At 34.4% G+C, this 72089-nt stretch overlaps 2 protein-coding genes across 5 annotated transcripts; both read left to right on the plus strand.

Moving 5' to 3' along the window:
- Positions 1–3327: 3327 nt before the first annotated feature.
- LOC108325868 (polycomb group protein EMBRYONIC FLOWER 2) lies at positions 3328–44789 on the plus strand. 4 transcript variants are annotated; one of them, XM_017558974.2, is made up of 23 exons: positions 3328–3628; positions 4262–4388; positions 4489–4612; positions 4796–4851; positions 5553–5658; positions 5772–5937; positions 6022–6099; positions 10219–10352; positions 10530–10592; positions 10722–10843; positions 29520–29552; positions 29769–29800; positions 35384–35436; positions 35525–35578; positions 35659–35718; positions 36685–36731; positions 36811–36920; positions 40939–41068; positions 41771–41819; positions 43032–43115; positions 44003–44082; positions 44186–44275; positions 44401–44789. In XM_017558974.2, the coding sequence occupies exons 2-23, from the start codon at positions 4354–4356 to the stop codon at positions 44519–44521; spliced, it is 1827 nt and encodes a 608-aa protein (XP_017414463.1). In that variant the 5' UTR covers positions 3328–3628; positions 4262–4353; the 3' UTR covers positions 44522–44789. The 4 variants fall into 4 exon arrangements, with proteins under 4 accessions (XP_017414463.1, XP_017414465.1, XP_017414464.1 ...); XM_017558976.2 differs by having other exon boundaries at positions 41774–41819; XM_017558975.2 differs by having other exon boundaries at positions 3328–3614.
- Positions 44790–46359: 1570 nt separating this feature from the next.
- On the plus strand, positions 46360–47890 carry LOC108324901 (ethylene-responsive transcription factor ERF105). The gene has a single exon (XM_017557843.2). It carries the CDS (start codon positions 46830–46832, stop codon positions 47604–47606), a length of 777 nt encoding a protein of 258 aa, XP_017413332.1. The 5' UTR covers positions 46360–46829; the 3' UTR covers positions 47607–47890.
- The last annotated feature ends 24199 nt before the right edge of the window (positions 47891–72089 follow it).

The raw sequence follows: 72089 nt of genomic DNA on the forward strand, positions 1-72089 counted from the left end.
AGTGTTAATCGAGTATTCTCAGGAATAATCGATTAACTAATCGATTATTATTAGCTTTAATCGATTATTACAGGGGCAATTGGGTTTCCAGTGCCAGCCTCGTTTTAATCGATTAAAACTGGGTTTAATTGATTAAAACAGCTTATGGATGATTCTCAACAGTAAATAAATCAAATATAAATTACAAGAATCAACCCTAATACATATTTGAGCACTATTACATCAACTTTGATTATTATAAAAGCTTTATAAAATACAGAGATCTTCAATTTGTCTTTATGGATCTTGACTTGTGCAAATCTGTTCATCATCAAAACTTCATCTTTGATTTTTGCTAACAATTACCCTGTTCATAACATCTATTGCACCTTTAAATGAATTTCTTATATTTGTCTTTGATTGTCGATTATAAGTAGTTGGCTCGGAGGACCTTCAACTTTAGAGCTCAATGACCGGTGTGCATGTTACAGACGCCATAATGAAGATTGCCCATAAATTTTCGCACCTGTTGAGATAGACACTTGAGGATGGGTGTAGAAAATCCTTTTTTGTAGGGGTTGTCGGTGATCGTTACAAATCATGCATTTTGCCTTAAATCTGTCGGTTTAATTTATAGGCCTTCTTCCTATTGCTTCATCAAAGCTCATACTTCTATTCTCTAGTCCTCTTAATCGACCATAGATGTGTTCATGCACTCTCCGACCGATGGTTTAATGAGAATTTGTCTTATGATGCTCTTCAACTACCTTTTTTCCTTCCTTTCATCCCTAAGCTCCTGCTTCTTCTACGTGATCGATCTAATTTTTGTTAAGATAGTCATTTTGTGCGACATTACCGCTAGATGTATGCTTGGCATGTCTGTTGAAATCTACGCGAACAAGTCCTTATTCTTTAGGAGCACCTTCACTACCTTCTACTCTTGCTCTTGGCTTAAGTCACTACTAAGTTTGGTGACGTGGTCGTTCGATTAACATATTTTGAGGTCCTTTGTTTCCCTTCGAATGTGCAGGGAAACCTTCTCGACCCTTTCCATGAAGGCCCAAAGAGATTATTCTTCTCTTGTTTGACATTGACGAGAGCGATCGATGTTAGTTGATGTGGTTGACTTATTGCAAATTAAGCCAAAAATTCTCACGAAGTAGTCTATCGGGTTGATCGACAAGGTGGAAAACCAAGTCAGAGCCTCTCCTTTCGATAAGGTGGAGAAAACTCGACACCATATAGTGTTGCTTAAGGTGTACAATGCCATATGGTTCATGAAAATCCTGATGTACTCATTTGCCTTTGTGGATCCATTGTACTTGTTGAACACTAGCATTGCCTAGTTACTAGGGAAAGGGGCTTCTGTGGTTCCTGCAATGAACGATATTAGACCGAACATTTTAACAATTGCGATGGAATGATGATGGTTATTGCTTGTGGCAAAGCTGCTAGCTTGGACCATCAAATCTGGCTCCTTCCGAGGTTGCTTAACAGGTCTTGGAAGGGTCAAGGTGGAGGACATGGGACCTTTGCCCTCATTCTCTTATCGAATGACCTCATTCTCGACTCTCAACATCCTTATTTCCTCCTTGTACCTCCTCTGCATCTCATCCATCTATTGTTGCATTCTTCTCATCATTTTCATTGAATCCATACATTTGACTTGTATTTATAGGTTTCTTCAAGGACCTCTAATTAGGGTCGGCCTAATCATGATCCAATTTTTTAAAACTTAATTATTAGCATGTTTGGCTTAATCAGATGACTAACTAGATTTGATCGATACCGATTAGTTTACCAGTTTGAACGATTGGTTTGGTGTGACATGGTCAGTGTGTATTGTTCGATACATATACAATATTAAAGTATTGTAAACTTTTGAAACTTTATCACAATTTTATTTTTAAAAAATATATCAAATAATTAAAGAAAAAATAAATATTTAAACTATTGTTGACCTTTACTCTTAAACTATTCAAAACTATTAGATAAAAAAAAATCAAGATAAAGAATTAGAACGGATAACCTGAAATAACTTTTTCACACTATTAAGGTTTAGATTAGATATAAGATCCATTTAGCCTCTTGTTAGATACAACCTTTAAGCAACAACTTTTTTTTAGTAATATCTCTAAATCATACAAAATTACCTAATCATGAAAATAATTTCTTATGTAAATAGTACGTCATTTGTATATATGGAAGCTGTTAAAAAACATACCCGAAAACATTGAATTAACTAATTGAACCCTATCCACAATAGAAAGAAAACTACTTTTTCAAGAGATAATTTTGTACCCTTCATAATAATAATAATAATAATAATAATAATAATAATAATAATAATAATAATAATAATAATAATAATAATAATAATAATAATAATAATAACTATTTAAATTTTTAAATGAATTTGAATAATTATTCATTTCTCTAACTAAACATTTTGTCGATAAATTATATTAAGTTATACTTAGATAATCTTAATATCATTTTATTAACAATTTATATCAAACATAAACTGAGATTGTTAATAAAAAATTGACATTTGATGTAAATGATAATTTATAAAACAATTTTACATTAAAAATAAACTAATTTATTTGGCCAGTAAATTAGATTCGTCATAAATTGTTGAGAAAAACGATTAATTTTTAGTTTATGATTAATGTAATTTGTTACTGAAAAATGTAGATTATAAATCCTTTCTATAGAAGTAATCAGTGTTTCATATTCGTTTAAGTTAAACAATTATTATTTAGGTTTTGTGTCCTAACTTTTTGTGTAAGTTGAATAATTAGTTAAACATATTCTAACTTTCATTTCACTTGCATTAATGTTAAATAATATGCTTCATCAATATTTGTTTGTTTTTTTTATTTGGTCTTGTTTGTTAATAAGTTAATAAAATATGCAATCAAATTTTTTACTTTATAAAACTGCAACCCTTATTAGAATTGTTAACAAACAAATGTTAATAATTTCAATTTTCATATTATATAACTTATAATCAACCAATAATAACAATTTGTAAAACTAATGATATTTATTTAATTTTACGAAAATGTCTTAATTTTTAAGAAAGGGTTTCTTTATTTTAAAATTTTTTAAAATTAATTCGATACTTTCTTAATGAAAAAGACTAAATGAAATGAAAGGAAAAGTTAATAAAACGAATAAAAGGGTAATTAAGTGTAGATAATATTACATGTTATAATTAATGAAAATAACCGATTTTCGTTTTTAGTTATACTTTTAGATATTATTTTTGGGTTTTAATGCTTTCATTATTGTTTATTTTTCAGTTGTATATAATACTATTTTCTTTTATCTCACAGAGGGCATTGTGTTTGAAGTTTCTTACTTACCTCACTTGCATTTGTTAAGTTTCCCAAACTCTGCAAAAAAAAAATGTGTTTATTTTGAGATAGATAAAGAGACATACAGAGAACAGCTTTGTTAGATTTTAATCATTTCGAGAACATTCGATTTTCAATTTCGCGTCTTAATTTTGGGTTCAATTCTGAGGTTCGATATGAAATGAGCGATCACACTCTCATACTTCACTTTTGAAGCACGGTTTGGAACCAATTTTGGGTTCAATTGCTGCCATTTGCTCGGTTCGTGTCAAAGTGAGAACTTTGAGGTTTTTTCTGCTACCCATTTGGTTTCTTGTCGGCAAGATTGTTATATTTTTCGTTTCTTATCATTATGCTTACCTGAAAACTTCTCCTGGGCATTCTCTGTTTTTGGTTCTGTGAACCCTTTATTTGTTTTGATCCTTTTGTTTTATGTTATTTACTTTTTTTTTTCTTGTTTTGTGATCCATTTTTGTGGTGTACTTTGTTATTCCATACAACTGGATATGCCATCTTGTTTCCGCAATGGGAGACACCTCTGAGGCTTCTGTTTCCCACGATTGGAGAAAACAAGGAGTTGGCCTGTTATTGGATTCCCTGCGCATGTGAAATATTACAAAAAGAAAGAGAGGAGAGTTTGGGAAAGTTTTGTGATTTTGATATCTTCATGTTGACGATTAAACAATTTCATTAAGTCTTCATTGTCATCGGCAAGGACATTTGGACTCTTTCAAGTCTTAATGAGCTAAAAACAGGCACCCTACATCATATGTTACACAGAGTTTTTGTAATTTGGAGCATTTTTTCGTTTATAAGTCCAGTGGTTTTCAACTTGATAAAAGAATGAGTTTGATGATTGAAATCTAATCCATTTATGTCTTCAATATTTGAATTATTTGTTGTGCCATTTTCAATTGCAGGTTTCTTACTGGCAACAGAAAATATCACGTTCTTAAACATTCAGAATTTCAGATAAATATTATATGTTGCTGAGACTTGTTGGATAAGAAGAATGCCAGGCATTCCTGTTGCCGCTCGTGCAACCTCGTATATCCTCTTTCAGACAAATACTACCTTTTGTTAACTTTTAATTTTTACAAAAGAATTTTGTAACATAACCAGTAATTATATCTGTTTTTCCCTGCAGAAGCCTCCATGATGCTTGTGAACATTTATCTGCGGAAGAGGAGCTTGCAGCTGAAGAGAGTCTTTCAATTTATTGCAAGCCCGTAGAATTTTACAATATTCTCCAGCGACGTGCCATGAGAAATGTACTCTATCTGATTGGCTAAAATTATCTGCCTTTGTAAAAGTATTGCCATTATTTTTCATTCTTTTAGAATGTGCGAGGCATAGGGCTAACTGTATTCTTGTTGGCTCTGTTTTCATAATTTTTTCTTTCTATGAACTACTGGGGCATGTTGTATTGCTAATAGAATGTCTCTGTTATGCAGCCATTATTTCTTCAGAGATGTTTGCACTACCAGATAAAGGAAAAACACAAGAAAAGGTAAAAGTTTCATATATAGTCTTCCCTGTCCAACTTGCTGTCTTTAACAGAATTACATAATTTTGTCCATTTGTTCATACTTGCGTAATTCAGTTCAAAATTGAAAGAAATACTTATTTAGTCATTGTTGACTGCTGAAATGAACATCTTGTGGTTGTGTTTAATAACACGTGTGAAACTTGTGAATGAAGAAAGAATAAATGGGTATTTGCTTGGTACTATAATAAAATATGGCAACTTAGGTCTTTGCATGAAGAAGATGAACGGACTTAATTGAATGAACAAGTTTCTACATGTACACTAAGATTTTTGGCTTTTTAATGATTCTAAAACGAATTAAGATTAGGATTATCAAATCAAGTAGTTCTTGCAGATTTATGGAATCTGGCCTCAACAATGTATTTAGTAAACTTTTTCCTTTTGCCTTAGTGAATTTCTTATTTCTGCTTTTAAGATAAAAGATAAATCTAGTCCTGTTTGAGACTGTGATAATTAATTTTATGTCATCCTTGCAATCTCTTTTCTTTCTGTACGCTGGAGTCTGTTTATTCTTACATATAAGCTCAAACTTTCTGTAATTTCTAGTGATTTCATGTGAGACATTGTTTCAGTCTGTTTTATCTGAAAATAATTTAGTAATATATAATGTATACAAATATTGGTTCTAATATGCTAATGAGATATGATATTTGCATATTTAGAATACAAATGACAGTTTCCTTGATGCGGACTATTACGGAAAGTCAAAATGTGTTTCCCATGTCTATATGTCTCGCAAGGCGGGTTTCTGATTATGGATCTTCAAGGGTAGGAACCCTGCTTCTGATAAGTTGATTCAATTACGATTCCTTAGTGTAAAATGCAGTATATCTAATAGTTATACAATGACTTTTGTTTTATTCACCAAAAACAAAAAAAAGCAATCTGCCATGTATCGAATCGGTCGAATGTTCATCTTTCGAAACTCCCCTGGAATTGATTTAAATACTCAAGTCCAAGCAAATTTTACTCTTCCTGAAGTCAACAAGTTAGCTGATGAAGCTAGATCTTGCTCACTTGATATCTTGTTTGTCAGCACTGCCACTGGTATGTATATGCATGTGTTTTTCAACTGTGATGAAAATATCTATAAATTTTGCTGTGTTCCTTATTATGACTATTTACTTGCAGTGAAAAACTCGAATTTATCATCTGGAGTCAATTCAAACTCCATGCCTTCGGATACGAATCATCTAGCTTTTTTTGAATGTGAGCTGTGCTTTAATTGCTAATTACTGACAAAAAGATAGCTTTGATCTCCTTGTTACGTTGTTATTTGAACCCCTTCTTGTTTTTTTAAATATATTTACCTTGATGGGTATTGGCTCTGATGCTTCTTCTAGTTGGTCTCCTCAAACCCTTTACATTGCTTGTAAAGGCCCCTCAAACGGAGTCCAGTCGGTGTACTGAAGCACATCTCATGCTTAATTGAAGTACTTCTAATTTACACTTCTGTATGCTTTTCTCTATTTTGTTTGGCGTCAGGTTGTTGGATGGTTGATCCTATTCTATATATGTCCTTTCACAATGAATTTGTCATATAAAATATTTATAAGAAAAAAAGAGAAAAGGAGTTCCCTAAAATATCTTTGAATATAAATATCTAGTGCTACCCAAACCACAGTTGTCAGATTGGTAATCATATCAAGAATTGTTTGTCCTGATTACTCCAATTTTGAATCGTGGACTGTGAATCATAAGATATCATGCATAAAGGGTCCAAGGTTTCTTAAACATATAAAACAGTGCAATGAAAGACTGTCAAGGAAGAATTCTCGACCCTTAATGAAGGTTTAATTAATTGTGAACTAATTCTAGGCGGTTCATTGACAGCTATAAAATTATATGCTTCTCCCTCTTGTAAATGCAGGTTGGGGAGGCGATGTGTGATCTTGTATACTCATTGTTTCCTCTTTCTAACTTTCAAACATGGTAGCAGAGCCTGTGAGCAACCAAATGGTCAGAGATCCGATCTCTGCCATCTCATTCATAGTCAAACTATAATTTTGGTTCTTGACACCAAATTTTTACTGAGTTGCACCAGAAAACCAAAGCAAGGACGAGTCAGTTCTTGGCAATATTATTAGTATCAACCTTGATTTTTGTTGTGAACCAATAACCTTTAGTTTTGTTACGACCCAATGAAATGACTTGCTGTCAATTATACTACCTAGCAATTAAGGAATTTTGAAAGTCATAAGATGGAATGTCTAGTGATTTCTGATATTTTTAAGTCTATTTGGCCATTAAAATTATACTATTTAGGCAGTGAAGGGAAAAAAAGAAAAATTCTAAATAATTTAAATATTTTATTGATATTGTGTGTGGATAACTTGATACCAAATACAGGCCCTATGACCGTATTTAATATAGTAGCAATTAGGTCAAGTACTACCCTGGTGTCAATAAGATAAGCCAAAGCCCACAAATATAGTATGACAACAAACCACTTGGTTCATACAGTCTTCGATATGTGCTATGGTACATGTATGTAGTACTCAACCTTATGAAGTATTGTCATGTAGGGTGTATGCATAGTTGATGGGCTAAAAATGGCTACATAACCTTAATATTTTGAGAGGTTACTGTTGCTAATATGATTTCTTCCCTTCTAATCATTAGGAGACCTCTCAGGAGTCAAATCTTAACAATTATTATCATTAGTATAATAAATACCATCCAATAGGCTGAGAAGTTGGGGGTTAAATCGATAATGAAGGCACTCTCTCGAAATTTGAAGAGCTTAACAATCCCATCCCATCCCATCGAAAGCCAATAATGCATAATTCCTAATCAAGGTCTAATCCAACAAGCTTGTCACTCTAGTAAAGCTCAAACCAATGGGTATTGTGATGGTTTTCATTACCATCCAAGAATAGGAGCACCTTGTCGTTGACCTTGACATCCTCCTTCCACACCTTCAGGAACACATCAATCACTAACTGCGTGCAATAGTTTGCACCCTTTTTCCTGTCAGTTTCCTTGACTTCCTGATGAACCTAACACATGCTTGTTAAGAATTGGTGATAACCAATTTGTGAAAGTACCACAAATTGGTATGCAAGTACCAATTTGCGATTCGTAGAGGGTGATGAGTGTATTATGTTTCTATGCTACTAGCACCTTATTAAATGCAGAAATAAATTAGGAACCATTAGAATATGAAATAACAACGAGGACTACTTTTTTCAATTGGATGGATGGAATAGTTCATTCCACAATATATTCTAATTATCACGGAAGATTCTGAAAACTTAAATATTCAATTTGTACAATAAAGGATGATATGAAATATTTTATAGATATTTTAGACTTCTCTTTATGCGTCATTTTACTAAGCTTAAGATTGTTACAAACATGTACTTAAATAAAATAGTATATGAAGTTGGCTCAACAAACCTCCTGGGTAAACTATGGAGAGATGGTGGAGAAATTGGAGGGATGAACATTATTTAAAAGATAACATAGAAAGATAGGTGAAATAATCATTGTTGTGAAGATTTGGTCATATTTCCTGGCATGTGATTATACTCTAAAATAACTAAAACTTCTCCAAATGCTCCAAACAATAAAAAAGCAACCTAGTGAAGATTTTGTCAATTATTGAGTACTTGTTGGGCTGCTTCACTTAAAGCTTATAGGTTTTAAGATAGAATTATTAGAGCCTATAAACTATTTTTGTTGCTTTTGCGGTTTTAACATGGAATCTAGCATGTAACAGATGGATATTATTATTGACCTCAACTAGTGGGGTGTGGTTTATATATTTGTTGGACAACTTTACTTAATTAGATTTAAGATGGAATCTAACATAGGGGGTAAGAATCATACTTTTGGTATGCCCGTCTTTTCAATCTCACTCTTAATGTTATGCCATATTCGAGAAATGAACAGTTAAAAAAGCAGCCTAGTGCTCAAGGATCCTACAAAGTGGGGTATATGGAGGCAAATTGGGTGTGGTTTATACATTAGTTAACAATACTTGATATCAGTTAGTTTTAAGTGGAATATAACAGTGTAAGAAGCGTCAACTTGGTATGGGCCATTCTTTTCAATCACACTCTTAATGCTATGCCAGCAATGGAAAATGAGCAGTTAAAAAGGCAACCCAGTGTAGAAGGCTCCTAAAGTGGGGTCTAAGAGGGGTAGGTGTATGCAACCTCTATTCCTCTATGCAAGCAAAGAGTTTTTTTTGGAGATTTGAACCTGTGATCTCCACATCTGGAGGTAACAAAGTTATCATGTAATGAAACTTTCCCTCCTTGCATTTATAATACCTGAAAAGGGAAGAAATTCAGCAAGGAAGGAGATCTGATAAGAACATATGGAAAAAAAAGAAAAAATCACAAAGCAGAACACATTATTCAATCTTAAAAGTTAACTCATTGGGGTAGAATTGCCCAAGTATTACAAGGACTATTTTGCCCATATTCTTAGCTGTTGGGGGAACATTTTAATAAGAACTATGGAGACAAGGCATTGTTGTAGTGGAGTTACGTATTTTTGTGAACTAAGGTAATGCCAAAGGATCCCCAATGCCAAAGCCAGCTACTTCTTATGCAGAGGTTCGGGGGAGGGTCATTGTATGCAGTCTTATCCTTGCATTCATAATATCTGAAAAAGGAAAGAAATTTGGTAAGGACGGATATTTCGTTAGAACATACAAAGAAAAAAAGAAGACAACAAAGCAAAACATATTAGTCAATCTCAAGAGTTAACTCTTTGGGGGAATTGCTTATGTTATATAAGGACTATTTTACCATATGCCTAGCTGGTGGGGAACATTTTAACAATAACAATGGAGATAAGGCATTGTTGTATGGAGTTACATATTTTTTTGAACTGGGTGACATAATGGTGACAGGAAGATGGTGTTGTAATTCTGATATCATGTTGTATTGGATTTAGGGAGTGAACTCTGAAAGTAGGAAAGTAAATAACAAAGAATAAATTATTAGATTGATATGCTGTTTTGACAATGTTATACAAAATACTGATCTAGCTCGTATTTGTACTAATAACTAGACCAAGACTGGGATGGTATTACAATCCCACTAATACAATAAAACTTGAACACTCCCTCTTTAAATAAGATGAAAATTTGGGAAACATAATCAATAGTCCTAGGATTAAGTTGTTACCGTTACCTAATTGATTCTTTTGTATTTTCTACAAATTGTGACATATTCTAAAATAGTCAAATATGCAATAAACTTTATGACGTATTTTATAGATATTCTAGCTCTAACCATGGATTAATTTTTCCAAATGATTTTTTGATGCATGCTGGAATTCCTTTTTCAATTTTCTTCATTCTGTGGTTGACAGCTGGAGAGTACTGCCTTTGGGGGAAAGTGTCTTTAGAATCACTTTATATGGCTTGGGATTGTTTTCCGAATTTTCGTTTGGGACAGCGAGCAGAGATTATGTCAACTGTTGATTTGCTTCCATGTATTCTGAAGGTACAATGATGAACACAACTTTTTTGAGTAGAAAACACTGTCATTACTCTGCATCCTTTTGCGTTATTTAATGTTATGCTATGCATGAACACTTTATTTTTGTTCTAATAATCCATTTAAACTACTATTATGAATTTTGGTAGATGTACTAGTTCACAACTTCCTTTTATGATGCAGTCAGATTTTAAAAACGACTACACAAGAGTGTCTATTCAAGTTCCTTCTAATTTCGAGAACATGGTCAGTTCTTGCTTTAAAGTCATTTCCTACTGTGGCAAGAAATTCACACAACCCTCAAAATAGTTAGATATAAAATGAAGATTTTGTTTTAACGTCCATTTGTCTTATATCTTCTTTGGATTTCTAAAGAGTGCATCAAAACAAGTACAAATCACAATTTCTGCGGAAGAGTTTGGGGCCAAAGAAAAATCTCCCTGTATTTCATACACAGGCAGTGAAGTACCGTCCTCATCATTGTCTCACTTGATTGGGTAAATTTTATTTTCTCATCTGAATCTATTAGCAATTCAATCATTAAAGTTGGAAAGCTTGTGATTTCTCTGTTTCTATTAACGTTTTCTTATAAAATTAAAAAAGATAAATAGTGACTTGGATATTGTTGCATATTGGAATTAGCAATTTATTGTAAGTTCTTGGCATCTAGCTTATGTCTATGGCTCCATCCACAATTTAATGGATGCAGCCTTGGGGTCCTTCCGTGCTTAGCCAACCTTTTGCAAGGTTATTTCCCTTAGCCACCCTCTATCCAGCAATTTCCTTTGGCACCTGCATACTACTTGTGGTACCCATCCCACCATTAATCAGTTCCCTAACTCTCGAGCAACACCTCATGTTACACCTTATGCTGAGAACGTTCGATAATATATCCCAATGAATGTTTGGATCAAGTTAAAGTTAGCAATGCAAATGATTACACCTAAAATCCACGGGTTCCTTAACTTTTCATTCTTCGTCTTTTGTACTGTATCAGTGGTTTAGCACCTTACCGGTCAGTTTCTTCCCAAAGTTTCAAATCTGGGAGACAAATGTGATGTCTATATTACTATCTTGCAATTATCACTGATTGAGGTGCATCCAAGAAGGAAGCTGACAAAGTTGAGCGCAGCAGTGGATGCTCATGAGTCTGTAAGTTGTTGGAATCTTGATATGGCAGTAGTTGTTGCTGCAGTTATCAGTCTTGGTTTCTTTCAATAAAGCCTATTGAGAAACAACATTTTTTTGTCAAGGTTGGGTCTCCCTTAATCTGGACTTTTTGCTCTTTCTGATTGAAGCTCATATTTAAGGTTTTCCAATTAACCTGAACCAAGTTACCCCAAGAATTAAATCTACTCCTCCTAGTTCAAACAAATAAAACATTTCTTCCACCACATGATGCTCTAGCTGTACGACTATGTTGCGACAACATCTACTAGTGTGCTTCCGATGACCATCTCCCAAATAGACCTTGTATGGTGGTGTTGCTTCCACTGGCAGATCTAGGTTAGCCACCAGATCCGTTGAAATAAAATCGTGGCTTGTTCTACTATCATTTAAGATCAAAACACTTTGAATTGAGAGAGAAACTGAAAATATTATTATTATTATTGTTCACTTGACCCTAATACACATACTACCCTATTTAAGAGATAGTAGATCAACATAAAAAAAAGAAAAACATAAGGCTCCTAAAAAGCCCACTCTAAAAAGCCCACTAGAAAATACATTATATTTCAACACTGCCCCTCAAGCTGGAGCATATAGATTATATGCACCAAGCTTGGAACATATAAATTGAATTCTAGGCTTCCTTAGAGATTTGGTCAGAATGTCTCCGAGTTGTTCATTAGAGTTGACAAACTCAGTAACAAGTTCCTTGGACAACAACTTCTCTTTAATAAAATGACAATCAATTTCTGTGTTTTGTTCTCTCATGAAACACTGGATCGGAGGCAATATGAAGGGCTGCTTGGTTGTCATAGTACAGTTTCAACGGCTCATTTTCACAAAATTTCAATTCTTGAAGAAGTTGTCTGATCCACACAAGTTCGCATGTAGTTAAGGCCGATATTCAGCTTCAGCACTAGGTCGAGCAACAACACTTTGTTTCTTACTTTTCCAAGATACAAGGTTCCCTCCAAGTAAAACACAATATCCTATAGTAGATCTTCGATCAATTGGAGAACCAGCCCAATCTGCATCACAATATCCTTCGATCCAAGTGCTTCCCTTGTTCTCATACAACAATCCCTGTTATGGGTTTCCTTTTACATATCTGAGAATGCGAATCACTGCATTCCAATGGTCAACATGCGGATTTTGCATAAATTGACTCACAACTCCCATTGGATAAGAAAGATCAGGTCTTGTTATTGTAAGATAGATGAGTTTTCCAACCAACCTTCTATATCTCTCTGGGTCTGAGAAAGGTTCACCTTGATCTCATTAACTTTTGATTTGAGTCCATAGGACTATCAATGGGCTTGCAATTTGTCAGGCCTGTTTCCTCTAAAATATCAAGAGCATATTTCCTTTGTGAAATGATGACACCTTCTTTTGACTATGCCACTTCAATACCAAGAAAATATTTTAGACGACCTAGATCTTTAGTCTGAAAGTGGTTGAACAAATGATTCTTTAATTGAGTAGTTCTCGTGACGTCATTCCCTGTAATAACAATATCATCAACATACACCATGAGATAAACACATTTTTCAGGAGAAGAATGACCATAAAACACTGAATGATCCGCCTCACATCGTTTCAATCCAAAATTTTGCACAACCCAACTAGATTTACCAAACCAAACTCGAGGTGATTGCTTCAAGCCATAGAGGGAACGACGTAATTTACAAACTAACCTAGACTCCCCCTGAGCAACAAACCCAGGAGGTTGCTCCATGTATATCTCCTCTTCTAGATCACCATGAAGAAAGACATTTTTAATGTCCAACTGGTAAAGTGGCCACTGACGAATGATAGCCATAGCAAGCAAAATACGAACTGTACTGGTTTTAGCCATAGGAGAAAAAGTATAACAATAGTCAACGCCATAAACTTGAGTATATCCCTTAGCTACTAGACAAGCTTTTAGACGATCAATTTCACCAGTAGGACCAACTTTAATAGCATAAACCCATCGACAACCAACAAGCTTCTTACCAGGAGGAAGAGGGACAAGGTCCCAAGTACCATTGTGGTCAAGGGCCTGCATTTCATCAACCATGGCTTGTCGCCATCCAGGATGATCAAGTGCCTCATGAATATTATTAGGAATCTTAAGGGAGGATAAGGAGGAAACAAAAGAGAAATAGGGAGGAGACAAACGATGATAACTCAAAAAATTATAAACAAGATATGGATTACGAGTAGAGCGAATACCTTTCCGAAGGGCAATGAGCAAATTATCATCTGAGTCAAAAGAAGGCGAGGAGGATGAAGGATCCATGGTCTGGGGAGCTGATGGAGGAGGATCTGAGTCTCGAGGATCTTCAATGTTCTGAGTTGGAGATTGTCTCCGATGCTGATATGTGAGAAAAGGTGGAGGAACAATGTCATTCGCATTTTGAGTTTGATGTACAGAAGCAGGAATAACCAGGTGATCACATGATGGTAGATGAAACATTTGTTGAACAGATGACCGATCCTCCATGAAGGACAAGAAAATAGGTGTATCCTCAAAGAATGTGACATCAGCAGACATATAATATCTCTTGGTGGAGGGAGAATAACATTTATACCCTTTTTGAAGACGAGAATATCCCAAGAAGACACACTTAATAGCTTTTGCGGAGAGCTTATGAAGACCTGGAGAAACATTATGGACAAAACACGTACACCCAAATACATGTGGGGAGACATGGTATAGATTGTTGTTTGGAAAAATGAGAGAGTGAGGAATTTTATTCTCAAGAGAGGAAGAAGGCATCTTATTGATTAGAAAACAGGCAGTGATGACTGCATCGCCCTAGTGATGCACATGAATATTAGTATTCAACATCAGGGAGCGTGTAGTTTCAATGAGATGTCTATTCTTTCTCTCTGTAATACCATTTTGTTGTGGAATGTGAGAACATGTTGACTGATGTAAAATTCCTTGGGAAGATAAGAATGAAGAAAACACTGTAGAAAAATATTCCTTAGCATTATCACTACGAAGGATCTTAATTGTCTTCCTAAATTGGTTCTTAATTTCATTAAAAAAGGACATAAATATGGACAAAAGTTCAGATCTCTCTTTCATTAAATAAACCCAAGTACATCGAGAGAATTCATCAATGAAGGTTACAAAATAATTAAAACCAAACGAAGTAACCTAACTTGGTCCCCAAATATCAGAGTGAATAGTTGAGAAAGGAAAATTACATCGTGTCTCAGACCTTTTAGGATAAAAAGATCTAACATGTTTTCCTAACTGACAAGACTCACAATCTAAGACTTGAATGTTCTTGAGACTCGGAACCATCATCTTCAACTTGGACAAACTTGGATGGCCCAAACGATCATGTAAAAGTTTTGGGGATGAAGTTGTAAAATAAGAAACTAAAGAGCTATGTTTTAAGAAACAAAGTCCTCGAGACTCATGTCCTTCTCCAATCAGACGACCCATACCATGTTCCTGTATAACAAAGGAATTAGCAGTAAAGGTTACCGAACAATTTAAGGAACAAGTCAATTGACTCAAGGAGATTAAATTGTAAGGACAATGAGGAATATATAAAACAAAATTTAAATTTAGTGAAGGAGATAAAGAAACTTTGCCAATTCCCTGAGATGCAACTTTGGATCCATTGGCAACAGTAATAAAATGAGGGATTTTTGGAGAGGACATGGAAGAAAATGAAGAAATGTTACCAGAGATATGGTCTGAGGCACCTGAGTCAAGGATCCATGGGCTATGACCTTCCGCAGATTGAGATATGCAGGCAGTTGACACATTGGACATGGAGGAGGATTGTTCAGGATTAGAAGATTTTCCAGACTTGTACTTCAAAAATTCTTGGTACTCTTCATTTGAAATTCTGGATTCTAAATCATCAGATTTAGAAACATGAGCAGCTTTTTCTGGATATCCATGTAAGGCATAACATTTCTCTCGAGCATGGCCTATTTTCTTACAATATGTGCATTGAGGACGCATACTACGACCACCACGTCCTCCTCGGTTGCTTCTACCTCCTCCTCTTCCTTGTGGTGCTACCATCGCTGATGTTTCAATACCATCGATTGAATTTTCGTCTTTAACTAATGAAGGTACCCGAAGGAGTTGAGTAACTAGGCTGTCGATTGATGGGACTTGATCACCAGCTAACATTTGATCACGAACATGTTCAAAATCTGTGTGTAGACTTCTTAGAATTAAGACCATGTAAAACTTATCAAGCTTCTTGTTTATGCCTTCTAAAGAATCAACCACAAAGAAATTCTTCAGTTCCTCTACGGCAGCAGGAGCCTTTCCTATGTGAGAGACCATATCATGATTGGCTTGTTTGAGGGAAGTCACTCTTTGAGTTGCATCAAAGAGACGTTGCACATCATTAGCAAAGATATCCCGTGCTTTTTTCCAAAAGGAGGAGCACATTTTGTGAGGTCTCAAAATTTCTAAGACCTCTTGTTCGACAGATTGCCATAGGACAACACATAATTGAAAGTCAAGTTTTTGCCATTGAGATTTCTCTTCATCGAGTACGGTGGAAATATCTTGTTCAAGATGATCATGGTATCCTTGACCAAGAAACCATAACTCCATGGAAGAAGACCAAGATAGATAGTTTTTCCAATTGAGTTTTGCAGAAGTAATGGTAGGGGTAGCAAATAGAGAAGGTGTTACAAAACCAGAAGTCATTCTAATGCCAATCAGAAGAGGGAAAAATTGATTTGAGGGAAGAAACCCTAGATTGAAGCTACTTTCAACGGAACAACAAAACAGTGACCACAACACACTCAGGAGACTGAGGCAAAACGACCGGCAGTGGTGCGGTGATTTTCCGGCACAGGAAAGGCGGCGCATGAAGCCCACGCACCTGAGATTGGCCGGAAAGAAGTGGCGTGTGACGACGCATCAAGAGAAGAATAAAGCGGAAACCAACAGGGATGGGTCGCTGTTAGGTTCCTGGATTTGAAACCTAACTCAAACAATCACTCACCCTCACAACAAGCAAACAGACAATGAAAGAATGCGCTACTGTTATTGATACTGATAGAATGTACACAAATAGCGCTAATGGAGGCCTAATCCTCCTCTTAGCCCTAACGGAGGCCTAATCCCCCTCACAAGGTCCAAGACCTGTCTATACAAAAGAATACTCAAGCTGTCCTCTCTACTAGACCCCCCTTGCCTTCTTATAGAGGCAACCCACTTCTAACTACCCAACACAATTAATTCCTAAACTGTTTTCTCTCCCCTGCATCTATTACCCATTATAACCTCTCATATTAGATCCTATCAGTCGCGCTCGTCGAGGCGCACCTAACCCTTAACTTCGTTGGAGGAAAAGCTGCGACGGCGGCAGCGGCGGCGGCACACTGCGGCGACGGACAACGACACTGGACAACAACACTAGACAGCGGCGACAAACAACGGCACTGGACAACAGCGGATAGCGGTAGTGGGAAAACGGCAACGGACAACGGTAGCGGATAACGGTAGAGGACAGCTAAACCTAAGTGGCTCTCGATACCAACTTAGAATTGAGAGAGAAACTGAAAATATTTTTATTATTGTTGTTCACTTGACCCTAATACACATTCTACCCTATTTAAGAGAGAGTAGATCAACATAAAAAAAGGAAAAACATAAGGCTCCTAAAAAGCCCACTAGAAATTACATTATATTTCAACAAAAACCTTCTTCTCGTTCACCCATCCTTGTAATTTCATTGTGTTGGTATGCTGAAAACAATGACAATTCCATTTGTTTTTGCTCCATCTTTTCCTTTTCTCCTGTTTTGCCTGCCTCCTTATCTTCATGTTGAGAATCCAAGTGTAAGTCTAAGTCTCACATTGGATAGAAATGAGAAAGTAGAGCATCATACAAAGGTGAAGACCCATTAACCCATTGTCTTAAGGTTTTGGATAAAGAGTGGTGTTAATCCCTTATGTGGTTGGGCTCTTGTCTCATTGATGTTGTGTCTCCTTAGTGAACCTCCTCTCCTATAAACCTAACAAGTGGTATCAGAGCCCAGGTTCGTCTTGGTGACCGGATCAGACGAGTACAATGGTCCCTGTATCGAAAGTCTTCTTGGCAAAAGGGTTCCAGGTAAGCGTGTCGTGTTAAGATGAACTATAGTACGAAAATGTGTACTTGTGGTTGGGAATGCTTTTGCTGGAGGGGAAGTGTACCAATGTGGAAGAAACTCATCCTTGAAGGGGAGATTGTTGAGAATCCAAGTGTGAGTCTAAGTCCCACATTGGGTAGAAATGAGAAAGTAGAGCACTATATAAAGGTGAAGACCCATTAACCCATTGCCTTAAGGTTTTGGGTAGAGAGTGGTGTCATTCCCTTATGTGGTTGGGCTTAGGTTTCATTGATGTTGTGTCTCCTCAATGAACCTCCCCCTCTATAAACCTAACTCTTAAGCTATGATTAAGACCCACATACTCTTCTCTGGGCACTGAAATTTGCGACACTAACACCTCATATTCTTGAACATATTCTTCCACTCCCTAATTTTGTCTTAAAACTGCCAATTTTTCAAAGACAAAAGTCCTTTCCCGTGATAAATCCTCCCAAGAAGGACTCTTGGTCTTCTTTTTCTATAATCTATACCAATGGTTGGCCCTTCTTCCATACTAATTGTGAGAAATAGAGAAGATTGGGAGAAAATATCCCTTGTGTCTTTTGCATACACATAGGATAGTTTATTTATAATGTAAGATATGGGCCAATGCCCTTAATACAGAATGACTGAGCCCAATTAACAGAAACACACATCTTAACATCTAACACTCCCCCTCAAGCTGGAGCATATAAATCATATGTTCCAAGCTTGTTACAAAGATAATCAATTCTAGGTCCTCATAAGGACTTAGTGAATATGTCTGCCAATTGGTTGCTTGAGTTAACGAACTCAGTCTTGATATCTCCGGATATGATTTTTTCTCGAATAAAATGACAATCAACTTCAATGTGTTTGGTTCTCTCATGGAAGATAGGGTTAGAGCTAATATGGAGAGCAGCTTGATTATCACATATAAGTGTCATGTGAGTGACATCTTCAAATTTCAATTCACTAAGAAATTGCTTAAGCCACACAAGTTCGCAAGTAGCTGATGCCATAGCTCTATATTCTGCTTCTGCGCTGGACCTTGCCACAACACTTTGCTTCTTACTTTTCCAAGATATCAGGTTGCCACCAATAGAGACACAATATCCAGAAGTAGACCTCCTATCAGAAGGGGAACCAGCCCAATCAGCATCTGAATAGCAAACGATTTTTGTATCGTTGTTAGGACCATATAGCAAACCTTTTCTAGGTGATCCTTTAATATACTTCAGTTTGCGAACAACTGCATCCCAATGGTCTTCACATAGGGAGTTTAGGAATTGACTCACCACGCTAACTGCGAAGGAAATGTCAGGACGTGTAACAATAAGATAGTTTAATTTACCAACTAATCTTCTGTACCGTTCAGGATCTGAGAAAGGCTCCCCCTGATTTGGTAGGAGTTTGATGTTAGGGTCCATAGGTGTCTCAACAGATTTAGAGTTCATTAACCCTGTTTCCTCCAAGATGTCTAACGCATACTTCCTCTGAGATATGACAATACCGGTGTTGGATTGTGCTACTTCAATACCCAAAAAGTACTAGAGTTTGCCAAGATCTTTGGTTTGAAAATGATGACAAAGGTGTTGTTTCATCTGAGAGATGCCAAGATAGTCGCTTCCTGTGAGAACAATATCATCGAAATACACTATTAAGTAGATACATCCAGCACTTGAGTGGCGATAGAACACTGAATGATCCGCTTTACTGCAAGACATACCAAATTGTTGAACAACACAATTGAATTTACCAAACCAGGCCTGAGGAGACTGTTTTAGGCCATATAAGGATTTGCGAAGACGACATACCAATCCAGATGACTCCCCCTGAGGAACAAAGCCAGGCGGTTGCTCCATATAAATTTCTTCATGAAAATCACCATTAAGGAAAGCATTTTTGACATCAAGTTGGTGAAGAGGCCATTGGCGAAGAGCGGCCATGGCAATGAATAGGCGAACAGAGGTCAGTTTTGCCACTGGAGAAAAAGTATCACCATAATCCAAACCAAAAATCTGTCTGTAGCTTTTGGCAACCAGTCGAGCTTTCAGACGATCAATAGTGCCATTAGGGCCAACCTTGATAGCATACACCCACCTGCAACCAACAACAGACTTTCTAGATGGTAATTGGACAAGTTCCCAAGTTCCACTTTTCTGTAAAGCACTTAATTCATCCAGCATAGCTTGACGCCAGCCAGGATGAGTTAAGGCATCACCCACAGACTTGGGAATTGACACAGAAGAAATGGAGGAGAGACATGTATAAAAAAATGGAGATAATTTGTGGTGACTAAGAACAGTATAATGGGGGGAAGGGTTACGGGTAGAGCGTATACCTTTATGAAGGGCAATAGGCAGGTCAGACTCATTTGCTGGAGTTGGAGGAGACACAGGAGGCGGCACTGGAAGTGAGTCATGAGGGAGACAATTGCGGCGACTATAAACCTGAAGGGGTGGTGGTGAAGGACGATCCTGTGGTGAATGAGAGTCTAAAGAAGGAGGAGACAAAATTGGTGGAGCATCACAGAAAATAGGAATATCAACAGTAGCAGGTGGAGGTACAAAACTAGAAGATAGATGTGAAAAGTAAAAAGAAGATTCATCAAAAGTGATATCAGCAGAGATAAAATGACGATTGAGGAAAGGGGAAAAACACTTATAGCCCTTTTGTGACCTTGGAAATCCTAAGAAGACACATTTGTGAGACCTAGGAGATAACTTATCAAGACCAGGACTAAAATCATGAACAAAACATGTAGACACAAAAACTCTAAGAGGTAATGGATGTAGAGGGTCTTGAGGAAATAAGATAGAATGAGGGATTTTGTTATCTAGGACGGAAGATGGCATGCGGTTTATAAGATAACATGCCGTGAGAACTGCATCACCCCAAAAACGTGAGGGTACTTGACCATGAATTAGAACTGTACGAGTTGTTTCAATAAGGTGTCTATTCTTACACTCGGCCACCCCATTTTGTTGAGGGGTATAAGCACATGAGGTTTGGTGAAGAATGCCATGAGAAGCCATAAAATGTTTAAACCGTTGAGAAAGGTATTCACGGCCATTATCACTGCGTAAATTTCGAATAGAAACCCCAAATTGTGTTTTTATTTCATTGAAAAATGATTGGAAAATAGGAAACAACTCAGAACGATTCTTCATTAAAAACAACCAAGTACATCTGGAATAGTCATCAATAAAGGTAACAAAATACTGAAAACCTAAAGTGGACTTAACACGACTAGGTCCCCAAATGTCAGAATGAACCAATGAAAAGGGGGACGGCGCCCGTTGTGAGACACTACGAGGAAAGGAACTACGAGTATGCTTTCCTAACTGACAAGACTCACGACAAACTTGATAATTTTGACAACCTCGGGATAAGTTGTTGCAGTTTGGCAAGACTAGGATAAACTAACTGAGCATGAAGAAGGGATGGTGACTCCATGATTACGCCAACATGTGGAGAAGGGCGGAGATGGTATAGGCCATGAGACTCACATCCTGTGCCAATCATGTGTTTCGAAAATTCCGGTCCTGCAACGAAACAAAATCTTTAGTAAATGAAATAACACAATTAAGGGTACGAGTTAGACGACTTATGGACAATAAGTTGAAGGGAGACCTAGGAACATAAAGTACATGATCAATGGATATGGACGATAAAATATGAACAGTACCAACACCATGAGATGAGACTCTAGACCCATCGACCATTGTTACCGAGGGTAAATTATCCGGACATGACAAGGAAGAAACAAAAACTTGTTACCAGTGATATTCGGTGGCGCCTGAGTTAAGGACCCAAGGTTCGAGGGAGTGAAAGTGAGTCAGACCAACAAAAGGTGTACCTGTACGTGCAACAGATGCAAATGTAGTGAAACTAGAGTGCTGACGATCCTCATACCATCTGAGAAATTCGTTAAAGATTGCAGGTTTTTCTACGGTATTAGATGAAGTAGGATGGTCTGCAGACGGTGATCGGGGAGATGGATCAGAATTAGCCATTGCTACAGGTCGAGGAGGACGCCCATGAAGCGCATAACATCGATCAATTTTGTGGCCTAACTTGCCATAGTTGTCACATTTTGGACGTCCTTTACTTGGCTTGCGAGACCGACTTCGATCATCACGTTGGACAACCATAACTGAGGAATCATCAGTATGAGGAGATGTCTCAGTGACTGGTTTGCTCGGTATACACAAAAGAGCAGAACAAGTAGAAGTAAAGTTGGGTATGACTGGAGAACCCAAAATCTGATCACGGACATGAGAGACATCATCAAAGAGTCTGTATAATGCCAACAACATGAAGAACTTTGATCGTTGTTCCAGTTCTTCACCAGGAGTGGAAGCAGGAGGTAATATATCATTAAAATCATGAAGAAGGGCATGAGTTTTACCCAAATATTCTGCCATGGGACCATGATTGCACTGACCAATAACAGTTAATAGGTCCTGACAAACACCATAAAGACGCTGAGTGTCATTTGTGTATAACAACTTCGCTTGTGCCCATACTTCTGAACATGTTTCATATGATCAAAACATTTGTTTCAATGAGGAGTGAATGGTGGACTTTATAACAATGCATAACTGAGCATCAATTTTCATCTAGCGGGAAGTGTCATCTGTGGTAGCAGTAGTCACATTTCAAGTAAGGTGATCTAAGTCCCCTGACTCTTCAACCAAAGTTTGATGTCGGACGCCCATGTTGCATAATTTGTGCCATCTAACTTGTCAATGGACAAGTGTACATTCACAAAATTGGTGTATATTGAAGGATCAGAAGATGAGCCACCAGCATAAGTGTTTGTAGACGAGGAAGACGCCATGGAGAGGGAGAAACCCTCAAAATCCAAAGTGCTCCGATTGACGCAACGACCACATATTCAGAAAGAGGACGAGGAGGCGATCACGACGGTTCTGATCGGCGGCAGAACTCTCCGGCGACGCGCCGACACGCGCGGCAGGAAGCAGCGGAGCCGGCGACTTTTGCGGCAGCGCGTGGGTGGTCCGTTCGCCGCAATCTTTGTACCACGGTGGTCGCCCGGCCGAGACGATTCCGATGGTGTGGTTGTCGGTCAATTCTGGAACTCCGGTGACAGTGGTGGCAGCGACGGTGGCGGCGAAGGCGACGACGGCAGCGACAATGATGTGTGTCGGAGACCGTGGAGTTGGCTGGAACTAATCCTATGCTCTAGATACCATGTGAGAAATAGAGAAGATTGGGAGAAAATATTCCTTGTGTCTTTTGCATACACATAGAGTAGTTTATTTATAATGTAAGATATGGGTCAATGCCCTTAATACAGAATGGGCTGAGCCCAATTAACAGAAACAGACATTTTAACACCTAACACTAATAAATGCCAGAAAGAGGTTTTCCTTTAATGAGATGTTCTGAATTTCGAAGAACTTCTCCAATCTTGCTATCCACCTTATAGGATCGGTCCCTTCAAAGGTGGGTAATTCCACCCTTTTCATCTAATACTTCTCAATTCCCTCCTCTTCCCCCTCAAACTCTTCAATTTGTTCTTCTCTCCTTCCCTTTCTTTCTCTGCTAACAGAATTATAACTTCCTTCTGAGCCCCTTTCATGATTCTTGAACTTCCACAACACTTCTTTAATTTCTTGAATATTGTCTCTCAATTCCGTAATCGCCTTATCTTGTTTGTTGGCCCACCTTCCAATCGCATTCATTCTGCCTTTCATGATCCTTCCTTTTATTGATCTGGCAAGTCAGACCAACATGTTAGGTTTCTTGATAAAAGAAACTGATTTATCAGCACTTACACATAGAAAGGGATATCACACACTCCAAAACACTGAAAATACTCTGATTATTGGATTGTAGTCAACAAAGCAACCTATACAATGTTTCCAGGGAAAATGTTCCCTCCTACACAGGATAACAATAATCCTGTTCTCTCTTCTTCTAAACTAGAATTCTCCCCCAGACAAGGCTACCTCTCACTATATATAGACTTTCACTGAAAGTCTCTCCCCCTCCAAACCTCTTGACAACTACCTACAACAACCTATTTTTTAACAACCTTCCTCCTAACATATACATTCATAATCCTATCAGAATTGTTATGGATGAGAATTATCCTAAATGATCTTAAAGTGGGATGTGAAGAACATATAATCCTTTATTGTGATAATAAGTCAGCTATTAACATTGCTCACAATCTAGTTGAGCATGATAGGACCAAACACATATAGATAGATCAACACTTTATTAAAGAGAAACTGGATAGTGACCTTATCACTACTTCCTATGTCCCATCTGGGCTTTAGTTACCAGATCTGTTCACAAAAGGTCTTCCCACTGGACTATTTCATGATTTCACATGGTAGATATCCATTCACCGGTTTGAGGGGGATTGTTGTTGGTTAGATATTAAATGCAATACTAAAAGTTGTTGGTCGGATATTAAATGTCTTGTTAGAAGGTGTTAAAAGATTCTAGAGATCTCTTGTAATTATTACTTTAGCATTTGAGTTCTCTATATATAGAAATTGATGTACTGTTTTAAATTAATTAACAAAAATAAGAATCTTCTTTTTTTCAAATTAATCTTTTCAAGTCTGGCCTTTGGGATCTAAGAATCTTTTATGTACTGTCCTAAGCTTGACTATATATTTTTGTCAGAATATGTGAATTTATTGCACAATTAATATAGCAATTATGTGTAATCCTGGAATTATGTGTAATCCCTAAAATTAAGGGATTAGGATTAGTAATTATTGGGCAGATTTCCTTTTATTAAGATAAGGTATTATTGAGTAGATATCTCCTGATTTAGACTTTATTTCAGGAGATTTTTTACCTTAATTAGACAATAGTTTGTTTCTTTTTAAACACCTATGTATTGTTTCAAAAGCATGAATGAGAGAATAATTAATTCCAGCATCCTACTACTGTTTTACAACATGGTATCAGAGCTCTAGGTTTTTCCTGGAGCCCTGGTCTTTGATTTTTGTCTCACGGCCTTCATTGCTGTTCCTCAACTATTGTTGGCCTTCATTGCCATTCTCGTCCAAAAAAAGGGGCAGCCTTAATTGCTGCTGTTATTCTTTCCGCTGTGTTAACCTAACATCCGATTACAATGTCTGGTGCTACGTCAAGTAGAGAAGTCTCTAGTCCTTCACACAAAAATGGAGAACTCCAAGGTCTCTGAGCGTCATACAGGTTGGATGGAAAAATTTTTCTCAAATGGTCCCAGTTTGTTAGAACCTATCTCAAGGGAAAAGGATGCCTGGTTCATCTCCTTGAAAATGGTCCAAGCATGGAGGATCCAGCATTTGCAGCATGGGATGAAAAAGATTCCATGATTATGTCTTGGTTGTGGGACTCCATGGAAGCTACCATCAGCGACACTTGTATGTTTCTTAATACAGCTAAAGATATTTGGGACTCCATAAACCGCACATATTCTAAAGCCAATGATGCTGCCCAAGTATATGAAATCAAAATAAAAACTGCAGCCACAAAACAGGGAAGCAGAGGAATCACAGAATATGCGGCACTGTTGCATAATCTATGGCAGGAACTTGATCACTACAGAGTTTTTGAAATGAAGTGTGCTGAGGATTTTATCCTCTTGAAGAATTTCATAGAGAAGGATCGTGTGTATGATTTTCTTGCAGGACTAAATCCTTAATTTGATCAGGTTAGAGTGCAAATTCTAGGGAGAAAGGATACTCCTTCAGTAGAAGAAACCATCTCTATTGTTCGTGCAGAAGAAAGTCGGAGGAGTGTAATGCTTGAGTTTCAACCAATAGATGGGTCTGCTCTACTTACCAAACCTGAACTGGTGCAGAAAGGAAATGAGCAAATTCCTAATTCTCTACGGTAAGGAAACAAAGATAATTTATGGTGCACCTATTGTCAGAAACCGAGACACACAAGGGAGAAATGTTGGAAATTGCATGGCAAACCTCCAGGAAAGGAGTGGGTGAATCGTGGAGGACAACAAAAGTCCCAAGTGCACGTAACACAAACAGAGATTAAAGAATCTCCAGCAGTAGACAGTTTCAATATGGAAGATATAAAGAAATTGAAGAAGCTATTGGGGAATATGGAGGAACCCTCTGGATCATGTTCTCTTGTTTTCTCAGGCAAAACTTCTTGTATGAATACCTCATATAATGTGAACTCTTGGATTGTGGATTCGGGAGCTACAGATCATATGACACATTTATTCCACTTGTTTCATTCTTATACACCCTCACCAAGTAATAGAAAAATTATTGTTGCAAATGGGTCAAGAGCTACTGATGCAGGATATGGTAATATCCAAGTAAACCCCAACCTTATGCTTAAAAATGTTCTCCATGTTCCCAAACTCTCAGCCAGTCTTCTCTCCATCAAGAAACTAACCTCTGATCTCAATTGTTCTGCAATGTTTTCTCCATCTCTATGTGTTTTTCAGCAACAGGACTCGGGGAGGAGGATTGGACTTGCTAAAGAAAAAGATGGTCTTTACTACTTAGAAGTATCTCAAGAATCCCAAACCAACCAAGCAAAATCCCTTCACAGTATAACAAATAAGGATGAACTATGGTTGTATCACTATCGTCTAGGACATCCATCATTTAAGGTGCTACAGTTTATGTTTCCTCATTTGTATGAAAACTTAGATATCTCAAAACTTCATTGTGAAACTTGTGAGTTAGCGAAGCATACTCGTGCTTTTTTTCCCAACAGCAATAATAGAAGCTCTCAACCTTTTCAATTGATTCATAGTGATATATGGGGACTGTCTACAGTACCAAATATTTCTGGGGCCCGCTGGTTTGTAACATTTATTGATGATTGCACTAGGGTTACTTGGCTCTATTTGCTTAAACAAAAATCTGATGTCAGCATTATCATTCCCATATTTCACTCAATGATTAGAACTCAATTTGGAGTTAATATTAAAAGGCTTAGGAGCGATAATGCTAGAGATTATTTCAACCAAACCATATCCTCATATTTCCAATCTAATGGGATCGTCCATGACTCTTCATGTGTTTATACCCCCACAACAAAATGGAGTGGCAGAAAGGAAAAGTGGGCATTTATTCAATATAACTCGGGCTCTTCTTTTTCAAGGGAATGTTCCAAAAAATTATTGGGGAGAATCTGTTCTTACTGCATCATATCTTATTAATAGACTTCCCTCTCATGGCCTAAGTAATAAGAGTCCAATAGAAGTCCTAAATAATTTCTTTCCTCACTTTAAGAAATCAAATGGACTGATTCCTAGAATATTTGGATGTACAACCTTTGCACATGTCCCTGTTCAAGCTAGAGATAAACTGGATCCCAGGGCTGTTAAATGTATTTTTTTAGGATATTCAGCCACACAAAAAGGGTATAAATGTTATGATCCTATCATTAAAAAATGGTATATCTCAGCTGATGTTACTTTTCTTGAAACTAAACCTTTTTTTAACAAAACCAATCCTACAGAACAATGTCTAGAAGACCCTCATGAAAATACTGACTTCTTAACTCTGCCATATATCACAACCAACAGATCTGAGCCTCCAACTATACAACATAATTCTGAACGAGGATCAGAAGCTATGGATACAGATTTCCCCATTGAAGCAACTCGAATAGAAGCTGACAATCCTCCGAGATTTAACAAGGTTTACCCCAGGAGAAAGCAAATTCCAGAGATGATGCAAGTCCATGAATCCAATCCAAGTTCTGCACTAGAAAATGAAGAAATACCTGAACCAGAAAATGAAATTGACCTTCCAATAGCCATCCGAAAAGGTACTAGAAATTGCACTAAAAAAACCTCTGTATCCTCTCTCAAATTATGTTTCTTATGATAGATTATCAGCTAGCCATAAAAGCTTTATAGTAAACTTGAATTCTGTGGTTATACCAAATAATATTACTGAAGCACTAGCAAAGAAAGAGTGGAGAGATGCTATGCAAGTGGAAATGACAGCATTAGAGAAGAATAACACTTGGGAAATTGTGGATAAACCCAAAGAAAAGAATATTGTTGACTGTAAGTGGATATTCACAGTAAAATATAATGCTGATGGGTCACTTGAACGATACAAAGCAAGATTGGTGGCCAAAGGATACACTCAAGCATATGGAATAGACTATGAAGAGACATTTGCACCAGTTGCTAAAATGAATACTCTAAGGATTCTTCTATCCTTAGCTGCTCATTTTGATTGGAAACTACTACAGTATGATGTTAAAAATGCCTTTCTGCATGGAGACCTAGAGGAAGAAATCTACATGAATATCCCACAGGGGTTGAAGGAGATAGACAAAATAAGGTGTGCAGACTTAAGAAGGCACTATAAGGACTTAAACAATCTCCTAGAGCATGATTTGGGAGGTTCTCAAAAGTTATGAAGGGATTTGGCTACAAACAAAGCCAAGGAGACCACACGTTCGTAAAACATTCAGAAAAGGGGAAGGTAACAGTTCTTTTGGTGTATGTGGATGATATTATAGTAACTGGGAATGATGAAAAAGAAAAGGAAAAATTGAAACAAAGACTAGTCCAAGAATTTGATCTCAAAGAGCTTGGAAAACTACCCAAGGAATCTTTATATCCCAACAAAAATACATAACCGATTTGTTGGCTGAGACAAAGACTATTGGATGCAGACCAGCAACAACTCCAATGGACCCCAATCACAAACTGAGTAAATCTGGAGATGAACCATAAGTAGAAAAAAGGATGTACCAGAGGCTGGTTGGAAAATTAATATATTTGGCGCATACCCGACCAGATATTGCCCATTCGGTAAGTGTAATAAGTCAGTTTATGCATGAACCAAAGGAGTCTCACCTTCAAGCTGCCTACAGGATTCTACATTACTTAAAAGGCACTCCCGGAAAGGGAATCCTATTCAAGAAGAATGAAAAATTGAACCTTGAAGCCTACACCGTTGCAGACTATGCAGGATCTCTAATTGATAGAAGATCGACTACTGGATATTGTACTTTCCTGGGTGGAAATTTAGTAACTTGGAGAAGTAAAAAACAGAATATAGTGTCTAGATCATCAGCTGAATCAGAGTTCAGAGCACTTGCTCAAGGAATATGTGAATTATTATGGATAAAAATTATTCTGGATGATTTGAAAGTTGTTTTGAAGGGTCCCATGAAACTGTACTGTGATAATAAATCAGCAATAGAAATTGCACATAATCCGGTTCAACATGACCGGACAAAACACGTTGAAATAGATAGACACTTCATCAAAGAAAAAGTAGACGAAGGTCTATTATGCATGGCGTATGTCCCATACAGGCAACAAGTAGCTGATGGGTTAACAAAATATCTATAAGCAAGCTGAGAATGACCAATATCTATTCCTCAACTTGAGAGGGGGTGTAAGAATATGTGAATTTATTGCACAATTAATATAGCAATTATGTGTAATCCTGCAATTATGTGTAATCCCTAAAATTAAAGGATTAGGATTTGTAATTATTGGGCAGATTTCCTTTTATTAAGATCAGGTATTATTGGGTAGATATCTCCTGATTTAGACTTTATTTCAGGAGATTTTTTACCTTAATTAGGCAATAGTTTGTTTCTTTTTAAACACCTATGTATTGTTTCAAAAGCATGAATGAGAGAATAATTAATTCCAGCATCCTACTACTGTTTTACAACAATTTTAGTATCATTGGTGGGCATGCAGATCTGGGTAGCTTTTATGAGTTGTTGTCCATCACTGTTTGTTCTCCTCTGTTGCTTTGTTTAAGAGAATATTTTATACTTATTTTATTGCCAAAAGAAAAAAAAGAATACCTTGTACTCATTTTAAAACAACAAAGAGAAGTAATGACAATGTTGTTTAATTTCTATTAAATAAATCTGGTGCACATTTTAACTACAAGCTATTTCTGTTGTCCAGATTGAGGGAAGGAAATGTCATGTTTAATTACAGGTATCACTTTTTAACTTGTCAGTGCTCTTATTTGATTTGTATGAGTTTATTATGATCATGGACTGCCTCTAAAGGGGGTTGTTTTGGTTGATGTGCTTAGGGATTTGAGAACTATTTTTATTTTCTGAACACCATGTTTCCTTTGTTGTTAGAAAAAATTGATTATTCATGTATTATTTTTCTTAATGAGCTTTTTTTTAATTAAAAATATTTCAGGTATTACAATAATAAGTTACAGAGGACAGAAGGTAATGTAAATATTGTTTTGTCTCTCATTTTAAAATGTGATTGCTTTCTTTTCTTTATGGAGTTATTAATGTATTTTTTGTGATCATTTGAAAATTGTTGAAAGAGAGAAAAATAGAGGGTGGAGATATAGAGGGCTATGTAAGGTGATCATAATGAGGGAATAAATGTAATTAAATATGTAGATAAAGAAAAGATCCACAGCGCTCTACTTCAAAATGATGAAAGGATATCTATCATTCCTAACATGGTAGTAAGATTTCAGAGTCATTTCATGGGTAGCCCATTAGTTAGAACATCCCATACTACGTTTATTTATTATTAAATTGTTTGTATACGGCATGTCAACAGAATGAATGGCAAAAGATATGCAATTGTATATTTATTTGTAACGGTTATTCTCTTAATTAGAATAATTAGTTGTAGTAAATGTATATATGGCAGTTTAGCTTATTTAGTGGGCTGAAAATCAGTTTGACAGATTGTAATCATTTGTATTTATATGAAAATTCTCCAACAAGAGGGGAGACAGTTTTTTTGGCTCAATCTTCTCTAAGTTTGACATGGTATTAGTCTAGGTTACGATCCCAAAACCTTGTTTGTGTTTTTTTCAGCCTCGTCCTAGATTCACGATCCTGCTTCACGATTCTTCTTGGTTATTTTTTTTCTCGTTTCTTATTTCCCTAGCTCCATGGCTTCTGAAAAATATGATGTCTTATTCGTTCGTCTTAATGAAAAAACTACTCAACTTGGGCATTCCAATTCCAGATCTTTGTCACCTGAAAAGACTTGTGGGGTCATGTTGATGGCAGCACTCCTGCCCCTAACAAAGACCAAAAGACAGTTGCTCAAGTCATCGCCTGGATCCTTGGTTTCGTTGATTCGAACATTGTCCTGAATCTTTGCCCTTACAAGATTATCTCCATCTTTTTACACTTGTCTCTCATCCATTTCTTCTGTGTCAATTCCTAAATCTGTGGGTGATGCCTTAACTCATCCTGGCTGGCGTCAAGCTATGCTGGATGAATTAAGTGCTTTACAGAAAAGTGGAACTTGGGAGCTTGTCCAATTACCATCTGGAAAGTCTGTTGTTGGTTGCAGGTGGGTGTATGCTATCAAGGTTGGCCCTGATGGCACAATTGATCATCTGAAAGCTCGACTGGTTGCCAAAGGCTACACACAGATTTTTGGTTTGGATTATGGTGATACTTTTTCTCCAGTGGCAAAAATGACCTCTGTTCGCCTATTCATTGCCATGGCTGCTCTTCAACAATGGCCTCTTTACCAACTTGATGTCAAAAATGCTTTCCTAAATGGTGATTTGCATGAAGAAATTTATATGGAGCAACCGCCTGGCTTTGTTGCTCAAGGGGAGTCATCTGGTCTGGTATGTCGTCTTCGCAAATCCTTATATGGCCTAAAACAATCTCCTTGGGCCTGGTTTGGTAAATTCAGCTGTGTTGTTCAACAATTTGGTATGTCTCGCAGTGAAGCGCATCATTCAGTGTTCTATCGCCACTCAAGTGCTGGATGTATTTACTTAATAGTGTATGTCGATGATATTGTTCTCACAGGAAGTGACTATCTCGGCATCTCTCAGATGAAACAACACCTTTGTCATCATTTTCAAACCAAAGATCTTGGCAAACTCCGATACTTTTTGGGTATTGAAGTAGCACAATCTAATGATGGTATTGTCATATCTCAGAGGAAGTATGCGTTAGACATCTTGGAGGAAACAGGGTTAATGAACTGTAAATCTGTTGAGACACCTATGGACCCTAACATCAAACTCCTACCAAATCAGGGGGAGCCTTTCTCAGATCTTGAACGGTACAGAAGATTAGTTGGTAAATTAAACTATCTTACTGTTACGCGTCCTGACATTTCCTTCGCAGTTAGTGTGGTGAGTCAATTTCTAAACTCCCCATGTGAAGACCATTGGGATGCAGTTGTTCGCATACTGAAGTATATTAAAGGATCACCTGGAAAAGGTTTGCTATATGGCCCTAACAACGATACAAAAATCGTTTGCTATTCAGATGCTGATTGGGCTGGTTCCCCTTCTGATAGGAGGTCTACTTCTGGATATTGTGTCTCTATTGGTGGCAACCTGATATCTTTGAAAAGTAAGAAACAAAGTGTTGTTGCAAGGTCCAGCGCAGAAGCAGAATATAGAGCTATTGGTGGAAATCAATTGCCTATAACAGAAACTAGTGATATTTCTTCATTTCTAACAAATGTCTTTGTTGCTCCTGGTTTCACCAGTAATCTCATTTTTGTTGGTCAATTAGTCGACAATGATTGTCGAGTTCAATTCTCACAATCTGGTTGTCTTGTGTAGGATCAAATCTTGGGGAAGATAATCACGAAGGGGCCTAAAGTTGGACGTCTTTTTCCCATCCATTTCTCGCTGTCTCCAAGTCTTTCTTTGCCTTTAGTCTCTTGTAATTCTGTTATTGTTGATTACCAAGTGTGGCATAAGCGCCTTGGGCATCCCAACTCCAATGTACTCCATGACATGCTCAAATATGGCTTTCTTGGAAATAAACACACCCCATCTCTTAATAATATTCATTTTGATTGCATTCCTTGTAAGCTTGGCAAAAGTAAAATTCTACCTTTTCCAACACATCAGTCGCATGAAACACAACCATTTGATATCATCCATTGTGATGTTTGGGTGGTGGCACCAGTTACGTCTCATGCTCATTACAAATATTTTTAACTTTTATTGATGATTATAGTCGTTTCACTTGGGTCTATTTTCTGCGCTCAAAAGATGAAGTCTTTTCCACTTTTAAATTCTTTTATGTTTATGTTCAGGCCCATTTCTCCTCCAAAATCAAGATTCTTCGCTCTGATAATGGGGGAATACACATCACACTTATTTAAGGAATTCTTGCAATCCATTGGCATTTTATCTCAAAGATCATGCCCAGCAACCCCCCAACAAAACAGGGTAGCTAAACGGAAAAATCGCCATTTGCTAGATGTTTTCTGCACTCTTTTGCTGGAGTTGCATGTGCCATCACGGTTTTGGTGTGAAGCCCTTTCCACTGCAGTTCATCTTATAAACAGAATCTCCTTCCATAAGTAATGAATCCCCTTTGACTAGATTATTTGGTCACCCACCCGATTACTCCACTCTTCGTATGTTCGGTTGTGCATGTTATGTTCATCTTCCTCCACAAGAACGCACCAAGCTCACTGCACAATCTGTTGAATGTGCTTTTCTTGGCTATTCTCCTCATCAAAAGGGTTTTCTATGTTATGATCCTAACCTTCATCGGATTCGAGTCTCTCGAAATGTCATTTTTCTAGAAAGTGTATATTTTTTTGCAAACCATCATGACTCATTCTCTTCTCCAATTTCTATTTTTCCATTCTTTTCTAATTCTTCTACAGGTCAATCATCATCTAGACCTCTATTGACCTATCAAAGGCAAAATACTGCCACTCAACATCACCTAGCACAATCCCATGGGCCCCTTCAAGAAAATTCCTTGGATGCTGATCCAGTACAAACTCCAGAACCAGAACCAACTCCTTTACAACGCAGTTCACGCATTGGTAAGCCCCCAGAAAGGTATATATGTTCCATGACAACAACATTATCATCTATTCCTATTCCTTCTTCTTATAAACAGGCAATGAAGAATGAATGTTGGCAAAAAGCTATTGAAAGTGAACTTCTCGCCTTGGAAGAAAATCAAACATAGGATATAGTGCCATGTCCCCCATTTGTTAAACCTTTAGGCAGCAAGTTTGTGTTCTCTATAAAGCTGCGTTCGGATGGCTCCATAGACCGTTACAAGGCGCGACTGGTTGTGCTTGGAAATAAGCAAGAGTATGGCCTAGACTATGACGAGACTTTTTCTCCAGTTGCCATGATGACCACTATGCGCACTATCCTTGCTCTTGCTGCATCCAAATCTTGGCCATTACATCAAATGGATGTCAAAAATGCATTCCTCCATGGTGACCTTAAGGAGGAAGTTTACATCACACTTCCTGGTGGTATGTCGACCCTCTCCCCGAATACTGTTTGCAAATTGAAATGCTCTTTATATGGATTGAAGCAGGCTCCAAGAGTTTGGTTTGAAAAGTTTTGCTCCACTCTTCTTGGTTTTTCTTTCCATCAAAGTCAGTATGATCCATCACTTTTCCTTCAATAGACTTCTAAAGGCATCGTTGTACTTCTTGTTTATGTGGATGACATTGTGTTCACTAGTTCTGATCAAGATGTTATTTCTAGAATCAAACAAATGTTGTATTCAAATTTTCACATGAAAGAGTTAGGCTATCTCAATTATTTCTTGGGTTTAGAGGTGCATTACCATCCTGAAGGCATTTTCATAAATCAACATAAATATATTCAAGATTTGGTCCAGCTAGCGGGACTCACCAATGCTACCCCTGTTGACACTTCAATGGAAGTTAATGTTAAATATAGACGACATGAATGAGAGCTTCATGACGATCCCACTCAATATCGGAAACTAGTTGGTAGTCTCATCTATGTGACTATCACTCGTCCTGATATTTCTTTTGATGTACACACTATTAGTAAGTTCATGCAATCTCCACGACACTTCCATTTTTCAGCATTGCAACGTATCATTAAATATCTCCTTGGCACCTCAAGTCGTGGTTTATTTTTTTCTGGTAATTCATCTCTTCAACTCCAAGCTTATAGTGATGTTGATTGGCTTGGCTGTCCAGACACTAGGAGATCAACTACTAGCTGGTGTATGTTCCTAGGGAATGCTCCTATTTCATGGAAATGTAAGAAACAAGATTCAGTCTCAAAGTCATCCACTGAAGCGGAATATCGCGCAATGTCTGCTGCTTGTTCTGAAATAATATGGCTACGTGGTCTTCTTACAGAGCTTGGATTGTCTCAAGCACAACCCACTCCACTGCATGTTGATAACACCAGTGCCATACAGATTGTAGCAAATCCAGTTTACCATGAATGGAAGAAACACATCGAGGTCGATTGTCACTCTAACCGAGAAGTGTATGATCGTAGAGTCATCAATCTACCACATGTCTCAACATCTGTTCAAATAGCTGACATTTTCACTATATCGTTGCCACGCCAGCGTCACAATTTTCTACTTGGAAAATTGATGCTTGTAGATTCACGAGCATCAATTTGAGGGGGGATGTCAACATAATGAATGGCAAAAGATATGCAATTGTATATTTATTTGTAACGGTTATTCTCTTAATTAGGATAATTAGCTGTAGTAAATGTATATATGGGTGTTTAGCTTATTTAGTAGGCTGAAAATCAGCTTGACAGATTGTAATCATTTGTATTTATATGAAAATTCTCTAGCAAGAGGGGAGACAGTTTTTTTGGCTCAATCTTCTCTAAGTTTGACACAGCATACTCTACAAGTAGTCACACTCAATAAAATATTTGTATAAAAAAGACTTCTAGGTTATGGTTTTGTATCATATATTATTTAGATGTGACCAATTATAGTTCCTATTTATTGTCACATGCCTAGTTTTGAATGTCTCTGGAATATTGTATCTTACAGTGTTTCTTGGAACATAATGTTTGATTGCAGTCACCGAAGATTTCACTTGTCCATTCTGTTTGGTTAAATGTTCTAGTTTTAAGGTTAAAACTACTTTCTTCTTTTAAATCAATACTTTTCCTATATGATGTTGAAACATGTTTCTAATGCTTCTGACATGATCTTTTCTAGGGTCTAAGATGTCATTTGTCCTCGTCACATGATCTCTTCAACTTTGAATTTTGGGTTAGTTGTCTTTAAATCTCTTGTTGGCATTCTATTCAGTGATGTACTGAACCATCTCTAACCAAGTACATAATTTGTAGGTATCGGATGAGTGTCATGCTGTAAATGTGACTGTGAAGAATGATATCTCGAGATCAGAGGTAAGGATAGTTTCTGCTCAATTACTTTATTCATAAACATATTATATTATATTTAATAATATCTAATTTTTTATGTGATAGAAACCAAACAATTACTGAATATCAAAGTTGTATTATTTAGAGGATTATGCAGTAAAAAGATGCTTGAGCGGAAAGCTCTACAGCCACAAGGAAAAAAGCCAGAGTCCTAGACTCCTCCAGAGGATTATTCTCCTCCTAACCAACTCAAAACCTCTCCACTCCGTATCCCCTTCACACTCTCTATTCTCTCTCCTATAACAGAATTGCCCTTCCCCTCCATTCCTGACACGTCATTCCCCTCTCTAACTAACTTCCCTTTCTTTTCCTAACCCCATTTTCTTTCTTCTCACGTAAACATTCCATATTTTGGGCCTTGCTCCCTCTATAATTGTTTCATGTTGATTAACAGGCCCATCCTTAGTAGGAGTCCTATCATTATGCTTTGTCTATTATAAACTGATGCTTCTTAGATGCCTGTGAAGATTTATCTCTCATTTGAATTTGTTCTTGGACATTATTGACTATGTGATTTTGGACCTTATTTATCTCTTATTCATTTTTTTATTCATATAGAAGTTTAATAAAAATGCTGGCTCATTTCCTTGTTATTTTCCCTTTTAAAATATGATAGGACTCGATCAATTAATTGAGTCCTGTGAGATTCACTTTTGAGCTAACAAAATACTAGATTTCAAATAATCCATTTAGGTTACTTTCAGTTTTCCCTTCACATGACAAAACCACTTTAGATTTCTGTCATCTTCTCTTAATAAATTGATACACCAACTTTCTTTTAGATACCTTTGTTTCTAAATTTATCTTACATTTGCGTGCATGCATTTCAACATTTGCTACCATAGTCACTGCCAGCTTATTGCTGTGAGCTAGACCTCCTCTTTCTGTTTGAGAGGCACTCTATGATCTCAAACACTATCTTTTGTTCAGATTGTTGCTGATACTGTTGATCCAAGAGTGCAAACATTTTTCTATTGGTAAGCTATTTTCTCTACTATTCTTTTTTAGCTTCCATGACATTTTGAGATTCAGATGGCATACCATGTCTGTATGCAGTGGAAAGCCCCTTAAGCGTAGGACACCAAAGGACCCATCTTCTAAAAATGCAGTAGGCTTAGAGTCTGCCTTTCCTGCAGGAGAGACTGATATTTTGGAGAAGGATGATGGTATGTGTTAAAATTATGATTGTTGCTGGATTGTACAGCTTTCATAAAACTGTTGTTTGGGTGTATGTATCTAGTCTAAGGGTTTGAGTGTTATAGGGTATTACTTTTCCTTCTATTGTAGTCTTCTCTTTACACACACACACAAACACACATCAGCTGATCAGGACACTCACTGATTTTTTAATCATATCCAAATTCAAGTTGGTATCTAGAGCCATGTTGGCAACAACCACCATGTGTTGCTGCTGGTGTTGTGTCGTCTGACTAAGTCAAGGTTAGCTACACCTCTAGAAGTGATACCCAACCCTGGTGGTTGCATGACCAAAATCTTCACAATGTGGTGGTCCTTGTCAGCCTGTCACCATATGTGTGGGTTCCACACTCAATCTTCCCGGTGTTAGAATCATACAAGACCACTGCCATTCATGTTGTTGAGACCTTATGGGCATGTTTCTGCCTTTATCTTCTATTTCCATGTACTTAGATAACTGATCAAGCCTCTTTCCTCATGACTTCAGGTTTTTTTCTCTCTCAAATCTGTTTGTGGCTTTATATCTTGAATGACTTGTATATTTCTACTCCTTACCTTTACCTTAACAAAACTCAATTGGAAGAACTACTTATCTTGGAAAAGGAAGTCAATGTTGTTCCATCTTGTTAAGAAGTGGACTTTAAAGCCTAATTCAATCCCACAAAACCGGCTTGTAAGGTGAGGTTTGCACCCACTTATATACTCTAAAGCCTTATCACTAGTTGATGTAGGACTTCCAACACTTCCCCTCACGTCGAGGTATATACATCTCGTGTGTGGGACTAGACATTAACAGGTGGTCCAATAACGATTCGATAGTGGCTGGAATGATATGCCCAACAAACACAAATCTTGTTAGGATAGGTTTTAAATCATGACTCTGATACCATGTTAAAAAGGAGACTTTAAATCTAACTCAATCCCACAAAACCGGCTTGTAAGGTGAGGTTTGCACTCGCTTATATACTCTAATGCTTTATCACTAGTCGATGTGGGACTTCTAACATAACTGGAGACAAATCTCACTAGCAGAAACTAAACTTACAATTACTTGTTTTATGACAGTTAGTTGAATAGGATGTCTTAGAAATACTCATATTTTTAAGACAAGCTTCTTTTTTGGAAGAAGGCACAAAATATTTTTGTTAATTACACTCATCATCTTGTTGATGCTACTCCTCTAGCCTCTCTCGTGTAGAACAATTATGATATGATCTCACATATAGCAAAGGCTTGGGCTACAGTAGAAGAACCAAAAGAGATTTCTTGTGGATGATTCATGGGAGGGGATATTAACAAAAAAGCTTGATAAGTTATACATGGTCATAACTTTGAGAAGTCTACACAAAATTTGATCATGTACTTGGATCAAATTTTAGTTGGTGGTGAGATTATTTCAAATGGACATCTTAGTCACTAAGTGTCTTCATGTTCCTACCTTGTTAAAAGATGAAAATCCAGTTGAAGTTATTGACACATTAACAATGGTAGCATCATGAGGAAGAGGAGATCATAGCAATCGAAGAGCTCATGGTGGATGTCCTCATTGCACTTACATGGTTTTCTACCCATGTGTCTAAATTTGAAAAAGTAGAGTCTAAATCCTTTGGTGAGGAGTACCAAGAGTATTTGGGACTTATATTTGAAAAATTTAACCATCACGGTCAATCTTCCTCGATACCAATTGTTTCAACAACTTGTATTTCTCAATTTGTGGAAGGTCAAGGTCCATGGATAGTTGACTTAGGTGCCTCTGAACATATTTCTAGTAATAGCTTTTCATTATCATTTATTGCTTCCAAAATTCTCACCTTCTTAATTTTGGAATTGGTCAAGTTCCTTTATCTCCTTTAAACCTTAATTTTGTCTTGTACAAACCACCCTGGCCTTATAGTACAGTCTCTCTAAGCCAATTAATTCGCTCTTTGAATTGTTCTGAAATATTTGGTGCTATTCCTTTGTCATACAAAAACATTGTATGAGTCATCTAATTGGAAAATTACATGAATCACGAAGACCCAACATACTTTTTTCCGTTTCTTCCTCACTAGTGACTTTATGTGTACCGTGAGTTTAAATCTACTAGTGACTTGCTCCTTGGCTGCTGAGGACCTGGCACAACCCTCCTTTACCTGGGCTTGGGACTGGCTATGATGCCATAGACAGTGTTTAATAATTAATCAATAATTAAGAAAACTTTGATATGTTTGATGTTTACATTGAATATAATTGTGATATAAATTAAAATATAAAGTATTAAAATTACTTAATATAAATTTTAATTATTAATTACTACGTAAAATAATTTACTGTCATATATAATTAAAAAGTTATGACAATATAACTAAGATTTAATTACATTTTAATAAAATTATAAAATAAAAGTACATGGAAGGAAAATCATATGATTTTTATATCACAAAAGGATTGTCATAATGTGCTACAATAAATTTAAATGTCAATTTTTCCCTTTATTTACTCAATTTATTTGCAAGTACTAAATTATGTTAATAATCTTAAATTGAAAATTCAAACAAGTGTAATAACTTTATATAATTGTAAAAGGTTGTTAGAATTAATTGTATTTGTATTTTTTAAATGTCATTTTGAAGAGTTTTAGAATATTTTCATTATAGTTCTTTTAAACATAAAAAAAAATAAGTCAAACTTATTCTTGTGATAGTTAAAAGTTGGCTTAATACCAATTTTGGTCCGTGGTGTTAAAAACGCTAACAGGCATAATGTTCAACTTACCCAATAGTGAATGACCTCTCCAGTTTTTCATTAAGTAGCAAGGGGTTGAAGAATATGGTGAAATTCGTCATCTAATTAATTTTCCTTTTGTTAGTTCAAATTCCAAAGAGTATTTTACCCTTTACCATAATCAGAGTTTTAGAAACTCATGGCTTCCATTTCCGGGACTTCCTTTTTCTCGAACAAACCCAGCAGTGTGGGTTCCTCGTCGCGCAAGGAGACACCCTTCTCCTTCCTCTCCTCTGATTCTGGGTTGGCATCATTCTTTCCTTCTTATTTTGGTTCTGTTCGTATTAGGGCTCTGAATTGAGATTCTATTTTTGTGATTTTGATCTTGCGATGTTGGGTTTCCTTCCTTGGATTGGGTTTTTGTTTTTGTTTTCTGCAGGTTGGTGGCGCAATGGTTAGGGTTCTTCGTGATATTGTGATTTGGAGATTTTAGGGTTTTCGTTTGGGATTGAGGGTTATGATTTGGGAATTTCTTGTGTCTTGTTTCTCCTCTATAGATTGTTAATGCGATTTGGGGGTTAGGGTTTTAGAATTGTGGTTTTGTTTTTTGATTTCACGTGTTTGGATTATCTGCAATTGTATTCTGATCTTGCACTTTTGGGGATTTTGGAATTTGTGATCTTGCGTTTTTAGGTTCTTTGGGTCGTGTTTTAGAAATAAAGCTTTGATGGTGGATTGCTTGTAACCTAATTGTAATTTCCTTTAACCTTAACTTTAACTTTTCCACGGCAATAACTTTAACTTTTAACATTTACATGTCAATTGACATGAGCTTATCACGTAATGAATAATTGGACAAGTCATTCACCATTGGCTAAGGTGGACATTTCAGTGTTTTTAACTCCGTTAGCCAAAAGGACTAAAACCATTTTTACAAAACATGAGAACAACTCAAAAATAGGAGGACCACTTTGAACACAACTAACAAAATTAGGGACTAAAATTTGTATTAAGCCTTAAAAATTTAATTAGTATGTAAATCAAAAGTAAACTGTGCAACGCATGAAACAGAGCATCTTTATCTAATCTAGACTTCAACTTTTGCAATAAGGCTCTGTTTTGTCATACTTATGTCAAAAGGCTTATTAATTGCTTTTCTTAATACTGTCATCGTTTTATTTTTTCATATTTCTTGAGTTGTGGTTCTTGCTCCAAGATGTTGCATTAGTGCTGCCAGCATGTTATTGTGTTAGGAGTATGTTACATGCTGCTGTGACATTGCAGGAATTTCTGCCACAATTATTAGATCACATCCTGATCGAGACTCTGTCCAGTCAATATCAGACTGTGATCAATCAGTGCTCCAGTTTGCCAAGACTAGGAAGTTGTCAATTGAGTGTTCTGACTCACGAAAGTATGTTCTACAGGCTTGTTTCTCTATCCTTGGAAAACAAAACGGGGGATATTACATTAGGAAACTTTTTGATGCACAATTACTAGGGAAATCCTGTAAATGCAATGCTAAAATGTTCCTGATATGAAAGCCTTCCAAACAAAAATGTTTTTTATGTTGCAAATTATAATGATATTTTTATGTAATAATTTACCCACATATTATAGATACAGATGAAACCTAATAGATCAATGAGGCTAAATGGTTAAACTAAATTTCTTGTTCAATGTTAGAATTATTTTGATATGTTAAATGATATGACTAATTTATGTGTTATTTTAGCTTATTAAAATGTCACATTTGGGATGCTTATATGTGACAGGTTTATGATTTTATTATTTGGGTATACTTTTTATGTATTTGTGTTAATTAATAAGCAAGATCTTGATTTTTACTACTTTATTAATCCAACAACATTTGTAGGTTGAATGTATTTGATATCATTATATAGTCATTTCATTTTTACGATGTATTTAATGTTCTCCATATGTGATTCCTGGACTGGTTTAGAGATGAATGTGACTTTATTGAAATTTATAGACTTTCCTCGCATTGGTAGTGTCGGAATATTTGATCAAATGTCCCATTTACTAATGATTAACAGTTTTTTATATATGTAATCTTTATGGTCACTCATCTGACATTATTTTGAAAACATTTCAGCAGTGCCCTATTAAGGAAACGACAGTTTTTTCATTCTCACAAAGCTCAGGTAATCCTCTATTTTTATATTATGATTATTTACTTTTTTATCACTGTTTCCTGCGATTTAATTGCTGTAAAATATTGGACTTAGCTTAAAAAGGGGAGTCTATGACCTGACTCTTCTCTTTGAATATATGATCTGACTCTTCTACTGGGGAGTTTAGAAACGAGAGTGTTTTATCATTATTATATATATATATATATATATATATATATATATATATATATATATATATATATATATATATATATATATATATATATATATATATATATATATATATATATATATATATATATATATATTGGAGAGAGCATCTCGGAGGAGGATATGAAGTCATCTAAAATATGAAATAGGAAAGAAAACAGCTAGTCGAGTTGGCTCAAATACGTAGCTAAATTCTCATTTCTTTCTATTACAGAAATAAATTCCCATAAAACATCTGTGAACGTAATAATAGGAAAAGACCATAAACACAATTTTATACTTACTAGGGGTGTAAAAACTGCTTAGATGTGATTTCAGATTTCAACATTTTAAAATTTGGTTAGCTTTGCTTGACTTTCTGAAACACATCTAAACTTGACATTATCCACTAAAATAATAAAATTGAAGGTTTTCATTCTGCTGAACGGTGAGCTGCTTAAATCAGTGGTGGTTGAATTTGTACAATCTAGAAAAGTATCATAAATTGGGTACCAGTTCTTTGTGAACGTGATTTTTGTTATGATATTATTACAACACAACAACGATGCATAATTATGAGCTCTATTGAATTATTTGTATTGATAGTTATACAGACTTGCTTGGTGTATTAAAATTACTACTGCTAGGTTATTAGTTTGTGCTTTGGTTGTGTTCGTTAGAAGGTCTCCGATTTTGTGCTCTCTTTTGGGGGCTTCCTCAATTACATCCTAGATCGTGTTAAATGCTGTATCATGTAGATAAATGACGTAAGTAGTGTTTATAAGGGTTGAGTAATTCTCATCTTATAATTAGGTCGTTGGATTGAGTTAGATTCTAATGTCAGATTCTGGCGGTGATGACTCTATGGTGGCTTGATGCTTGAACAACATTTTTTGCTGTTGAAAGAATTTATCGTTTCTTAACGAAGTTTCTGTTCCAGTATTATTGGATTAATTATATTTAGTTTTTATTTCTATCGGCATCATATGCTCAATAGATTTGTTGCTGATTTTTCTTTACTTTTGCTTAAAGCCAATGACAATTGAACAAGTTCTATCAGATAAAGATAGCGAAGATGAAGTTGACGACGATGTTGCTGATTTTGAAGATAGAAGGGTATGCTTATATAATTGTTTTTTTTATTTTCTAAAATTATTGTAGAGTGATTTCTATCAGTTATTCATTGCTAGGAGCCAAAGAGCGATTTATAGTTTTTTTTTTTTGAAAACTTATCTGCATGACTTTATAAGAGAGGCTGCTTATTCCACAGACATGATCGTACTTCCAAATTGTTCAAACTTCAAATACCCGAGCTTTAGCTAGACTTTTCTAAAACCCAACAAATTATTTGATTTGTAAAGAAATTGATCCACAATTCAATGATTAAACCGTGACCAAATTGGAGTCAATTGTAAGGGAAGCTACTTTTCAAAGGTGGATGAGAGTGGTTTGATACCATATACTTTATAAGTTACTGAAACTGATTGTAACATACTAGCTGATCTTATATTTGTTTATATTAATACAATGTTTACATAGAGACACATACTCTTTACTTTGGACGTATTACAACTATAAAGTTTCTAACTTAAGACTTTCCCAATTACGTAGCACTACAAATGTACCCTTAACCTCTTTGTTCTTTCTCATAAACTTTATTTGTAAGACCAACTGCCATATAGGCCCAGCAGAGATCAGCATAGGTTTGGGTTGAGCCATGGCCATGGATTATGAAATATCTCTTGCAGCTCTTACTATTTGTCAAATATATTTTAGGAAATTTTAGATATTATTCCCATGTATTTAATTTGTTATATTATCTGTATCTTGCTATTATTACCAGAATAACAATCCCACAATTTCAGGGATTTGTTCCGTAGAATAGGCTATTCATTCAATATACTCTTGTAAATATATATATCAATACATGTAAGGAGACAAATAATAAGAAATATATTCTTTTTCTTAAATTTAAGATTATTATTGGAATTGATACCATGCAGATGCTTGAAAATTTTGTTGACGTGAGCAAGGATGAGAAGAATTTCATGCACATGTGGAACTCGTTTGTTCGGAAGCATCGGTAAACCCTTGTTTTTTACTGAAGTCATCACTGAATATATCTTTGAGCTCAAACTGATATGCATTTTTAGTTCGTTGATTCAATTATTTTGTTGTGGTGGCAGTGTGATTGCAGATGGTCACATTTCATGGGCATGTGAGGCTTTCTCGAAATTGCATGCACCTGAGTTTGTTCGGTCACGCTCACTGGCCGGGTAACTACTTTCTCTTGTCTTTAAATAAATGCTCTCTCCAAAGTTACTTCATTGTTTTGCACGTTTTATTGATTTATGTACATAAATCTGATTATATTTGTAAAATTCTTTTTTTTCTTTTGCAGTTGTTGGAGAATATTTATGGTCAAACTATACAATCACGGTCTTCTGGATGCTCGAACCATGAATGACTGTAATGTTATTCTTGAGCAACAGCATAAGCAGAATTCAGACCCCATTAGCTAAAAAGAAAACCCACTTTTTTACCCTTAATTGAAGAAAGTGATGACAAAGAGCAAGGACGTTTTGGTTTTGGTTTTGGTTTTGGTTTTTCCCCTTCACAAAGTACAAACAAATAGTAAGGGTTTCAATTTTACATTTTGCTATTGTGGGCTGTACTATTTATTATGTTCGTCACAGGGATAAAATTTTGCATCCTTCGGAAAAGTTTAACTGCATTGACATCATTATTCCTTAAATTTAATTGTTTGCAAGACTCTGTTACCCATGCCTATTTTTCAAGTGTCAATTTTAATTAAAATTTATGATGAAGAAAGATTAATAGGAAAATATGGAGGTGTATAAAGAATTTTCCCAATTGTTGGATTCGAATATTGCAGTTTTGTATGGAGCTAATAGCACACTTCCATTATCAAACCTTATAAAGATTCTAAGCGTATATTATGGATTCTGGAAATAGCTTATAAATTTGAAAATCATCAAGTTTAAATTACAATTTTGTAAGCTACAATCCTGAAATTCTTCACTTAGAGGTGTTTCTTTCCTTATACAATTTGGAATGCAATAAATAATATTCTTTTTGATTGTACAATATGTAGTTACGCTGAATTAAATAGTTTTCTATGTATATTTCGAAATATTTTCGAATTGAACGATAAAAAAAAGTTTGAAAGTCACGTTTGTTATAAAATAGAAAATGTGAAGTGGTATTTTGAAATAAGTGGTGGTGGAGGAAGAAATAATACAAGTGGAGAAAACAACATTACTATCTTTGTTTCTCGTCCAAATTTTACTCACTAATCTCTAACCGTATAAAAAAGACAAATCAATCTATTCTTAAAAAACTCGGGACAAATAACGTTATTCCATCTATTTATATTCAATTTCAAGATTACTCCATGATTTGATTTAGTAACTAAATATTTTATATAAAGTATTTTCAACTATGATCTGAATCCAAATTTATAAAAATGACAACTACAATTTTGTTTTACCATAAATACAAAATAACTTATTTAATAATCTTCTTCCTTCCCTTTTTACATTTTGAGACAGTTTCTTAATAGTGCAAAATGATTATTTTGTCTTTGTGGTGACTTGTTAACTTGTCAAATTTTTGAGTTGGATTAAGTTTTTAATCTGATAGTCTATTTTAATTTATTTCGTCTAATCTATCAAATTTACAAGCTAAAGAAAAGAAAGGAACTTGTCAGTTTTTTTTAACTAAAAATTAAAATAAAAAAGATAATCTAATTTTTTTGTATTATATTATTGAAAAAATATTAATTGTAATAATATTATAACCTAAATTTTTAATATTGATAAAATAAAATTTAATTATTAATTATAGTGAAGTAAGTTAATGGGTAAGAATAATAATTATTTTAATTTATTCTATTAGAGATATTAATTAATTAATTAAAATTTCAAAATATTTATATAATTAAATGTCCTTTTAATATATATATATATATATATATATATATATATATATATATATATATATATAAGATGTTTAAAAAATATAAAATATGAAAAAAAAAATTTAAAAAGAAAGAGTTGACAGACCATTCTTTTAACCCATTTTTTAATGAAATGATTTAAGATTTTTAGTCTACTTTATTATGATACCACCTCTTTTAGGAACTAGCAATAAACATCCATTTTGTTACTATAAGCAAATTACTTCTAGGGTTTTTAATTTTGTTACTATAAGCAAATTCTTGGTTGCATAGGTAATGGTCTCGTAAACATGATTCTACTCAGCAATTCTTCCTGTCCGATTAAGCAACTCAGGAATTTAATAGAAAGAATACATTGAACATATTCATTCTATAATCTTCTCAATCGTAATCAGATATGACGTATTTGTATTTCTTTTTTGCACATTGGAAACAGCAACACTTGACACGCACACAGATACACATAACATTTAACGCAAAATCATCAACTTGAAATTAAATAAACCTTTTTACTTGATAGCCACGATCACGAAGTAGCCTCGAAGGGTCATCTCTCGAACCAAGGTCCCACAAAAAACACAAAAACACAACACAAGTCAATTTGACATTTGAAAATTCCAAAAACGACAATAAACGTAAGACGTGACATTTCTTCTAACCTCAATTATTAATAGTTTTAACAATACGATGCTTCCTCTCACCATCTTCGAAACCAACCCACTTCTTCATTTCCTTCAATCTTTCTTACCCCTTTTTCACATTTATATACCCTCACTCTCCATTTTCCACTCAACCAATTCAATTCTCCACCTTTCCAACTTTTCTCCCTTTTCCCTCACTTCAATTATACCATGCAAACCGTTGAACAAAATTTCACCTTTTGCATCCCAAACTCTTCACTTTCATCACACTCTGATATCTGTATCACTGATTACTTGCTTCCCCAAGATCTTCAATTTCAAGTTCATACCACCCCTCAAATGCCTCAACTCACATCTTCCTCCAAGCCTCCAAGATCCTCTAATCTAAGCAACCGCAAACCCTCTTTGAAAAACATCACAATCCCTTCTATAACTTCAGGTCTTGTGATGCCACACCACATGGAAACGACATCATCAACAACAGCAACAACATTAGGTTCAACCGTGTATGACAGCAGCAATCAAGTTTCTTCTTTGGATGATGGCAACAATAGTAGAGAGGATAAGCACTACAGAGGGGTCAGGAGAAGGCCGTGGGGGAAGTTTGCTGCAGAAATTCGGGACCCCAATAGAAAAGGGTCGAGGGTGTGGCTTGGAACCTTTGACACAGCCATAGAAGCTGCTAAGGCTTATGACAGAGCTGCTTTCAGGATGAGAGGGAGCAAAGCCATATTGAACTTCCCTTTGGAGGTTGGAGAATCTGAAGAAGAATCAGTTTCGATCAAGGTTGGTTTGAAGAGAGAAAGAGAGGAAGAAAGTGAAGGGAAGAAGGAAAGTAACAAGCTTGTGAAGAAAGAAGAGTGCTCTCCCAAAGGGGTGTGCCCTTTGACTCCATCATGTTGGAAAGGCTTTTGGGACACTGATGTTATGGGAACCATCTTTAGTGTTCCTCCTTTGTCTCCATTATCTCCACTGATGGTTGTTTGAAGTTATGGCCTTTTGATCTTTCAATCATGAGGAGTTGGCCATGAAAGAAGAAAGTACTCAAGAGAGAGATGATGCTGCTGATTATCCTCTCTGAGCTGATAGATCGATGAAGATATATGATGCTTTGTTTAATGTACATATAGGATAGTATGAAGCAAGATTTCTTTATTTGTTAAACAAAATTTCATGCTTATCTTCTCCCTTTTCAATGTTCTTTGGTAAGAGATTGTACTGTACTAGAACCAATATTGAAATTTGTTTATTCGTTTATTGAAAGTTGAAAATGGCTGGTGAAGTTATTTATTGGATTTGAATTTTTTGCTGCTGAATCTTGTCTTATCCTCATATCTGTCGTTTCAATAAATTTGTCTACTTATCTCAACAAAGTTAAAGTTTAAAGAAAAAAAAAAGAACTCATGAACCTTTAGATTTATTTCAGTACTTGCTAGACTCCCAGCAAATCTAATAGTAATCTATAATAATCTGGTATGATAACTTTTTGGTTGAAAAATAGGGTCGATGAAAATATGCTAAAATTTGAGCAAAATAAATTTGGTGATGTTAATTAATTTGTTGTAGTATCTGTATCTGATGTGATTCAGATTATACATAGAATTATAATGAAAAAATAAAATAAAATAAAATAAGCATCGGCTTAAGGCTGATGCGAATACTATCACCATCTACTCTCAGGTTTAAGTATACCAATTCAAATGAACTACAATAGAAAATGAAAAGAAAAGGGAGAAATCCCTAACTTACGCTAATTTATTTTCAAATAATTAATTAACCTAAACAAAATTATAAAAAATAAATTAAAAAAAAACTAAATTAAACTATTTTTATTCAACTTTTAGAAATTGTACTACTAAATAATAATATAATGTACTACTTAAATCCTTTTATAAGACTTGGATAAGATTTGCTTTAAGTATGTCTTGCATACACTAGCACCTTACTCATTGGAAGTATTTTTAATATATATTATGAAGCATGATAAGTTCATATTCAGTACAATGGAAAATATATAACAGTAGTGACACACATACATGGATGTTGTGTACACACACACATTCAGCATACATTAAATTTGGAGAGTGAAAATTTGAATTTCATGGTCAAGAATTTTTCAAGATTTATAAGAAAAAATAGTAACTCTTATCAATGTAAAAGGGTATATATATATATATATATATATATATATATATATATATATATATATATATATATATATATATATATATTATGTGTGTGCTTCGAATGTGACAAGTCTAGACATATAAAATCTAATTTAACTAATGGCTTAACTTGAAATAACAAGTTAAAGATGAAAAATGCAAGAAAATAGTTAAAAAGAAGAAATTTTTTGTTGTTGGAGAAGATAATATATCAAGTACTAATAAAAGTGAAGAGGCGAATTCATTCTAAATGTTGGTGTAGAATCATTTTGTAACAATGTAAGTATTTATGATTTTGTAACAATGTAACTCAATTATAAGACAATTAGTTTATAGATTTTGGACTAATGATTTCACTCATCTTCACTAAAAATGAGATTCTTAACTTCACACTTAAATTCTTCCTAGAAGAGGAAACATTATTAAAAGAGATAGGAATTGAAATCATCTTTTCAAACTCTTTGAGGATTAAGTAATAAACTATTATATTCGTTAGTATAACTCTTAATGGAAATATCTCTAGTTTTAAATATGACCTCTATTTCTAAATGATTTTTACAGATTTGAATATTTTACATTTTACTAAGTTTTCGTTCTTAAATTATAGGTTATAGATAGATTTAGCTGGACAATTTGTACTGGTAACATTTCCTTTTGAGCATTTTTTTATCATTTACAATTTGTTTATAGGGTGAGTGTTCTGTTTGGATAGCTTAGGAATAAAAATTGAGTCATTGTACCATAGTGCTAGCCTTAGTATATGTTTTTAAGTCGGATTATAGGTGCTTAAGAGTTGGAGGCTATTTAGGACTATTTTGACAATACTGAAAACTCCAATATCAATTACCAGAAGTGGGCTAACACTAAAAAATTCACCTATTTCGTACACCTATTAGGTTTCAAGTAGCCAATAGTTGAGATGAAGCTACTTGATCCAACAAATAGGATTGTTTTTGGAATTTAGGTTAGTTTTTACCTTTGTTTTACTAGTTTAGTTGTTAGTTTTACGTCTTAGGTAGTCAATTTAAACTACAATGAAGTAGTTTTTTCTGTTTGGAGACTTCTTACAAGTAACCACCTCTAAAGAGGTTACCACTACACACATTAAATTCCTATCTTTAACTTTAAAAACCAATTATTAACAAAAAAACAGCTCCAACGGATCCAAATTTATTCAATTATATAATTCAAATCAATATATACCACAAAGTCATGCATGAGCATAATAATACTAATCCAGTCACATAATTTATCTGCATAATAACTTATATACACCATCGATCAATTATGAAAAGTTCATCAAAACATTGTAAAACTGTGAGCACAACATTCATGGAAATTTGCAATACACAAACCAATCAACATCATCATTATCCTTTCAACTATTGTAGTATTCCTCTTTCTACTCCCATCAATGACCTCTTCACAAATTTTATATTTATAATTACCTGGAAAATTAACTTTGATCCAAGAAATGCTTCAATCTTTTTCCAGTCACGGTCAAATCTACATCAACAACCCAAACAAACAAAATGAGTTGTCTGATTATAACAAGTCAAAATTTTGAAGTTAAACGCTATCACATTAATTTCAAAAATCATCTTCCCCGATAGTGTTGCAAAAAGCTAGTTGCTTAAAAAGGTATAGTTTTGGAGCATAAACTGACTTAGCATTATTTGTATTGATTAAAAAAAATGGAGGAGAAAACTACCTATTTGCATACGAGGTATACGATCGGATCAATGGAATCGGGAGAAATCAAACTAAGCCTTAAAATGACACTAAATAATACAATTCGTATATATCAAAAATATCAATTTTAGGATTGAAAAAATTAGATTAAACATGTCTTTTGGCAACTTTCCTATTAGAGTGAATTTCATCACAGTTACAAGACACATGAATTAATCTAAACATACTATTCAAACATGCTCTAAAGTAAAATAAAGGAGTAAAAATAAGTCTCTAAAATATCAGATGAATACCTAAACTCAACTATTTTGTGCCACTTCAATTCTCAAACATACATTAAAGAATATCACTTAAATCACCCAACTTATTAATCTCAGTCTAATTTATTTTTGGGTGAATACATGTGCCCTTTTTTCTTCGACTATAATATTAAAATATTACACTTTTGGAGACAAAAATTTTCTTATTTTAAGGGACTGAAAAGTGCGATATTAGAAATGTTTCTGTTTATATTCTTCAATTAAAATAGAACATTCATCTCAGTAACATGCATCAACCTTTATATGAACTTCTAAAGCACAAGTTACTAGAAAACTTCAAATTTAACTGGAGAACAACATCAAATCATCTATACTACAACATCTATGTTTTGTCCTTAAAAGTGGTAGTATTGCTATATTGTGTTCAAAATTAGACTAAAGCATGCTTATATTACACAGTAAGTTGGAAAATCTACATATAGGAAAACATATTCATAGGTAGTGAAAGACAGCTAAAATGAAAAAAGGAACCATGAAGTAAAGCCCAGTTAAAATGTTAGTGTTTAACTACAGATTCCACAGTATGCACCAACTAAACAGAAAAAACATAACAAAACAATTGAAGCTTGGTATGGGGCAACTACAGAGTAGAGGGTGATTGAACAAGGTTACAACCAACGGTGATGATGGGCTGTACCAAAAATGTTTATGCGCAAGGATGAAGATAAGAAAGATAAATGTGAGAGATGGTGCTATGTGTTGATTCTCAATACCCTACATTGGGTAACATGCATATACAGAAATTAGGCCAAAATTGTAACATTACAGTGGGTACAACACAAGATAATCAAAATAGATAATAGATAGTAAAAGGTGTGATAAATAGTTATCATCAAAATCTAAAAATAGAGCATAAGAAAAGAAAACTCACAATCTGGAGCTTGATGGTTTTTCCTTGTAGGTCGACAGTTCTGATTTTCTGGACAAAGAGAAGAAAAAGTGTCGGGACATAAATAGAAAGACAAAGACAAAGAGTCAGAAAATAAAAGAAGAGAAGTGATGATTATGAAATCAACTCCAATGGTACTTATGTAGCTGTCCACATACGAGTCATCCTGCAAGGAAAGGAAATGAAAAGATGAGAGAAAGCGAAAAAGAAGGGGAAATACGGTGAAGTGATGAGAGACCGACAACGAATTAGAGAAGCAAGCATGATTTCCCGACGGAAGAGTCGCCGATAAGCAGAAGCTTGAACAGGTAACCGCTGAAATCAAATCAAACCAAACGAAACCCCAGATCAGTAACACTTTCTTCCCCCAACCTCTTCACGTCACGACACCACCCCTGACGCAGCGATAACACCTCCTCACGCTGCCAAAGGACCATCGTGAACAAACCCTAAGAGAAGCACCGTCCACAATGGAAATCGTTACGTCAATGCCTCCGTCCTTCAACCCCACACACTTTTGGAGAATGGAGAGGAGCTCGAGAACGTCCAATGGCGATGGCGGAGCCGTAATAGACGAGTGGGAAAAATTGCCAATGGTGCTTTCAAACTCTGAACAAGAGAGGGAGACAGAGATTACAGTGGGGGAAAGGGGAGAGGGGAGAGGGCGGAGCAGTGAACTCAGAAATGAAGGGCAAGTTGCTTTCGCGAATACGGATTTTGGGAAAATGGAAGAGGGAAATCCCAATTCCTGATTTCAATATGTCCATGCCTATACCGATGGCCAAACACCTTCGGGAAATTAGTTGCCCATTATCGACGGGCATCCGTAATAACCATCTTCATTGACCTTCGGTAAATCCTTCGGTAATTCATCTTTACCGGCGGCCCAAGAGACCTTCAGTATTAGTCCTTCAATAAATAAGACATTTCTTGTTGTGAGATTATAAGAACATACTTTTTTTTTAAAATATGTTTGAGGCACATGCCTATTCTCCAATATATAAGTCCATGTTTGATTTAAAAAATTTCCAAAAACAATAACTGATTTTTTTTTCTCGATGTTAAAAGGAAACAAATTTTCATCGAAGCTGTCTGAAAATTTTGTTAAGATATGCCAAATATTTTATTAAAGGATATTGGGCAATCAAATATTATGTTAGTTATAATTTGTGCAAATTTGTGCACCTGTCATTCCTTTAATAGATGAAGAATTATAGGATCCTTAAATGTATATGTATATATATGATACTCTACTCTTTGAAATAATACATTAGAATTATTCTTTAAACCTTTTATTATGGTATCAAGAGCCAAACAATATAGGAATCAGTGCTTTTTTTCATTGAATATTTCTGAAGGCTTCTTCCGATGACAATCAATCGGAGAAACATGATTTTGGAGCTTCCGCTGCTTCCAAGAGTTATATTTCTATTGTTGTCAGATTTGTGACCAAGTCAGGTTTATCTAACTCTGCCCTTAATCTTTCTGTTATTACTAAGGGTAATGATTGGATAATTGATTCGGGTGCTACTGATCATATGACTTGTGATCATCTTATATTTACTAATTTTTCCTCTAATTGTTCTAAAACTGTTATTATTAATGCTAATGGGGTCTCATCTCCTATTGAAGGTATATGTATTATATTCCTCTCTCACCCTCCTTATTGATTCCTGATGTTTTATTTGTTCCTACATTAAATTGTAATCTTATCTTCGTCAGCAAGTTAACCAAATCACATTCTTGTGTTGCCTTGTTTTACCCAATCCATTGTCTTTTTTCAGAACATCCATTCCAAGGAGAAGATTGCTAGTGGTAGAGAGAGTGAAGGACTGTATTATCTTGAAAATGTCTCACAATCAAAGCATAAAAGAGGGTTGGCTTGTCTTACGAATGATCACATACAAGATAAAAACAAAAAAGAAATTTGGTTGTGGCATAGACGGTTAAGACATCCCTCTTTTGGTTATTTAAAAAAATTATTTCCATCACTATTTCATAAATGCAATATTTTTGATTTTTTTTGTGAAACTTGTGTTTTGGCAAAAAATCATCATGTTATGTTTCCTTTAAGCAATAACAAAACTGATTTTCCTTTTTCATTAATTCACACAGATGTTTTGGGCCCTGCCCTGCAATCTACACATAATGGGAAAAAAATGATTTATCAGTTTTGTTGATGATTGTACTCGGGTAACCTGGGTATATTTGCTTAAATATAAAAGTGATGATGTGTGTGATGTGGTTCGTTCCTTCTATCATCTGATTGTTAAACAATTTAACACATCTATTAAGGTCATTCAATCAGACAATGGAGGAGAATATTTTAAGATTGAATTAATAGAGTTCATGAACTCTAAAGGCATCTTGCATCAAACTACATGTCCTTATTCAACACAACAAAATGGAGTGGTTGAGAGAGAAAATAAACATATATTAGAGGTGAAAAAATCACTTTTGATAGATGGTAATGTCGCATCTCATTTATGGGGTGAGGCTGTGAGCTCTGCCATTTATTTAATTAATTGAACCCCTTCTAGTGTGCTTAACTTTCGAAGGCCTTTTGATGTGTTGTCTGATCATTGTATCCTTCCTCTCATAGTTTATTTACCACCTCATATTTTGGATGTGTTATATATGTTCACTTACACCCACATCAACGTACAAAGCTTGAAAAACGAGAGATCAAATGTGTTTTTGTTGGGTATGGATCAACTCAAAAAGGCTATCGTGCTTACCATCCACCATCAAAGAAATTTTATATTTCTATGGATGTGACATTTAATGAGCATGAATTTTTTTATGTTGATTCTCCACTTCAGGGAGGCAATGAAAGTGAAGTGCATAATCATGATGTTGGTATGTTTGATTGTGAAGATAAATTATCGTATGAGGATCATTTTGCAGGAAGTGAGCCAATCCTAAATATGGACCCTTCTTTTCTGGATAATACAGTGTCTTCTGGTCATAACCAATTGGCTCAATCTTCTCCACAGGTTCAGCTTGACTCTTCAGAGGTACCTTCTGATCCTATATCTAATAATACTAATTTAGATATGGAATTGATTCTTGTCTACGTGAGACCACCAGCACACCAAACACTGAGTCTACTACTGTTCAATATATTCTTCCACCTCGTTCTAACCGTGGTCAACCTCCAGTTAAATATGAACCAGACCTCCAAGCCAAAGTTAAATATCCCATTAGTAAATATGTGTCATCTCACAGGTTATCTTAGTCATATGCATCATTTGTATCTCAATTATCTTCAATTTCTATTCCTAGTAATATACAGGAAGCTTTGGCAGATCCTAGATGGACCGAAGCAATGATTGAGGAGATGACAACTTTGGAAAAAAACAACACTTGGGATCTTGTGTCCTTACTGAGAGGGAAGAAAAATTTGGACTGCAAGTGGGTCTTTACAATTAAGCATAAAGCTGATGAAACTATTGAGAGGTATAAAGCACGACTTGTGGCTAAAGGTTACACTTAGTCTTATGGTGTAGATTACCAAGAGACGTTCGCACCGGTAGCCAAGCTCAATACTGTGAGAATACTTTTGTCGCTAGCTGCAAATCAAGATTGGCTTCTTCTACAATTTGATGTGAAAAATGCTTTCCTACACGGAGAAATTTCAGAAGAAATTTATATGGATTCTCTTCCAGGCATGACTGATTCAATTGGAATGAAGGTTTGCAAATTAAAGAAGGCTCTATATGGATTAAAACAATCCTGAAGAGCATGGTTTGGAAGGTTTACCAAGTCTATGAAGGCTTTTGGCTATAGAGCAAGTAACTCTGATCACACCTTATTTTTTAAGAGAGGAAAAGGAAAAATTACAGCTTTGATTATATATGTAGATAACATGATTGTTATAGGAAATGACCAAGATGAGATTTCTAGTTTACAACAATACCTTGCATCTGAATTTGAGATGAAACAACTTGGAAACCTCAAATATTTTTTGGGTATTGAAGTAGCTAAATCTATGCCAAAGAGAATATATTATTGATTTACTATCGAAAACTGGGTTGCTTGGGAGTAAACCAGCTGATACACCAATTGAACAAAATCATAAACTCTTTCAATGCTCAAATTCAGCAAGCATAGACAGAGGAAGATACCAAAGGCTGGTAGGAAAATTAATTTATTTGTGCCATACACGTCCAAATATCACCTATGTAGTGAATGTTGTTAGTTAATTTATGCATGACCCACGGAAGCTTCATATGGATGCTATTGAAAGGATTTTGAGATATTTGAAGTCTGCTCTTGGAAAAGGAATTTTGTTCTCAAATCATGTAAACTTAAAGGTAGAAGGGTACATTGATGTAGATTGGGCAGGTTCAAAAGATGATAGAAGATCTACCTCTGGATACTTTACTTTTGTAGGAGGGAATCTTGTAACTTGGAGGAGTAAAAAATAACCTCTAGTAGCAAGATCTAGTGCTGAAGCAGAATTCAGAGGCATGACACTAGGTGTATGTGAACTTTTGTGGATTAAAAATGTGCTATCAGATTTTGGCTTTAAACAAAATGAAGTTATGAGTTTGTACTGTAACAATACTTCGGCTATAACAATTGCTCACAATCATGTGCAACATGATAGAACAAAACATGTGGGGATTGATAGACATTTCATCAAAGAGAAGCTTGAAGCTGGAATAATTTCATTTCCTTTTGTAAAATCAGAATTGCAGTTGGCTGATGTTCTCACCAAAGAAGTGTCAAGAAGATTGTTTAATGAGTCTCTATTCAAGTTGAGAATGTGTGATATCCATGCACCAACTTGAGTGGGGGTGTTAAGATATGCCAAATATTTTATTAAAGGATATTAGGTAATCAAATATTATTTTAGTTATAATTTAGATATTATTATAATTTGTGCATATTTGTGCAGCTATCATTCTTTTAATAGATAAAGAATTATAAAATCTTGAATGTATATAAATATGATACTCTACTCTTTGAAATAATACATAAGAATTATTCTTTAAACATTTTATTAATTTTTTCTTGTATAAACGTATTCAAAGACTATAAACAACATCTCCAAAAGTTTCAGCATCAGCCATTCAACCTGGGCAAAACCTGTCATGTCTTTTCTGGTTCGTTTACTTGGGTTATGACACATCATCCTTATTAATTTGTTTATTACTATTATGCTACGTTAGTGTCTATTTTTCTAGCTAAATAAATAAAAGACTAGACTTTGTTTCTTCTTATTATTGTTAATTTGCAAATAAAACTGTTGGAGGTATGTTTGGTTGTAAATTGTGTGAATCTAAATGTTATATTAATTAAAATGAAAAAAAAAATTGTTTTAAGGTTTTGGATTAGAGATATTTATTATTAATTTCTGTTTATAATTTTGTTTAGGTTTTATTATTTTTGAATCTTCTGAGTGAATTATTTCGAAAAATTTATTAATAATATTAAGGTCAATAATTTATCAAGTTTTCCTTATAATTAAGGAATATTTGTGATTTGAAATGTTTTAAATAAAAACAATGCATTAATTTGAAAGAAAGATAATGCATTAATTTGAAAGGAAGTATACTTAAAAAAAACATTATTATAAAAGCACATATGAATTAAATCTCACATTAAATAAAAATAAAAAATTAAATAATATATGAAAAATCATAAATTTATTATTTAAAAGTTTTAAATTAGAAGTTATTTTAATATTTTAAGTAGTTTTCATTATTATTAAATCTTTCAAATGATTTTTTTGGAAAACCAATCAATAATCACCTTTTTTTTTCATATTCCATCTGATATGGAAAGATTTGTAAGTTAGCTGAGCTTTTGATATTTGATACCCAAACTTACGAGTCTTATTATACACGTGTTGCAATTTCTAGTCTAATATGTCTAATGAATATGTGACGATGTTGTTCATTAAATATATTAGTCCAGTTCATTTTTTAAACTACCAGTCAATGATATGAATAAGAATATTAATGTTTTGTTATTAGTTTATGTTTTTCGGGTTTAGGGTTTTGTATTTTTTGAGAAAACATTGAGTATAAATTGTTATAATATTTTGTAATATATATATATATATATATATATATATATATAACATTTTGTTATAATAACACAATTTTTATTAATTGAATATATATTGAATTTGGAAACTTATATTTTTAATATTATTTTTAATTTTGTAAATTATTTCTTTCATAATTATTCAATTTTCAATTTTAATTTATATTAAATTTTATTAAAATTCAACCAAGGGCATTTTAATAATTCACTATATTATCTAATTATTTATTTTCTGTCACATCAATTAAACCTATTACAAAATTTTCATTTTCCCGATTCTAATATCTTACTATTAATCCAATCAACCCTATTTTGTCTTCTAATTTCATTCTACACTTTCTAAGAGTTTTACTTTGTACCTTCAAATTCTAGATTTGCTCTCTAATTAATAAGGTTTTGTAAACATTATAATAATAACTATATTATTGATTATTATTACTATTTATTTTTTTATAACCTTATTATCATATATTAAAGTTCTATATTATTTTGATTTCTACTTAAAAATTAAAATTTTTTAATGACAATTATAATTAATAAAACGCATATTTAATGTTCATAAATGAAAACATATATAATAAAAAACATTATATCGTGAAAATTCGAAAAAAAGATCGGATTTCAAAAAATCCGATTCTTTCTGAATCAGATTTTGAGATTCGATGTTTTTTCTTTTTTCACATTTTTTATATGATAATTTTTTTTAATTATATTATTTGTAAATTTTTATTAGATTATTTTAAAATGTTTTATTATATTATTTCTAAATGTTTAATTAGGTAATTTGTATGAATTAATTTAATTCATGAAAAAAATAAATTTATTTAAAAATGATATGAAAAATTTAAAATATTTTTGTAGGTAGTGTTAAGGATTATTAATTCATTAAAATAATTTAAAATAAATATTAAATATTTACAAACAAAATTATTTAATTCATAATGAGTTTAGTTAATTCAAATATTTATATATTTATAAAATCCTAATATTTTATTAAAAAAAACTATATATCTTAAAATTATAAAATAAAAATATTTTATTGGAGATTGAGAATCCTGGTCAAAGAATTTTTTTGCTTTTATTAAAAATAAATCATGTCCTAATGGATGACATTACATGTATTTCAGAAAATTTTTGGAGTTGCATGATGAAACACCCTTTGTTTTGTTTTCCTACTTCTAGTCAATCCAAATGAGAGAGTGGACGGACCATATACAAGTTCGTCTTCCTGCACCCCATAAGTTCTTCCTTCACCCCATATCCATATTAAAATGACCAAATTACCCTTGATTAAAAATAATAAAAGACTTAATCTAAACCCTATAATAATAAAAAAACACCCCTCCTTTTCTCATGACGGCAGGCGCTGCATCTCCATACATTCCAACTCCATTATCGCCCTTTGTGGGGTTGTTGGAAGGTTTGTTTCCGAACTGCATGGCATTACATCTTTATTGGTGGAAAGCGTGTCTCCTAGCACTTCCATTTGACGTAGGAGAGATGACATACACCTTCATAGAAGCTTAACCCACCTCCATTTAGTGGTAGCTTATAAAGACGAAAGTTCTATTTATATATTTTGTTGTGGTTTGTTTGTAAGGGAATTGACGTCTAGTGCGATTTTTTTTTTTAGATTTTGAATGCATTGCGGAATATAAAATCCGTAACCTTTTTGGTTTAGTTAGCATACTGGATTTTGTGGTCCTTAACGTGTTTTCATATTCAAAATAGTGTTGGATTGTACAATTCGTTAGAAGTAATAAATGTAAGTTTTAAGTATTTTTTTCCCAAAATAAATGTAGTTGATAATTATGTTTATTTATCAATTACAACTTTAATAAGAGTCATAGTTGGCTTCATAATGATAAAAACATATTATAAACAACAAAATTATAATATTTGGGATATGGTTTAGTAAAAGCTTCACTACGATTGTATTTCATGAATCAAATGATGCAAAAACTCTACACAATATATTTTTATCTCATTCAAACATTCACATAAAAAAACATACTAATTCTAATTTCTTAGAAGCAAGTTCTAAATTTATATGTTAAATTATTAATTCATTAATCAAATTAACATATAATTTGCATTAAATTCATATGTCTAGAATGATCAAGAAGATTGAATCCATTCCTATAACCGTTCCTCTTAAGTGCTCTATTTAGGTTTATATTCTAATTCATTTTCCAATTATTAGATACATTCAAATACATGATATTCCAACATGCACATTAATATTCAAATAGAACATATGAACGAACAAAGATTATATTGCACAAGAAAATTTACATCAGTTTGAGTACATTACATCCAATTCTAGTGAAATGAGAGTTTAACTTTCCATAATAATCTAAAACACAAGTTTGATGCTCTAGAGTCGCCTTTGACTAAGTTTCGAGTTTCCACACACTAGAACTCCCTTTTTTTTCTTTCATTCCGGACTAAATAATCACTTTCAAAAATTAACCTCTCGTTGAGCAAGAATACTCATTCGTTGGGTGAGTATCAACTTCTGTTTTGCTTTTAACTAATCTGTCTCGTTGAGCGAGACAATATACTCACTAAGCTAGTATCTTTCTTCTTCGTTGAACTAATAAATTGTGGCTGAGCAAAAAGGATCTTGGTAACAATCTCCCATCCTCTTTAAATCTCCATTTTCTTGTACAATAATCTACAAAAGATCACATAGTATTTAACTTAAATTAAACAAAAAAAATTACCTATTCTCACAAGGAAAACACATAATACATGAATAAATACAAATTTAAGGTTAAAACTAAGCATGAATAATAATTATTTATCATACTTATCAGACTCAAGAAAATATAAATATTAGACTAGGTTAATTAGTTTGTTCAACTACCGAGTTTGGGCTCCTGAGCTATTATGCTGCCAAGCTTGGGCTTCGAGCTATTATGCTGCCAAACTCGGGCTACCAGGCTGTTATGCTGCTGAGCTCGGACTGTCGGGTTGTTATGGAGAATTTAACCCTATGAATGCATATGCAATACTAAAATGCTTATTATGATTGGATTAAGATGCCAAATTATAGAAAAGAAGTGAATAATATAAAATCAGATTTCACAACCCAAATGGCCTAGTTTTAATACACCAATTTTGATTTGATAAGAAATTTTAATTCCTAAGATGCTAATGCAGATGAAAACAAGTGTAAAATGTTATTTATGAATGAAGAATGCAAGCTAGACAAGTAAACTATGTGCAGAGTTGAAAATCATTTATTAGTACTTAGTGTTGGCAGCAAAACATGAAAGCACTTTGATTCAAAAGTTGAACGCATGTTTGATGCACATGTAATGTTTTGTGGAATGTTTAATTGAATTCGGAATAAAGATCATAAATGATTTATTCTATGCATTTTCAATGAACACATGCAGGACTCTCTGTGTGTGTGTCTAATGAAAAAATAAAGTGATAAATCACAACAACAAAAAATGAATAATGAACTAAGTGGTGGGAGCAACAAATGTATAAATAAGTAATGAATAAACAAGTAAAGGAGAAACCTTAGGAGATTTAATACTCTCATTTTCCTTCAAATAGAAATACAAAGTAACAATACATGAGACACAAAACCATATAACACGACACCAACAAATAATACCCAATTCATAATAGAAAACCTCTTACCTTGACGGTTGGAGCAATAGCAAATGCGACAGCCTCCCTCGACGATAAACATCCCTCAACTGATGAAGACGCCTCGTTCACACCATGAACTTTATGTTCGAGTATGTAATCTGACTTTTGTCACCCAAATTAAGGCCTTCCCTATCAGAAGGTACAATAAATTCATAAGAGAGGAAGAGATTGTGAAAAGAAGAAGAAAAAAAAACATTAACAATTGCCCTTATTGAACTTCTCTGTCAACATCACAGCAAGCACCAAACACATCATAGTGGGCAGCAACAATGTCACAGACTCCTCACAACAAGTCACTAGTGTCACAATTGGCTTTACGCTTTAGGAGCTTTTTTACACTTAGAGACTTTGAGGCTATTTCACACTCAAAGGGTTTAGTTTTCGGGAAGAAACTAAAATGGGGAAGAGGGATTAAGAAATGTTTAAGTTGTGTTATTGAGTAACTTACTGACAAATTTATCCGTTGAAAATGATCATAAAACATTACTGACGAATTTTACCGATAAACATTTTGGTCCACCATTTGTCATAAAAGTTTACCAATTGATATTTTCGTTGATAATTTAAACGAAAATATCCATTGGTAATTATGTTGGTAATAACAAATTTTAGACGAATATAAATTTGTTAGTATATTTTCGTTCGTAATAATTAATTTTCTTGCGGTGTATTATACATGAAGATAGGTCACTTTAATACTATATATTTTAATAATTTTTAAATAAAAGGTATTTAGGTCATTTTTCTCAAAGATCAGGGATGCATAAAGAAACAACCTAAAATTTAATAGAATGAATTGGTATTTCCATTGCTTAACTCTTAATTTTGATAGATCAAAAGTCGGCTAATATGCTAGCTTTTTTTTTAATAAAAGTTATGATAAAAATATTAAAAAATTAATTTTTTTTTATTTTGTTATTTGAATCATGTAAATAAAAAGTAATATTTATTAACATTTACAAATTAAGTTTTAATTATTATTTATAATAAAGTTATTTATGATGTAAAGGTAATAGTTTTTAACACATAAAATAAAAGATTATCAAAATCCCTTTTTTCAACTTGTCTAAGATCAATCCATCCCATAATTTTTTATACATCAAATTAATACGTTTATAATTCTTAATTATATGATGTTTAACTTTTTTATTTCTACTCAACGTGTAACTTAGACTTATATTTGAATTTTCAACATTTTCTTCCTTAAGTGTGAGCCCCTTCACATTGATATATCTCCTTCATTTCATTTATCATTCTTTGTTATATTATATTCAACTTTATTATTTCTACTCAATGTGTGACTTAGACTTATATTTGAATTTTCAACATTTTTTTACTCAAGTGTGAGCCTCTTCACATTGATATATCTTCTTCAAATGAAAGCATTTCAAACCATTAGCCGCGTGTTACATGTATCACCATTCATCATAACATGACATGCTTAAAGTAATTAATTTATTGGTCTTCTTCCTTATACGGTGCACAAATTTCTCATTTTTACTCAATATAAGATTTAGACTTACATTTAGATACCAACAATCTCTTGACCAAGTGAGTCCCTGCACATAAGTGCATCTCCTTGAGCTAACAATGAGTACCTTACTAACAACCCTTTAGATACAAGGACCATATTATCTTCGTTTGAGTCGATTACCAAGACAAACCTTCGACCCTAATTTTATTGATGAGTCTTTCTATGAGAATTTTATTAGCGAGATTTAACAACACCAACGAGACGTGAATCCAATCCATATAACATCTCTTTTAACTTGAAAACCTTAAAACAATGGGTTTTGTTATTTTATGATATGGTGCTCAATTTTTTCGCTTATACTAATATAACATTTATACTCACACTTAAGTTCTCAACAATAGTCACATTAAATTTGTCTAAAAAATAAACATATTAATATGTTATCTAATATAAGGACAATTTTAAAAAAAAATCTTGACCAATCAATTACCAACTAACAACACAATAAAACAAAATGTTTTGGTTGATATTTTGTAGGATCGAGAGACGTACCTTCTTGACGTGGCTTGGTTGCTTTCCGACGCTAGAATCGAGTGCTCCGCTTGCTTGGACTTTGGATGTCGTTCGGTTGTGCTCTTGATGGGGGAGGTACTTGCAAAAGGCACTCCGACGCTCAAGTTAGGAGCGATTTTATGAACTGTTTATCACAGTTGAATATTTGAGTTTCATAGAGTGTGAGTTGAACGTAAGTGGCTTTTAACCTTGGCCTTGTATTTATAGGTTATCACAAGCCTAATAAAATATAAACAGACTTACCTTAAACAAATTTACCTTAAAATCCGGTTAGGTACTCATAAACAACTTTTTGAATATCTTTAATCAGATATTTTATCTAATAACTTAAATGTTGGCCCAATTGTGGCCCAACACCTTTTAACCTGGTTTGACCTAGTTGACGAACGTTGTGGCCCAACATCCTTTAACCTAGTTTGTTGACGAACGCTGCTGCTACAGTAGAGTTGACGAGCGCTGCTACAGTAGATAGACCAATCGATCTTGGATGCTAACTGCTCGGCCTAGATATCATATTATACACAAAACAATATATTTAACTAAAATTTATAATCCACAATATTTCTCTTTTATATATTACCCAATATGCACTTACTAATTTCTATACAATATTTATAATTGAATCTCAACAAAATAAGAATACTAAATTCATCTCATTCACTTAAAAATAAATTAATTTCCTTTATCCATAATTTTTTAAGTATTAGTTTATAACATTTTATAAAATAAATTAGATTAAACATATAATTAAGTGTTTATTTTTAATATCTCGATTTCCATTAATTCCTTTAATTCCAAAGTTTTATTATTAATAAACAATTTATTTTTTAAAAGACAAAAGTTCAATTTATATTAAAGGCTTACACATTATGGTAGATTTTACATCGATTAGAGATAATATTAATTTATAATGTATAAGTAGTTACAAATCTCAATTTACAATTTTGTAAAGTTGAGATTTAAAGTTTACTTTTTAATATGGTATCAAAATTGTTTGTAACTTATCTTTGTAAAATTTGTGGTATGTTAGTACTATTTTACCACATCTTATCAAATATCTTCAAATATTTAGTTTTACACTCAAAATCTACTCACTTCAAAACATGAAAAATGAATATTAAAAATCCTTTTAAAAATCCTATATCAACCAATTTGGAATTGCATAGTTTAAACCTTCGTATAGTAATTACGTATATCTTTATTATAACATACATTACATAAACTACATGATCTTTTAATAAATATTAAACAAACCCTCCATTTGATTTCTAATCATATGCTTTTAATATTATCTATATGTAACATCCCAAAATATATAGTATAAACTATATAAATTGTAGTCAACATTATAATATGATAGAACAGTTAAAGACTTGCAGATAAAGAGTTAATCTTACAGTCATCCAAAATGGCTATAAAATTTAAAACTTTATATACAATAGAGTATTTCAAAACTATACAAAACAACTAAAGGATCCTAACTAAACTAATCAACAGCGTCATCACCCTCCAAGGCATGCTCCAGAGGCACCTTGTCTACCTTTGCTCACATCCAAATGGATGATCATTACAAAAGAAAACACCACACGAACAACATACAAACACAAGCAGAAGGGTGAGCTAGATATACAAAGATCATACAATTATAATAGCATGTAACATACAAAGTTCACTCAAACAAAGTATACTAGATCACACATCCTAACATGTTATATTCTATACTTGACTTGTCCGAACTTAGAATGATTGCTGAGCTATGGCGGATCATGCACTCGTGGTGGCCTCTACTGCTTTGCAAAGTCGTTGCCAATGGTTTTCACCCTACCACACTCACGAGGATAGTCTTTTTTGGGCCTTGAGGCATACTGGGAGCCCCCAAGACTAAGACCTCCTACTACTCCTCACGACATGGTTCAATCCTCTCTACTTGAGAATGATTGACCATTGGAGTTTCAGGATAACCCCTAAGACTGAGCTCCTGCATTCACTCTAAACAACCTGGAATCTCACCAAGAGATTCTACTATCAATCTAAAGTAATTAAGACTCAATTCCTACTCTAAAACTCCAAATTCAATAACTTAAGGACCCAACTTCAATTCTACCACTTTTCACCTAAATCTGACTATTTTGATGACTCTAACAAGTCACAATAAACCTACCTAGACTGCCCTAAACAACCGATAGACTCCTTGACCTCTAATTCCCGAATTCACTACCTCACTTCCTCTAAAAATGCCCCAAAACACCATAATTCACTTAACCATCTACCTAAAAACTATCATAACAGTTTTAACATCTCTAATAACTTAGTTACAACAAGATATCTTACCCAAATCAATTCACAAACATCAATTCACATTTTTACATTTAGACATTCACATACATCCAATTCAATCCACTCAAAAATACAAATTATGCTCCAAACAGAAGATTAACACATAACTCAGCATATACCCATCTTATACAATAATTTAAAAACAATATCTAACTCCCCTTACCTTAGAGATTCATAGAACAGTTCACCGGATCACCTCTACAGTACCTTGCACCGCAAGGAAACTCAACAGGACCCTATAAATCACTATTTGGTGATCAAGAACAGCTCTTAGAGCTAGAATTGAATAGGGAATGGATGAGAAAATGCACAAGACGCATGCAACCAACAGAGATTGCACGGTCTAGGCTCAAAACAGCGGAGAAAAGGGATGAATAGCTTACCCGTTAGAATCGAGAAATTGATCGGTCAATTATGAAGCCCTCTACGCTGTGGACGTCTAGGCACCTCCTGATCGTCAATCCAACAACTCAGTAAGAAGGAAAGCTAGAGAGAAGGCAGAGAACGAGTAGAGAACGGAAGTTTTAGAGAGATGAAGTGATTTAAATAATGAAAATATAAATATACGATTATTTTAAAAGTAAGACGTTCGTCTCATTATTTTAATCTACTTATCTACTCTATTACTTTATTTTCTAGATTCTTACACTATACATTGAAAAAAAAATTACCAGTGGTACAAATATAACAACATCAAATTAAAAATATGTAAACAAATTAAGAAAAATTAAGAATAAAAAAATATATTTTCAAATAAAGGAACCCATCATAATGTTTGAATGTAGAGATATCAATTTACTTTTTACCTATAAGAATTAAACTAATAAATCAAAATATAAATATTAAACTATATGTATTTAATAAAATAAAATAATTTTGAATAGTTAAAATCTCTTTTAATAATACAACACTTATACCTCCTTGATTTAGTTGATAGATGGATTGTAGAGAACTAATTTGAGGAGAGAGTAAATAAAAAGTGAAGTATTTTAGTTTAATGAAAAGACAATGAATTTGTCTACATATTCGGTTCAAATATGTCTTATGATGATGTAATTTAATGAAAACCCTCTTGAGTGCATATTTATGTTCATATTTATATTTTAAAATTTAAAATTTTATTGAGATTCTTGTGTTTAAGTGGTTGATTTAAAGTGAATTTATGACAATTGAAATTGTTGGGTTTGAAAATTAAGAGACGTAAAAAATGAATTTTAACGCATAAACAAAAATATGGAATCATAATAGTCAAGAACGAAAAAGACAAGTTGACTCTTATTTAGGATAAAAGTAGGGTACATAATTTAATAGTTGACCATCTTAGTAGTATTGAAAAGGAAAAGGATAACATTCCGATGCAGAATGACTTTTGCAATGAAGTCCTACTAGCATTCTTTCCACCATGAAGGAGGTAAGTACCCTCATACTTTTTATTTGCATTTTATATATAAGGTATACATTAAGGACAATGCAGAGTTTAAGTGTGGGGTGTGGGAAACAATTTACTTTGTTTCTTATTTTATCATTTTTTAAAATAAATATTTGTAATTGATATGAGAGTTTGAATCAAACTCATTATTAAAATATAGAAAATTTTATTATATTTTTTAAATAGTTATTAACTGTCTCTTAATAGCATTTCTTTAATAAATATATTTTTTATTTAAATTATATAAATAATATAAGATTTCTGTTTCGACTGGATCGGTGGGGACCCTGTAAAAACACACAAACTTACTGTCGAAGACGGACGGGCGGGCACTGCTGAATCCCACGAACCGAAGCAAGCTGCACTGGCGGGCGGCACAAAGATGGACGGACGCTGCTCCACGCTCCAAACCGGGCGGACGTCCTCCTTCTCCAGACGCTCGCTCTCTGCTCCAAGCCGGGCGGACGTCCTCCTACTCCAGACGCTCGCTCTCTGCTCCACGCTCCATGGCGAGCGGACGTCCTGGCGGTCGCAGACGGTAAAGGCGGACGAGCGAACTCCATGCTCCATGGCGGGCGGACGTCCTCCTACTCCAGACGCTCGCTCTCTGCCCCAAGCCGGGGGGCCGGGTACCTGCTAAAGGCACTCCGACGCTCAAGTCAGTAATATGACAGAGCGTTCTATAATGCATGCATGTGTTGCGTTCTAAGCAATCTGTCCTGAAATCATACCTGAGACCTTTATTTATACTGATTGTAATGGGCTTTTACCTTTTGGGGGCCTGGAAACGGCCCAATAATACCTTAATCTTCATTAAGGACTTATGTGCCATTTAGCTTTTAACAATGTTATCAACTGAGTGCAGATCGTTTGGGAAGGCGTTCAGTCTATGGATGATTGGACGCTCGGTCCTAATTGGTGGGCGGACGTCCAATCTTGGGTGGATGTCCGGCTCCCGAATGGGTGGGTGCTCGTTAGACACCTTGGGCGGACGTCCGTGGACGGATGTCCGGTTCCTGAGGACGCTCGGTCCAGATTCTTGGCGGACGTTCGGTTCTGGAATGTTTGGACGCTCGGTTCGGAATATTGGGCGGACGTGCAACCTTTGGCGGTCGTCCGGTTTTGAGCGGGCGACATTATATCAAACGTTCGCTCGGTCTATGCTGGGAGGGCCTGTAAGTACAATTTCAAAACTCAATAAATACATAAAATTTAATCATGGTGAATTTTTTCTATTTTCCAATTCTATATACATCTGAATTTTTCCAATCTAATCACAATTTGAAATTAATATAACTAACTGATTATATGTAAAGTTAAAGTAATTAATTTGGTTAGCTCTAATTCACCTTTAATTAAGTTCTCTTTTAAATGGTCCTAAAATAAAGGAAAAAAAAAAGCTTCAACTTCTCTCAGTGGGTAGTGGCAGGACTAAGATTACTATTAATTTTGATTTTGATATTGTTGGTTATACGTGCAATAATATAGCTTTATCCTTGAAATTTGTAAAAGAGTTTCTTTTTTAAGAAATGTTTTGTTACGTTATGTAATGTGTTTGGAGATGGAAAACAAATTCTCTCACATAGATATATGCGAATAAAATATGTGACGGATAGTTGTTACTTGCGAATATTTATTATGCGTGAGTTGTGGATAATACGTATTTTAATACTTACTTATAAACGGGTCGAGTATAGATATTATACTATTTGTACTCCTGAATATCCGCTATGCGTAAAAAATAAAAATAAAAATTTAATTTATATTTTATTAAGTTAAATTTAATTAAAATTAATATTTATTTATATTTTATAAAGTTAAATTTAATTAAAATTAAAATTAAAATTAAATTAAATTTAATTAAAATTTAAATTTAAATTTAAATTTAATTAAATTTATATTATATTTTCTATATTTTTTGTGATTTTATTTAAATTTTATTTTAATAATTTATAAAAACATTTTTTTTTAAATTTTTTAAGTATATGCGTATATTTATAGCTATTCGCAAGTTTTAAAATATTTACAAATATTTTTTAACCGAATCTCTGTTTAAATAACATTTGGTAACAAGTGAATTATTTTTCTAAATCATATATATATATATATATATATATATATATATATATATATATATATATATATATATATATATATATATATACATGTATTCGACCCCATTCTAGATGTGTTTGTTTGTTGGTCTGTACAACATTTGTCAAACTAGGGTTTGTGTTTATCGAAAAAGAAAGGAAGGAATTGCATAAGACGGAAACCAAACAAACTAGGGTTTGTGTTTATCTCTCACTTCTCCCATTGGCTGTGTCTAGTTTTTCACATCACTTCAACATCTCTGTCATCTTCTCAAACAAGCCACACACAGTGAATGAGTTCGTTTTTTCAATGCATGGAAATGGAGCAAATTAAAAATCATTGAAACCCACTTCCTTTTCCTTTCCTTTCAAGCTTCCTATTCATGTGCCCACATTTCTTTGCTCTACTCTCACTTTATAACCACTCAATCAAGTAATTTTTTTTAATCCAAAATTTATAAGATTAAGAAAAGTATGTATTTTATTAAAAATTTATAGAATGTTAATTAAATTAATTTCAATTCTTAATTCACTTAAAAGAAAAAAAATGAATTTTGAATTAATATTTCTAAGTTCATTTCTGGAAGCCGTCTCAATTTTTCTAAATTTTTATTTGTTACTTGTGCAATAAACTAATTTAAACTAATTGAAATTTCTATTTGTTGAGTAAACTGCAAAGACTTTTAAATTTGCATAACATTTAGTTGGATGTTTCAATTCTTATGTGATTTTGACACTTTGATAGTTCTTCCTACATGAATTTGATAATTCTCCCTCTCTACTTAACCAGGTTTCTTGCTAGCTTTTTTATTGTTGCGTGCAACCTTTTCAAATGTCTACATGGGAAGTTGTGTGTTGGACATAATTATAAAAGTATTAAAGCAATTGATGATAGATTATCTTATGAACCACCAAAAGTTTCTCTTTTGAAAACTTTGGAGAATACTCAAAACCTAATTATATTAATTGTAGTATATATATATATATATATATATATATATATATATATATATGTTAAGTCACGAGATAAACAAAGAGAAAGAGTAAGTAAACTTTGCATTTTCTCAATTTTGTTAATATTTAATTATCTTAAAACATTCAATTCCAACTCTAATACTTCAACCCACTTTAACTAGAAAATCCAAAATCAAAGTAAATCATTTTATGAATTTTCCAACTTCTGTTATAATATTCTTAAAAGCACAAAATATAACTACTCAAAACTTGTTGTTTCTGCTGAAATGGAACGAGGATAATTGTCTGAAGAGTTCCTGTCGCAGTCGAGCGTCCTGCCTTCTCCTTGCTCCAGTTAACCGATCGGTGTGTGAGGGTGACCTGTAGAAGACACTCTAACGTTCAAGTCTGATTTTTTCTCTGAGGTCTTTAGTAATTTAATAATGAGTCAAAGTGAGTTTACATCGAGATTAAACCCTTATATAGAGAGTTTAAATGAATCTGACCAATTAATTTACCTCTTAATGATCATTAATGTAAACCTTAATTATCTAACAGTAGCCGTTGTGGCATTAATTGCGCCTTAACTTTGCTCAACGGTTGTCGGGACCGAGTGATCATGAGATGCTTTCTAGTATATCTTAGTCATCCACATCTATTTTGTCACCATTCCCGATCGGTAAGGTGTAAGCCCATAGTAACATAGCCCCCCTAAGCCCTAGCAAAACTTTAGATGTTTGCGTAAGGTTTTAAAGTCTTCCCTGATCAGTTTTGTGTTCTCAGGTCGTCACGTCCCTTCATTATTTGTAAAATGGCGGGAAACGTGGAAATCGAAGAGTCGCGACTGTGAAAAAGGGGTGGGAAAAAGTAAAATCGTAACATCATGATGCTTGGACCGTCAGATCTTTGCCCTTTGAACGCTCCAGAAGGATTTGGCGAACCACCTTTACTCCCTATAAATAGCAGTAGGGTTTCCCTATATTTTCACTTTTACCATTCAAGCTCTCTGACAACTGCACGGTTTCCTTGCCTTTTCTTCTATCAGAAGCTTCAAACTCCATCTTTTCAGGTAAATTATGTCTTCTTAACATGCTTCTTCTGACTCCGCTGGAGGAGAAGGCGAGGGGTATGCTGACAACAGGGTTGTCACTTCTTCCTCCTCTACCTCGGGTGCCGCCGACGAGAGAAATACCCCTACCGGCGACCAGGCCCGGCCATCGGGCAGTGAGGATTCTCCACGTATCCTCGAAAGTAGTGACGTTGAACAAGTCCCCATCGTCGTGTACTTCGTTGGAGCCTACGATTGACAACCTAGAAACTGGTGCACCGTCGCCGGCTATGATTGGGCTCCCCACGAGGTCAAGCAAATCGCTTCGTCCTTCCATTCTGGTCGTCCCCTCCAAGAGCTGGTTGGAAGCCTTAGCTTCGTCAAGGCGGCCGAGGATGCGAGCTATTTTAAAGTAGCCATCTGCCAGATGACCGAGCGGGCATGTCATGGACGGGAGGGCTATGCCTCAGACTTCTTTTACGTCTACTCCACGTTGTTCAAGGACTTAAAAGTCCTTCTTCCTTTCTCTAAGTTCTAGATGGGCGTTCTACGGGAGCTCAATGTGGCTCCCACCCAACTGCACCCGAACGGTTGGGCATTCATGCAGGCGTTCTTCGTTGCATGCTCGGCTCTCGCGCTTTACCCATCTCTTGGTGCATTTCTCCATTTTTTCGCGTGCAACCTCATCCGAACAAGTCTTGGGTTTCCTTAATTCAATCCAGGATAGACAACTTTTTTCGCTGTTCAACACCTCCTATAAGGATTTTAAG

Source organism: Vigna angularis, chromosome 3 (genome assembly GCF_016808095.1).
Source record: "Vigna angularis cultivar LongXiaoDou No.4 chromosome 3, ASM1680809v1, whole genome shotgun sequence".
Classification (NCBI taxonomy): Eukaryota; Viridiplantae; Streptophyta; class Magnoliopsida; order Fabales; family Fabaceae; genus Vigna; species Vigna angularis.

Excerpts from the sequence above, each read along its gene's own strand:
- LOC108325868 (XM_017558974.2), top strand. The coding sequence starts at position 4,354 with ATGCCAGGCATTCCTGTTGCCGCTCGTGCAACCTC. Across the intron at positions 35,437-35,524 it reads TTAAATGTTCTAGTTTTAAG|GGTCTAAGATGTCATTTGTC; the intron begins GTTAAAACTACT and ends GATCTTTTCTAG. Across the intron at positions 41,069-41,770 it reads GAGTGTTCTGACTCACGAAA|CAGTGCCCTATTAAGGAAAC; the intron begins GTATGTTCTACA and ends AAAACATTTCAG.
- LOC108324901 (XM_017557843.2), top strand. The coding sequence starts at position 46,830 with ATGCAAACCGTTGAACAAAATTTCACCTTTTGCATCCCAAACTCTTCA.